Source organism: Vidua macroura (genome assembly GCF_024509145.1).
Source record: "Vidua macroura isolate BioBank_ID:100142 chromosome W unlocalized genomic scaffold, ASM2450914v1 whyW_random_scaffold_74, whole genome shotgun sequence".
Taxonomy (NCBI): Eukaryota; Metazoa; Chordata; class Aves; order Passeriformes; family Viduidae; genus Vidua; species Vidua macroura.
In genome coordinates, this window is record NW_026530539.1 from 973,296 (window position 1) to 1,042,891 (window position 69,596).

Here is a 69,596-nt window from a genome sequence, read left to right on the forward strand (position 1 = left end):
CTGCTGAGGTAAGGTCGAACGTCCTGCCGAGCCTTACACTCGATCTCCAGCCAAGCCACCTTGCCTCACCCTGCTAGGCTTGGGAAGCTTGGTCTCCCTGCCGGGGCACGGTCAAATGTGCTGCCGAGCCTTACACTCTAACTCCGGTCAAGCCCACCTGCCTGACACTCCGACTAGGCTTGGGAAGCTTGGTCTCCCTGCCGAGGTAAGGTCGAACATCCTGCCGAGCCTTACACTCAAACTCCGGCCAAGCCCCCTTGCCTGACCCTACAAGGCTTGGGAAGCTTGGTCTCCCTGCCGAAGTAAGGTCGAACGTCCGGCCGAGCCTTACACTCGAACTCCGGCCAAGTCCCCTTGCCTGACGCTCCTACTAGGCTTGGGAAGCTTGGTCTCCCTGCCGAGGTAAGGTCGAACGTCCTTCCGAGCTATACACTCGAACTCCGGCCAAGCCCCCTTGCCTGACCCTTCTATGCTTGGGAAGCTTGGTCTCCCTGCCGAGGTAAGGTCGAACGTCCTGCCGAGCCTTACACTCGAACTCCGGCCAAGCCCCCTTGCCTTACTCTCCTAATAGCCTTGGGAAGCTTGGTCTCTTTGCCGAGGTAAGGTCGAACGTCCTGCCGAGCCTTACACTCTAACTCCGGCCAAGCCCCCTTGCCTGACCCTTCTATGCTTGGGAAGCTTGGTCTCCCTGCCGAGGTAAGGTCGAACGTCCTGCCGAGCCTTACACTCGAACTCCGGCCAAGCCCCCTTGCCTGACTCTTCTATTAGGCTTGGGAAGCTTGGTCCCCCCGCCGAGGTAAGGTCGAACGTCCTGCCGAGCCTTACACTCGAACTCCGGCCAAGCCCCCTTGCCTGACCCTTCTGTGCTTGGGAAGCTTGGTCCCCCTGCCGAGGTAAGGTCGAACGTCCTGCCGCGCCTTACACTCGAACTCCGGCCAAGCCCCCTTGCCTGACCCTTCTATGCTTGGGAAGCTTGGTCCCCCTGCCGAGGTAAGGTCGAACGTCCTGCCGCGCCTTACACTCGAACTCCGGCCAAGCCCCCTTGCCTGACACTACTAGGCTTGGGAAGCTTGGTCTCCCTGCCGAGGTAAGGTCGAACATCCTGCCGAGCCTTACACACGAACTCCGGCCAAGCCCCCTTGCCTGACTGTCCTACTAGGCTTGGGAAGCTTGGTCTCCCTGCCGAGGTAAGGTCGAACGTCCTGCCGCGCCTTACACTCGAACTCCGGCCAAACCCCCGTGCCTGACTCTCCTACTAGGCTTGGGAAGCTTGGTCTCCCTGCCGAGGTAAGGTCGAACGTCCTGCCGAGCCTTACACTCGAACTCCAGCCAAGCCCCCTTGCCTGACCCTACTAGGCTTGGGAAGCTTGGTCTCCCTGCCGAGGTAAGGTCGAACATCCTGCCGAGACTTACACTCAAACTCCGGCCAAGCCCTCTTGCCTGACACTACAAGGCTTGGGAAGCTTGGTCTCCCTGCCGAGGTAAGGTCGAATGTCCTGCCGAGCCTTACACTCAAACTCCGGCCAAGCCCCCTTGCCTGACTCTCCTACTAGGCTTGGGAAGCTTGGTCTCCCTGCCGAGGTAAGGTCGGACGTCCTGCCGCGCCTTACACTCGAACTCCGGCCAAGCCCCCTTGCCTTACTCTCCTAATAGGCTTGGGAAGCTTGGTCTCCCCGCCGAGGTAAGGTCGAACGTCCTGCCGAGCCTTACACTCGAACTCCGGCCAAGCCCCCTTGCCTGACCATACTAGGCTTGGGAAGCTTGGTCTCCCTGCCGAGGTAAGGTCGAACATCCTGCCAAGCCTCACACTGTACCTCCGGCCAAGTCCCCTTGCCTGACCCTACTAGGCTTGGGAAGCTTGCTCTCCCTGCCGAGGTAAGGTCGAACGTCCTGCCGAGCCTTACACTTGAACTCCGGCCAAGCCCCCTTGCCTGACTCTCCAACCAGGCTTGGGAAGCTTGGTCTCCCTGCCGAGGTAAGGTCGAACGTCCTGCCGCGCCTTTCACTCGAACTCCGGCCAAGCCCCCTTACCTGACTCTCCTATTAGGCTTGGGAAGCTTGGTCTCCCTGCCGAGGTACGGTCGAACGTCCTGCCGCGCCTTACACTCGAACTCCGGTCAAGCCCACCTGCCTGACACTCCGACTAGGCTTGGGAAGCTTGGTCTCCCTGCCGAGGTAAGGTCGAACATCCTGCCGAGCCTTACACTCAAACTCCGGCCAAGCCCCCTTGCCTTACTCTCCTAATAGGCTTGGGAAGCTTGGTCTCCCTGTCGAGGTAAAGTCGAACGTCCTGCCGAGCCTTACACTCGAACTCCGGCCAAGCCCCCTCGCCTGACTCTCCGACTAGGCTTGGGAATCTTGGTCTCCCTGCCGAGGTAAGGTCGAACGTCCTGCCGCGCCTTACACTCGAACTCCCGCCAAACCCCCCTGCCTGACACTCCGACTAGGCTTGGGAAGCTTGGTCTCCCTGCCGAGGTAAGGTCGAACGTCCTGCCGAGCCATACACTCAAACTCCGTCCAAGCCCCCTTGCCTGACTCTCCTATTAGGCTTGGGAAGCTTGGTCTCCCTGCCGAGGTAAGGTCGAACGTCCTGCCGAGCCTTACACTCCATCTCCGTCCAAACCCCCTTGCCTCACCCTTCTAGGCTTGGGAAGCTTGGTCTCCCTGCCGAGGTTATGTCGAAAATCCTGCCGAGCCTTACACTCAAACTCCGGCCAAGCCCCCTTGCTTGACTCTCCTACTAGGCTTGGGAAGCTTGGTCTCCCTGCCGAGGTAAGGTCGAACGTCCTGCCGCGCCTTACACTCGAACTCCGGCCTAGCCCCCTTGCCTTACTCTCCTAATAGGCTTGGGAAGCTTTTTCTCCCTGCCGAGGTAAGGTCGAACGTCCTGCCGAGCCTTACACTGTACCTCCGGCCAAGCCCCCTTGCCTGACTCTCCTACTAGGTTTGGGAAGCTTGGTCTCCCTGCCGAGGCAAGCTCGAACATCCTGCCGAGCCTTACACTCAAACTCCGGTCAAGCCCCCTTACCTGACTCTCCTACTAGGCTTGGGAAGCTTCGTCATCCTGCAGAGGGAAGGTCGAACATCCTGCCGGGCCTTACACTCTACCTCCGGCCAAGTCCCCTTGCCTGACCCTACTAGGCTCGGGAAGCTTGGTCTCCCTGCCGAGGCAAGATCGAATATCCTGCCGCGCCTTTCACTCGAACTCCGGCCAAGCCCCCTTGCCTGACCCTACAAGGCTTGGGAAGCTTGGTCTCCCTGCCGAGGTAAGGTCGAACGTCCTGCCGAGCCTTACACTCGAACTCCGGCCAAGCCCCCTTGCCTGACCATACTAGGCTTGGGATGCTTGGTCTCCCTGCCGAGGTAAGGTCGAACGTCCTGCCGAGCTATACACTCGAACTCCGGCCAAGCCCCCTTGCCTGACCCTACAAGGCTTGGGAAGCTTGGTCTCCCTGCCGAGGTAAGGTCGAACGTCCTGCCGAGCCTTACACTCGAACTCCGGCCAAGCCCCCTCGCCTGACTCTCCGACTAGGCTTGGGAAGCTTGGTCTCCCTGCCGAGGTAAGGTCGAACGTCCTGCCGCGCCTTACACTCGAACTCCCGCCAAACCCCCCTGCCTGACACTCCGACTAGGCTTGGGAAGCTTGGTCTCCCTGCCGAGGTAAGGTCGAACATACTGCCGAGCCATACACTCAAACTCCGTCCAAGCCCCCTTGCCTGACTCTCCTATTAGGCTTGGGAAGCTTGGTCTCCCTGCCGAGGTAAGGTCGAACGTCCTGCCGAGCCTTACACTCCATCTCCGTCCAAACCCCCTTGCCTCACCCTTCTAGGCTTGGGAAGCTTGGTCTCCCTGCCGAGGTTATGTCGAAAATCCTGCCGAGCCTTACACTCAAACTCCGGCCAAGCCCCCTTGCCTGACTCTCCTACTAGGCTTGGGAAGCTTGGTCTCCCTGCCGAGGTAAGGTCGAACGTCCTGCCGCGCCTTACACTCGAACTCCGGCCTAGCCCCCTTGCCTTACTCTCCTAATAGGCTTGGGAAGCTTGGTCTCCCTGCCGAGGTAAGGTCGAACGTCCTGCCGAGCCTTACACTCGAACTCCGGCCAAGCCCCCTTGCCTGACTCTCCTACTAGGTTTGGGAAGCTTGGTCTCCCTGCCGAGGCAAGCTCGAACATCCTGCCGAGCCTTACACTCAAACTCCGGTCAAGCCCCCTTACCTGACTCTCCTACTAGGCTTGGGAAGCTTGGTCATCCTGCAGAGGGAAGGTCGAACATCCTGCCGGGCCTTACACTCTACCTCCGGCCAAGTCCCCTTGCCTGACCCTACTAGGCTCGGGAAGCTTGGTCTCCCTGCCGAGGCAAGATCGAATGTCCTGCCGCGCCTTTCACTCGAACTCCGGCCAAGCCCCCTTGCCTGACCCTACAAGGCTTGGGAAGCTTGCTCTCCCTGCCGAGGTAAGGTCGAACGTCCTGCCGAGCCTTACACTCGAACTCCGGCCAAGCCCCCTTGCCTGACCATACTAGGCTTGGGAAGCTTGGTCTCCCTGCCGAGGTAAGGTCGAACGTCCTGCCGAGCTATACACTCGAACTCCGGCCAAGCCCCCTTGCCTGACCCTTCAAGGCTTGGGAAGCTTGGTCTCCCTGCCGAGGTAAGGTCGAACGTCCTGCCGAGCCTTACACTCGAACTCGGGCCAAGTCCCCTGGCCTGACGCTCCTACTAGGCTTGGGAAGCTTGGTCTCCCTGCCGAGGTAAGGTCGAACGTCCTGCCGAGCATTACACTCAAACTCCGGCCAAGCCCCCGTGCCTGACTCTCCTACTAGGCTTGGGAAGCTTGGTCTCCCTGCCGAGGTAAGGTCGATCGTCCTACCGAGCCCTACACTCGAACCCCGGACAAGCCCCCTTGCCTGACTCTCCTACTAGGCTTTGGAAGCTTGGTCTCCCAGCCGAAGCAAGGTCGAACACCCTGCCGCGCGTTACATTCGGACTCCGGCCAAGACCCCGTGCCTGACTCTCCTACTAGGCTTGGGAAGCTTGGTCTTCCTGCCAAGGTAAGGTCGAACATCCTGCCGAGCCTTACACTCAAACTCCAGCCAAGCCCCCTTGCCTGACTCTCCTACTAGGCTTGGGAAGCTTGGTCTCCCTGCTGAGGTAAGGTCGAACGTCCTGCCGCGCCATACGCTCGAACTCCGGCCTAGCCCCCTTGCCTTACTCTCCTAATAGGCTTGGGAAGCTTGGTCTCCCTGTCGAGGTAAAGTCGAACGTCCTGCCGAGCCTTACACTCGAACTCCGGCCAAGCCCCCTTGCCTGACTCTCCCACTAGGCTTGGGAAGTTTGGTCTCCCTGCCGAGGTAAGTTCGAAAGTCCTGCCGAGCCTTACACTCAAACTCCGGTCAAGCCCCCTTACCTGACTCTCCTACTAGGCTTGGGAAGCTTGGTCTCCCTGCCGAGGTAAGGTCGAACGTCCTGCCGGGCCTTACACTGTACCTCCAGCCAAGTCCCGTTGCCTGACCCTACTAGGCTTGGGAAGCTTGGTCTCCCTGCCGAGGCAAGATCGAATGTCCTGCCGAGCCTTACACTCGAACTCCGGCCAAGCCCCCTTGCCTGACTCTCCTACTAGGCTTGGGAAGCTTGGTCTCCCTGCCGAGGTAAGGTCGAACGTCCTGCCGCGCCTTACACTCGAACTCCGGCCAAGCCCCCTTGCCTGACTCTCCTATTAGGCTTGGGAAGCTTGGTCTCCCTGCCGAGGTGAGGTCGAACGTCCTGCCGAGCCTTACACTCGAACTCCGGCCAAGCCCCCTTGACTGACCCTACAAGCCTTGGGAAGCTTGATCTCCCTGCCGAAGTAAGGTCGAACGTTCTGCCGCTCCTTTCACTCGAACTCCGGCCAAACCCCCGTGCCTGACTCTCCTACTAGGCTTGGGAAGCTTGCTCTCCCTGCCGAGGTAAGGTCAAACGTTCTGCCGAGCCTTTCACTCGAACTCCAGCCAAGACCCCTTGCCTGACACTCCGACTAGGCTTGGGAAGCTTGGTCTCCCTGCCGTGGTAAGGTCGAACGTCCTGCCGAGCCGTACACTCGAACTCCGGCCAAGCCCCCTTGCCTGACCCTACATGGCTTGGGAAGCTTGGTCTCCCTGCCGAGGTAAGGTCGAACGTCCTGCCGCGCCTTACACTCGAACTCCGGCCAAACCGCCGTGCCTGACTCTCCTACTAGGCTTGGGAAGCTTGGTCTCCCTGCTGAGGTAAGGTCGAACGTCCTGCCGAGCATTACACTCAAACTCCGGCTAAGCCCCCTTGCCTGACTCTCCAACTAGGCTTGGGAAGCTTGGTCGCCCTGCCGAGGTAAGGTCGAACGTCCTGCCGAGCCTTACACTCGATCTCCAGCCAAGCCACCTTGCCTCACCCTGCTAGGCTTGGGAAGCTTGGTCTCCCTGCCGGGGCACGGTCAAATGTGCTGCCGAGCCTTACACTCTAACTCCGGTCAAGCCCACCTGCCTGACACTCCGACTAGGCTTGGGAAGCTTGGTCTCCCTGCCGAGGTAAGGTCGAACATCCTGCCGAGCCTTACACTCAAACTCCGGCCAAGCCCCCTTGCCTGACCCTACAAGGCTTGGGAAGCTTGGTCTCCCTGCCGAAGTAAGGTCGAACGTCCGGCCGAGCCTTACACTCGAACTCCGGCCAAGTCCCCTTGCCTGACGCTCCTACTAGCCTTGGGAAGCTTGGTCTCCCTGCCGAGGTAAGGTCGAACGTCCTTCCGAGCTATACACTCGAACTCCGGCCAAGCCCCCTTGCCTGACCCTTCTATGCTTGGGAAGCTTGGTCTCCCTGCCGAAGTAAGGTCGAACGTCCTGCCGAGCCTTACACTCGAACTCCGGCCAAGCCCCCTTGCCTTACTCTCCTAATAGCCTTGGGAAGCTTGGTCTCTTTGCCGAGGTAAGGTCGAACGTCCTGCCGAGCCTTACACTCTAACTCCGGCCAAGCCCCCTTGCCTGACCCTTCTATGCTTGGGAAGCTTGGTCTCCCTGCCGAGGTAAGGTCGAACGTCCTGCCGAGCCTTACACTCGAACTCCGGCCAAGCCCCCTTGCCTGACTCTTCTATTAGGCTTGGGAAGCTTGGTCCCCCCGCCGAGGTAAGGTCGAACGTCCTGCCGAGCCTTACACTCGAACTCCGGCCAAGCCCCCTTGCCTGACCCTTCTGTGCTTGGGAAGCTTGGTCCCCCTGCCGAGGTAAGGTCGAACGTCCTGCCGCGCCTTACACTCGAACTCCGGCCAAGCCCCCTTGCCTGACCCTTCTATGCTTGGGAAGCTTGGTCCCCCTGCCGAGGTAAGGTCGAACGTCCTGCCGCGCCTTACACTCGAACTCCGGCCAAGCCCCCTTGCCTGACACTACTAGGCTTGGGAAGCTTGGTCTCCCTGCCGAGGTAAGGTCGAACATCCTGCCGAGCCTTACACACGAACTCCGGCCAAGCCCCCTTGCCTGACTCTCCTACTAGGCTTGGGAAGCTTGGTCTCCCTGCCGAGGTAAGGTCGAACGTCCTGCCGCGCCTTACACTCGAACTCCGGCCAAACCCCCGTGCCTGACTCTCCTACTAGGCTTGGGAAGCTTGGTCTCCCTGCCGAGGTAAGGTCGAACGTCCTGCCGAGCCTTACACTCGAACTCCAGCCAAGCCCCCTTGCCTGACCCTACTAGGCTTGGGAAGCTTGGTCTCCCTGCCGAGGTAAGGTCGAACATCCTGCCGAGACTTACACTCAAACTCCGGCCAAGCCCTCTTGCCTGACACTACAAGGCTTGGGAAGCTTGGTCTCCCTGCCGAGGTAAGGTCGAATGTCCTGCCGAGCCTTACACTCAAACTCCGGCCAAGCCCCCTTGCCTGACTCTCCTACTAGGCTTGGGAAGCTTGGTCTCCCTGCCGAGGTAAGGTCGGACGTCCTGCCGCGCCTTACACTCGAACTCCGGCCAAGCCCCCTTGCCTTACTCTCCTAATAGGCTTGGGAAGCTTGGTCTCCCTGCCGAGGTAAGGTCGAACGTCCTGCCGAGCCTTACACTCGAACTCCGGCCAAGCCCCCTTGCCTGACCATACTAGGCTTGGGAAGCTTGGTCTCCCTGCCGAGGTAAGGTCGAACATCCTGCCAAGCCTCACACTGTACCTCCGGCCAAGTCCCCTTGCCTGACCCTACTAGGCTTGGGAAGCTTGCTCTCCCTGCCGAGGTAAGGTCGAACGTCCTGCCGAGCCTTACACTTGAACTCCGGCCAAGCCCCCTTGCCTGACTCTCCAACCAGGCTTGGGAAGCTTGGTCTCCCTGCCGAGGTAAGGTCGAACATCCTGCCGCGCCTTTCACTCGAACTCCGGCCAAGCCCCCTTACCTGACTCTCCTATTAGGCTTGGGAAGCTTGGTCTCCCTGCCGAGGTACGGTCGAACGTCCTGCCGCGCCTTACACTCGAACTCCGGTCAAGCCCACCTGCCTGACACTCCGACTAGGCTTGGGAAGCTTGGTCTCCCTGCCGAGGTAAGGTCGAACATCCTGCCGAGCCTTACACTCAAACTCCGGCCAAGCCCCCTTGCCTTACTCTCCTAATAGGCTTGGGAAGCTTGGTCTCCCTGTCGAGGTAAAGTCGAACGTCCTGCCGAGCCTTACACTCGAACTCCGGCCAAGCCCCCTCGCCTGACTCTCCGACTAGGCTTGGGAAGCTTGGTCTCCCTGCCGAGGTAAGGTCGAACGTCCTGCCGCGCCTTACACTCAAACTCCCGCCAAACCCCCCTGCCTGACACTCCGACTAGGCTTGGGAAGCTTGGTCTCCCTGCCGAGGTAAGGTCGAACGTCCTGCCGAGCCATACACTCAAACTCCGTCCAAGCCCCCTTGCCTGACTCTCCTATTAGGCTTGGGAAGCTTGGTCTCCCTGCCGAGGTAAGGTCGAACGTCCTGCCGAGCCTTACACTCCATCTCCGTCCAAACCCCCTTGCCTCACCCTTCTAGGCTTGGGAAGCTTGGTCTCCCTGCCGAGGTTATGTCGAAAATCCTGCCGAGCCTTGCACTCAAACTCCGGCCAAGCCCCCTTGCCTGACTCTCCTACTAGGCTTGGGAAGCTTGGTCTCCCTGCCGAGGTAAGGTCGAACGTCCTGCCGCGCCTTACACTCGAACTCCGGCCTAGCCCCCTTGCCTTACTCTCCTAATAGGCTTGGGAAGCTTGGTCTCCCTGCCGAGGTAAGGTCGAATGTCCTGCCGAGCCTTACACTGTACCTCCGGCCAAGCCCCCTTGCCTGACTCTCCTACTAGGTTTGGGAAGCTTGGTCTCCCTGCCGAGGCAAGCTCGAACATCCTGCCGAGCCTTACACTCAAACTCCGGTCAAGCCCCCTTTCCTGACTCTCCTACTAGGCTTGGGAAGCTTCGTCATCCTGCAGAGGGAAGGTCGAACATCCTGCCGGGCCTTACACTCTACCTCCGGCCAAGTCCCCTTGCCTGACCCTACTAGGCTCGGGAAGCTTGGTCTCCCTGCCGAGGCAAGATCGAATGTCCTGCCGCGACTTTCACTCGAACTCCGGCCAAGCCCCCTTGCCTGACCCTACAAGGCTTGGGAAGCTTGGTCTCCCTGCCGAGGTAAGGTCGAACGTCCTGCCGAGCCTTACACTTGAACTCCGGCCAAGCCCCCTTGCCTGACCATACTAGGCTTGGGAAGCTTGGTCTCCCTGCCGAGGTAAGGTCGAACGTCCTGCCGAGCTATACACTCGAACTCCGGCCAAGCCCCCTTGCCTGACCCTACAAGGCTTGGGAAGCTTGGTCTCCCTGCCGAGGTAAGGTCGAACGTCCTGCCGAGCCTTACACTCGAACTCCGGCCAAGTCCCCTGGCCTGACGCTCCTACTAGGCTTGGGAAGCTTGGTCTCCCTGCCGAGGTAAGGTCGAACGTCCTGCCGAGCCTTACACTCAAACTCCGGCCAAGCCCCCTTGCCTGACTCTCCTACTAGGCTTGGGAAGCTTGGTCTCCCTGCCGAGGTAAGGTCGATCGTCCTACCGAGCCTTACACTCGAACCCCGGACAAGCCCCCTTGCCTGACTCTCCTACTAGGCTTGGGAAGCTTGGTCTCCCTGCCGAGGTAAGGTCGAACGTCCTGCCGAGCCTTACACTCGAACTCCAGCCAAACCCCCCTGCCTGACTCTCCTACTAGGCTTGGGAAGCTTGGTCTCCCAGCCGAAGAAAGGTCGAACGCCCTGCCGCGCGTTACATTCGGACTCCGGCCAAAACCCCGTGCCTGACTCTCCTACTAGGCTTGGGAAGCTTGGTCTTCCTGCCAAGGTAAGGTCGAACATCCTGCCGAGCCTTACACTCAAACTCCGGCCAAGCCCCCTTTCCTGACTCTCCTACTAGGCTTGGGAAGCTTGGTCTCCCTGCTGAGGTAAGGTCGAACGTCCTGCCGCGCCATACGCTCGAACTCCGGCCTAGCCCCCTTGCCTTACTCTCCTAATAGGCTTGGGAAGCTTGGTCTCCCTGTCGAGGTAAAGTCGAACGTCCTGCCGAGCCTTACACTCGAACTCCGGCCAAGCCCCCTTGCCTGACTCTCCCACTAGGCTTGGGAAGTTTGGTCTCCCTGCCGAGGTAAGGTCGAACGTCCTGCCGAGCCTTACACTCAAACTCCGGTCAAGCCCCCTTACCTGACTCTCCTACTAGGCTTGGGAAGCTTGGTCTCCCTGCCGAGGTAAGGTCGAACGTCCTGCCGGGCCTTACACTGTACCTCCGGCCAAGTCCCGTTGCCTGACCCTACTAGGCTTGGGAAGCTTGGTCTCCCTGCCGAGGCAAGGTCGAACGTCCTGGCGAGCCTTACACTCGAACTCCGGTCAAGCCCCCTTACCTGACTCTCCTACTAGGCTTGGGAAGCTTGGCCATGCTGCCGAGGTAAGGTCGAACATCCTGCCAAGCCTCACACTGTACCTCCGGCCAAGTCCCCTTGCCTGACCCTACTAGGCTTGGGAAGCTTGCTCTCCCTGCCGAGGTAAGGTCGAACGTCCTGCCGAGCCTTACACTTGAACTCCGGCCAGGCCCCCTTGCCTGACTCTCCAACCAGGCTTGGGAAGCTTGGTCTCCCTGCCGAGGTAAGGTCGAACGTCCTGCCGCGCCTTTCACTCGAACTCCGGGCAAGCCCCCTTACCTGACACTCCTATTAGGCTTGGGAAGCTTGGTCTCCCTGCCGAGGTACGGTCGAACGTCCTGCCGCGCCTTACACTCGAACTCCGGTCAAGCCCACCTGCCTGACACTCCGACTAGGCTTGGGAAGCTTGGTCTCCCTGCCGAGGTAAGGTCGAACATCCTGCCGAGCCTTACACTCAAACTCCGGCCAAGCCCCCTTGCCTTACTCTCCTAATAGGCTTGGGAAGCTTGGTCTCCCTGTCGAGGTAAAGTCGAACGTCCTGCCGAGCCTTACACTCGAACTCCGGCCAAGCCCCCTCGCCTGACTCTCCGACTAGGCTTGGGAAGCTTGGTCTCCCTGCCGAGGTAAGGTCGAACGTCCTGCCGCGCCTTACACTCGAACTCCCGCCAAACCCCCCTGCCTGACACTCCGACTAGGCTTGGGAAGCTTGGTCTCCCTGCCGAGGTAAGGTCGAACGTCCTGCCGAGCCATACACTCAAACTCCGTCCAAGCCCCCTTGCCTGACTCTCCTATTAGGCTTGGGAAGCTTGGTCTCCCTGCCGAGGTAAGGTCGAACGTCCTGCCGAGCCTTACACTCCATCTCCGTCCAAACCCCCTTGCCTCACCCTTCTAGGCTTGGGAAGCTTGGTCTCCCTGCCGAGGTTATGTCGAAAATCCTGCCGAGCCTTACACTCAAACTCCGGCCAAGCCCCCTTGCCTGACTCTCCTACTAGGCTTGGGAAGCTTGGTCTCCCTGCCGAGGTAAGGTCGAACGTCCTGCCGCGCCTTACACTCGAACTCCGGCCTAGCCCCCTTGCCTTACTCTCCTAATAGGCTTGGGAAGCTTGGTCTCCCTGCCGAGGTAAGGTCGAACGTCCTGCCGAGCCTTACACTGTACCTCCGGCCAAGCCCCCTTGCCTGACTCTCCTACTAGGTTTGGGAAGCTTGGTCTCCCTGCCGAGGCAAGCTCGAACATCCTGCCGAGCCTTACACTCAAACTCCGGTCAAGCCCCCTTACCTGACTCTCCTACTAGGCTTGGGAAGCTTCGTCATCCTGCAGAGGGAAGGTCGAACATCCTGCCGGGCCTTACACTCTACCTCCGGCCAAGTCCCCTTGCCTGACCCTACTAGGCTCGGGAAGCTTGGTCTCCCTGCTGAGGCAAGATCGAATGTCCTGCCGCGCCTTTCACTCGAACTCCGGCCAAGCCCCCTTGCCTGACCCTACAAGGCTTGGGAAGCTTGGTCTCCCTGCCGAGGTAAGGTCGAACGTCCTGCCGAGCCTTACACTCGAACTCCGGCCAAGCCCCCTTGCCTGACCATACTAGGCTTGGGAAGCTTGGTCTCCCTGCCGAGGTAAGGTCGAACGTCCTGCCGAGCTATACACTCGAACTCCGGCCAAGCCCCCTTGCCTGACCCTACAAGGCTTGGGAAGCTTGGTCTCCCTGCCGAGGTAAGGTCGAACGTCCTGCCGAGCCTTACACTCGAACTCCGGCCAAGTCCCCTGGCCTGACGCTCCTACTAGGCTTGGGAAGCTTGGTCTCCCTGCCGAGGTAAGGTCGAACGTCCTGCCGAGCCTTACACTCAAACTCCGGCCAAGCCCCCTTGCCTGACTCTCCTACTAGGCTTGGGAAGCTTGGTCTCCCTGCCGAGGTAAGGTCGATCGTCCTACCGAGCCTTACACTCGAACCCCGGACAAGCCCCCTTGCCTGACTCTCCTACTAGGCTTGGGAAGCTTGGTCTCCCTGCCGAGGTAAGGTCGAACGTCCTGCCGAGCCTTACACTCGAACTCCAGCCAAACCCCCCTGCCTGACTCTCCTACTAGGCTTGGGAAGCTTGGTCTCCCAGCCGAAGAAAGGTCGAACGCCCTGCCGCGCGTTACATTCGGACTCCGGCCAAAACCCCGTGCCTGACTCTCCTACTAGGCTTGGGAAGCTTGGTCTTCCTGCCAAGGTAAGGTCGAACATCCTGCCGAGCCTTACACTCAAACTCCGGCCAAGCCCCCTTTCCTGACTCTCCTACTAGGCTTGGGAAGCTTGGTCTCCCTGCTGAGGTAAGGTCGAACGTCCTGCCGCGCCATACGCTCGAACTCCGGCCTAGCCCCCTTGCCTTACTCTCCTAATAGGCTTGGGAAGCTTGGTCTCCCTGTCGAGGTAAAGTCGAACGTCCTGCCGAGCCTTACACTCGAACTCCGGCCAAGCCCCCTTGCCTGACTCTCCCACTAGGCTTGGGAAGTTTGGTCTCCCTGCCGAGGTAAGGTCGAACGTCCTGCCGAGCCTTACACTCAAACTCCGGTCAAGCCCCCTTACCTGACTCTCCTACTAGGCTTGGGAAGCTTGGTCTCCCTGCCGAGGTAAGGTCGAACGTCCTGCCGGGCCTTACACTGTACCTCCGGCCAAGTCCCGTTGCCTGACCCTACTAGGCTTGGGAAGCTTGGTCTCCCTGCCGAGGCAAGATCGAATGTCCTGCCGAGCCTTACACTCGAACTCCGGCCAAGCCCCCTTGCCTGACTCTCCTACTAGGCTTGGGAAGCTTGGTCTCCCTGCCGAGGTAAGGTCGAACGTCCTGCCGCGCCTTACACTCTAACTCCGGCCAAGCCCCCTTGCCTGACTCTCCTATTAGGCTTGGGAAGCTTGGTCTCCCTGCCGAGGTGAGGTCGAACGTCCTGCCGAGCCTTACACTCGAACTCCGGCCAAGCCCCCTTGACTGACCCTACAAGCCTTGGGAAGCTTGATCTCCCTGCCGAAGTAAGGTCGAACGTTCTGCCGCTCCTTTCACTCGAACTCCGGCCAAACCCCCGTGCCTGACTCTCCTACTAGGCTTGGGAAGCTTGCTCTCCCTGCCGAGGTAAGGTCGAACGTTCTGCCGAGCCTTTCACTCGAACTCCGGCCAAACCCCCGTGCCTGACTCTCCTACTAGGCTTGGGAAGCTTGGTCTCCCTGCTGAGGTAAGGTCGAACGTCCTGCCGAGCATTACACTCAAACTCCGGCTAAGCCCCCTTGCCTGACTCTCCAACTAGGCTTGGGAAGCTTGGTCTCCCTGCCGAGGTAAGGTCGAACGTCCTGCCGAGCCTTACACTCGATCTCCAGCCAAGCCACCTTGCCTCACCCTGCTAGGCTTGGGAAGCTTGGTCTCCCTGCCGGGGCACGGTCAAATGTGCTGCCGAGCCTTACACTCTAACTCCGGTCAAGCCCACCTGCCTGACACTCCGACTAGGCTTGGGAAGCTTGGTCTCCCTGCCGAGGTAAGGTCGAACATCCTGCCGAGCCTTACACTCAAACTCCGGCCAAGCCCCCTTGCCTGACCCTACAAGGCTTGGGAAGCTTGGTCTCCCTGCCGAAGTAAGGTCGAACGTCCGGCCGAGCCTTACACTCGAACTCCGGCCAAGTCCCCTTGCCTGACGCTCCTACTAGGCTTGGGAAGCTTGGTCTCCCTGCCGAGGTAAGGTCGAACGTCCTTCCGAGCTATACACTCGAACTCCGGCCAAGCCCCCTTGCCTGACCCTTCTATGCTTGGGAAGCTTGGTCTCCCTGCCGAGGTAAGGTCGAACGTCCTGCCGAGCCTTACACTCTAACTCCGGCCAAGCCCCCTTGCCTGACCCTTCTATGCTTGGGAAGCTTGGTCTCCCTGCCGAGGTAAGGTCGAACGTCCTGCCGAGCCTTACACTCGAACTCCAGCCAAGCCCCCTTGCCTGACTCTTCTATTAGGCTTGGGAAGCTTGGTCCCCCCGCCGAGGTAAGGTCGAACGTCCTGCCGAGCCTTACACTCGAACTCCGGCCAAGCCCCCTTGCCTGACCCTTCTGTGCTTGGGAAGCTTGGTCCCCCTGCCGAGGTAAGGTCGAACGTCCTGCCGCGCCTTACACTCGAACTCCGGCCAAGCCCCCTTGCCTGACCCTTCTATGCTTGGGAAGCTTGGTCCCCCTGCCGAGGTAAGGTCAAACGTCCTGCCGCGCCTTACACTCGAACTCCGGCCAAGCCCCCTTGCCTGACACTACTAGGCTTGGGAAGCTTTGTCTCCCTGCCGAGGTAAGGTCGAACATCCTGCCGAGCCTTACACACGAACTCCGGCCAAGCCCCCTTGCCTGACTGTCCTACTAGGCTTGGGAAGCTTGGTCTCCCTGCCGAGGTAAGGTCGAACGTCCTGCCGCGCCTTACACTCGAACTCCGGCCAAACCCCCGTGCCTGACTCTCCTACTAGGCTTGGGAAGCTTGGTCTCCCTGCCGAGGTAAGGTCGAACATCCTGCCGAGCCTTACACTCGAACTCCAGCCAAGCCCCCTTGCCTGACCCTACTAGGCTTGGGAAGCTTGGTCTCCCTGCCGAGGTAAGGTCGAACATCCTGCCGAGACTTACACTCAAACTCCGGCCAAGCCCTCTTGCCTGACACTACAAGGCTTGGGAAGCTTGGTCTCCCTGCCGAGGTAAGGTCGAATGTCCTGCCGAGCCTTACACTCAAACTCCGGCCAAGCCCCCTTGCCTGACTCTCCTACTAGGCTTGGGAAGCTTGGTCTCCCTGCCGAGGTAAGGTCGAACGTCCTGGCGAGCCTTACACTCGAACTCCGGTCAAGCCCCCTTACCTGACTCTCCTACTAGGCTTGGGAAGCTTGGCCATGCTGCCGAGGTAAGGTCGAACATCCTGCCAAGCCTCACACTGTACCTCCGGCCAAGTCCCCTTGCCTGACCCTACTAGGCTTGGGAAGCTTGCTCTCCCTGCCGAGGTAAGGTCGAACGTCCTGCCGAGCCTTACACTTGAACTCCGGCCAGGCCCCCTTGCCTGACTCTCCAACCAGGCTTGGGAAGCTTGGTCTCCCTGCCGAGGTAAGGTCGAACGTCCTGCCGCGCCTTTCACTCGAACTCCGGCCAAGCCCCCTTACCTGACTCTCCTATTAGGCTTGGGAAGCTTGGTCTCCCTGCCGAGGTACGGTCGAACGTCCTGCCGCGCCTTACACTCGAACTCCGGTCAAGCCCACCTGCCTGACACTCCGACTAGGCTTGGGAAGCTTGGTCTCCCTGCCGAGGTAAGGTCGAACATCCTGCCGAGCCTTACACTCAAACTCCGGCCAAGCCCCCTTGCCTGACCCTCCAAGGCTTGGGAAGCTTGGTCTCCCTGCCGAAGTAAGGTCGAACGTCCTGCCGAGCCTTACACTCGAACTCCGGCCAAGTCCCCTTGCCTGGCGCTCCTACTAGGCTTGGGAAGCTTGGTCTCCCTGCCGAGGTACGGTCGAACGTCCTGCCGAGCCTTTCACTCGAACTCCAGCCAAGACCCCTTGCCTGACTCTCCGACTAGGCTTGGGAAGCTTGGTCTCCCTGCCGTGGTAAGGTCGAACGTCCGTGCCGAGCCGTACACTCGAACTCCGGCCAAGCCCCCTTGCCTGACTCTCCTATTAGGCTTGGGAAGCTTGGTCTCCCTGCCGAGGTAAGGTCGAACGTCCTGCCGAGCCTTACACTCGATCTCCGGCCAAGCCCCCGTGCCTCACCCTACATGGCTTGGGAAGCTTGGTCTCCCTGCCGAGGTAAGGTCGAACGTCCTGCCGCGCCTTACACTCGAACTCCGGCCAAGCCCCCTTGCCTGACTCTCCAACTAGGCTTGGGAAGCTTGGTCTCCCTGCCGAGGTAAGGTCGAATGTCCTGCCGAGCCTTACACTCGATCTCCAGCCAAGCCACCTTGCCTCACCCTACTAGGCTTGGGAAGCTTGGTCTCCCTGCCAGGGCACGGTCAAACGTCCTGCCGAGCCTTACACTCTAACTCCGGTCAAGCCCACCTGCCTGACACTCCGACTAGGCTTGGGAAGCTTGGTCTCCCTGCCGAGGTAAGGTCGAACATCCTGCCGAGCCTTACACTCAAACTCCGGCCAAGCCCCCTTTCCTGACTCTCCTACTAGGCTTGGGAAGCTTGGTCTCCCTGCTGAGGTAAGGTCGAACGTCCTGCCGCGCCATACGCTCGAACTCCGGCCTAGCCCCCTTGCCTTACTCTCCTAATAGGCTTGGGAAGCTTGGTCTCCCTGTCGAGGTAAAGTCGAACGTCCTGCCGAGCCTTACACTCGAACTCCGGCCAAGCCCCCTTGCCTGACTCTCCCACTAGGCTTGGGAAGTTTGGTCTCCCTGCCGAGGTAAGGTCGAACGTCCTGCCGAGCCTTACACTCAAACTCCGGTCAAGCCCCCTTACCTGACTCTCCTACTAGGCTTGGGAAGCTTGGTCTCCCTGCCGAGGTAAGGTCGAACGTCCTGCCGGGCCTTACACTGTACCTCCGGCCAAGTCCCGTTGCCTGACCCTACTAGGCTTGGGAAGCTTGGTCTCCCTGCCGAGGCAAGATCGAATGTCCTGCCGAGCCTTACACTCGAACTCCGGCCAAGCCCCCTTGCCTGACTCTCCTACTAGGCTTGGGAAGCTTGGTCTCCCTGCCGAGGTAAGGTCGAACGTCCTGCCGCGCCTTACACTCTAACTCCGGCCAAGCCCCCTTGCCTGACTCTCCTATTAGGCTTGGGAAGCTTGGTCTCCCTGCCGAGGTGAGGTCGAACGTCCTGCCGAGCCTTACACTCGAACTCCGGCCAAGCCCCCTTGACTGACCCTACAAGCCTTGGGAAGCTTGATCTCCCTGCCGAAGTAAGGTCGAACGTTCTGCCGCTCCTTTCACTCGAACTCCGGCCAAACCCCCGTGCCTGACTCTCCTACTAGGCTTGGGAAGCTTGCTCTCCCTGCCGAGGTAAGGTCGAACGTTCTGCCGAGCCTTTCACTCGAACTCCGGCCAAACCCCCGTGCCTGACTCTCCTACTAGGCTTGGGAAGCTTGGTCTCCCTGCTGAGGTAAGGTCGAACGTCCTGCCGAGCATTACACTCAAACTCCGGCTAAGCCCCCTTGCCTGACTCTCCAACTAGGCTTGGGAAGCTTGGTCTCCCTGCCGAGGTAAGGTCGAACGTCCTGCCGAGCCTTACACTCGATCTCCAGCCAAGCCACCTTGCCTCACCCTGCTAGGCTTGGGAAGCTTGGTCTCCCTGCCGGGGCACGGTCAAATGTGCTGCCGAGCCTTACACTCTAACTCCGGTCAAGCCCACCTGCCTGACACTCCGACTAGGCTTGGGAAGCTTGGTCTCCCTGCCGAGGTAAGGTCGAACATCCTGCCGAGCCTTACACTCAAACTCCGGCCAAGCCCCCTTGCCTGACCCTACAAGGCTTGGGAAGCTTGGTCTCCCTGCCGAAGTAAGGTCGAACGTCCGGCCGAGCCTTACACTCGAACTCCGGCCAAGTCCCCTTGCCTGACGCTCCTACTAGGCTTGGGAAGCTTGGTCTCCCTGCCGAGGTAAGGTCGAACGTCCTTCCGAGCTATACACTCGAACTCCGGCCAAGCCCCCTTGCCTGACCCTTCTATGCTTGGGAAGCTTGGTCTCCCTGCCGAGGTAAGGTCGAACGTCCTGCCGAGCCTTACACTCTAACTCCGGCCAAGCCCCCTTGCCTGACCCTTCTATGCTTGGGAAGCTTGGTCTCCCTGCCGAGGTAAGGTCGAACGTCCTGCCGAGCCTTACACTCGAACTCCAGCCAAGCCCCCTTGCCTGACTCTTCTATTAGGCTTGGGAAGCTTGGTCCCCCCGCCGAGGTAAGGTCGAACGTCCTGCCGAGCCTTACACTCGAACTCCGGCCAAGCCCCCTTGCCTGACCCTTCTGTGCTTGGGAAGCTTGGTCCCCCTGCCGAGGTAAGGTCGAACGTCCTGCCGCGCCTTACACTCGAACTCCGGCCAAGCCCCCTTGCCTGACCCTTCTATGCTTGGGAAGCTTGGTCCCCCTGCCGAGGTAAGGTCAAACGTCCTGCCGCGCCTTACACTCGAACTCCGGCCAAGCCCCCTTGCCTGACACTACTAGGCTTGGGAAGCTTTGTCTCCCTGCCGAGGTAAGGTCGAACATCCTGCCGAGCCTTACACACGAACTCCGGCCAAGCCCCCTTGCCTGACTGTCCTACTAGGCTTGGGAAGCTTGGTCTCCCTGCCGAGGTAAGGTCGAACATCCTGCCGAGCCTTACACTCGAACTCCAGCCAAGCCCCCTTGCCTGACCCTATTAGGCTTGGGAAGCTTGGTCTCCCTGCCGAGGTAAGGTCGAACATCCTGCCGAGACTTACACTCAAACTCCGGCCAAGCCCTCTTGCCTGACACTACAAGGCTTGGGAAGCTTGGTCTCCCTGCCGAGGTAAGGTCGAATGTCCTGCCGAGCCTTACACTCAAACTCCGGCCAAGCCCCCTTGCCTGACTCTCCTACTAGGCTTGGGAAGCTTGGTCTCCCTGCCGAGGTAAGGTCGGACGTCCTGCCGCGCCTTACACTCCAACTCCGGCCAAGCCCCCTTGCCTTACTCTCCTAATAGGCTTGGGAAGCTTGGTCTCCCTGCCGAGGTAAGGTCGAACGTCCTGCCGAGCCTTACACTCGAACTCCGGCCAAGCCCCCTTGCCTGACCATACTAGGCTTGGGAAGCTTGGTCTCCCTGCCGAGGTAAGGTCGAACATCCTGCCGAGCCTTACACTCTAACTCCGGCCAAGCCCCCTTGCCTGACCCTTCTAGGCTTGGGAAGCTTGGCCTCCCTGCCGAGGTAAGGTCGAACGTCCTGGCGAGCCTTACACTCGAACTCCGGTCAAGCCCCCTTACCTGACTCTCCTACTAGGCTTGGGAAGCTTGGCCATGCTGCCGAGGTAAGGTCGAACATCCTGCCAAGCCTCACACTGTACCTCCGGCCAAGTCCCCTTGCCTGACCCTACTAGGCTTGGGAAGCTTGCTCTCCCTGCCGAGGTAAGGTCGAACGTCCTGCCGAGCCTTACACTTGAACTCCGGCCAGGCCCCCTTGCCTGACTCTCCAACCAGGCTTGGGAAGCTTGGTCTCCCTGCCGAGGTAAGGTCGAACGTCCTGCCGCGCCTTTCACTCGAACTCCGGCCAAGCCCCCTTACCTGACTCTCCTATTAGGCTTGGGAAGCTTGGTCTCCCTGCCGAGGTACGGTCGAACGTCCTGCCGCGCCTTACACTCGAACTCCGGTCAAGCCCACCTGCCTGACACTCCGACTAGGCTTGGGAAGCTTGGTCTCCCTGCCGAGGTAAGGTCGAACATCCTGCCGAGCCTTACACTCAAACTCCGGCCAAGCCCCCTTGCCTGACCCTCCAAGGCTTGGGAAGCTTGGTCTCCCTGCCGAAGTAAGGTCGAACGTCCTGCCGAGCCTTACACTCGAACTCCGGCCAAGTCCCCTTGCCTGGCGCTCCTACTAGGCTTGGGAAGCTTGGTCTCCCTGCCGAGGTACGGTCGAACGTCCTGCCGAGCCTTTCACTCGAACTCCAGCCAAGACCCCTTGCCTGACACTCCGACTAGGCTTGGGAAGCTTGGTCTCCCTGCCGTGGTAAGGTCGAACGTCCGTGCCGAGCCGTACACTCGAACTCCGGCCAAGCCCCCTTGCCTGACTCTCCTATTAGGCTTGGGAAGCTTGGTCTCCCTGCCGAGGTAAGGTCGAACGTCCTGCCGAGCCTTACACTCGATCTCCGGCCAAGCCCCCGTGCCTCACCCTACATGGCTTGGGAAGCTTGGTCTCCCTGCCGAGGTAAGGTCGAACGTCCTGCCGCGCCTTACACTCGAACTCCGGCCAAGCCCCCTTGCCTGACTCTCCAACTAGGCTTGGGAAGCTTGGTCTCCCTGCCGAGGTAAGGTCGAATGTCCTGCCGAGCCTTACACTCGATCTCCAGCCAAGCCACCTTGCCTCACCCTACTAGGCTTGGGAAGCTTGGTCTCCCTGCCGGGGCACGGTCAAACGTCCTGCCGAGCCTTACACTCTAACTCCGGTCAAGCCCACCTGCCTGACACTCCGACTAGGCTTGGGAAGCTTGGTCTCCCTGCCGAGGTAAGGTCGAACATCCTGCCGAGCCTTACACTCAAACTCCGGCCAAGCCCCCTTGCCTGACTCTCCTACTAGGCTTGGGAAGCTTGGTCTCCCTGCCGAGGTAAGGTCGAACGTCCTGCCGCGCCTTACACTCGAACTCCGGCCAAACCCCTGTGCCTGACTCTCCTACTAGGCTTGGGAAGCTTGGTCTCCCTGCCGAGGTAAGGTCGAACGTCCTGCCGAGCCTTACACTCGAACTCCAGCCAAGCCCCCTTGCCTGACCCTACTAGGCTTGGGAAGCTTGGTCTCCCTGCCGAGGTAAGGTCGAACATCCTGCCGAGACTTACACTCAAACTCCGGACAAGCCCTCTTGCCTGACACTACTAGGCTTGGGAAGCTTGGTCTCCCTGCCGAGGTAAGGTCGAACGTCCTGCCGAGCCTTACACTTGAACTCCGGCCAAGCCCCCTTGCCTGACTCTCCAACCAGGCTTGGGAAGCTTGGTCTCCCAGGCGAGGTAAGGTCGAACGTCCTGCCGCGCCTTACGCTCGAACTCCGGCCAAACCCCCTTGCCTGACTCTCCTACTAGGCTTGGGAAGCTTGGTCTCCCTGCCGAGGTAAGGTCGAACGTCCTGCCGAGCCTTACACTCGAACTCCGGCCAAGCCCCCTTGCCTGACCCTACATGGCTTGGGAAGCTTGGTCTCCCTGCCGAGGCCAGGCCGAACGTCCTGCCGCGCCTTACACTCGAACTCCGGCCAAGCCCCCTTGCCTGACCCTTCTAGGCTTGGGAAGCTTGGTCTCCCTGCCGAGGTAAGGTCGAACGTCCTGCCGAGCCTTACACTCGAACTCCGGCCAAGCCCCCTTGCCTTACTCGCCTAATAGCCTTGGGAAGCTTGGTCTCTTTGCCGAGGTAAGGTCGAACGTCCTGCCGAGCCTTACACTCTAACTTCGGCCAAGCCCCCTTGCCTGACCCTTCTATGCTTGGGAAGCTTGGTCTCCCTGCCGAGGTAAGGTCGAACGTCCTGCCGAGCCTTACACTCGAACTCCGGTCAAGCCCCCTGTTATGGTTGGATACTGGCGCAATGCTAGCGTCCCCATGAAAATGCACCTTTTCTAAATAAATGCTGTGAGATGTTATCAGGAACAGAGCCGAGCAGGCTCAAGCTTAATAATAAAGGAAAAAAATCTTTATTAAACTATTACTAATACAGAAAACACATAAACTAAATCTAGGATGAAGACCTTTTAAACTACCCCTCTTCTTCCCAATTCTAAAAACACTTAGCTATGAAACATCACCCGGGATTCTTGATCAAATTACTACTCTTCAGGTAATCTATATTCAAACTATTAAAGGAGAGAGAAGTCTCTCTTGTACCACAGACTCCCAGGAAACACAGCTACCCCCTTGTGTTTCTCTGTCACACATGGCAACTGCCCAGAGAAAATCTGCCAGTGTGACACTCTTTATTTTATGTCACAGTGCTCTCACTACTGTGCATAGACAGACTGCTCATAAGGCTCCTTTAAAGATGCGTTGCCACAGACCCAAAGATACAACAGTTCTGTTTCTCATCTTGGGACTACAGTCCCCCCCATTTTCCCCTAGGGCCGAGAGGTCTAAAAACAAGACTCATCTTCTTCCCGAAGACAGAGGGTATCACCATTCTTTCTTTAGCTCTCTTTGTTTCTCACCATTCTTATACTGTTTGAAGCTGAAACAAGTCTCCCTGGGTCACCACTGCATCCCTCTAAAATGCAGTCTTTATTGTAGGAGATTTTAGTTCAGTCTATAGCTAACAAAAAAAGTCCAGCTAAAGCTACTTCATCATCTCTTCCCACTTAAATATTTCTTCTTCTAACATCTCAGTTCTCAGACTATCTCTCTTCCACTACAAATTAAAGAAGAGTAATACTTTTAAAAAGCCTTCATTTCTTAAAAAGAGTTAAAAGTTCAGACTCTCTAAACAGCTGATATCTCAGTCTAACGTTCCACCTCTCACGCTAGCCGTCCCCCCCCCCCCGCTCTCTCCTTCTCCTCTGCCGGCAAATTTCCAGGTGCCGCCAAGCTCTCTGTCTCTTTCCCTCTTAGGGGGGGGGGGGGGCAAAGACATTTCCACTTCTCTCCACCCTTCCGTCTACAAGAACTGGCTTAGTTCCAGACTCCCAGCCCCTCGGCCTACCCAGACAAGGCCGCGTGGCTTCCCCTCCCCCACCCAGCCCGAGGCCGGGAAAGGGAAGTCTGCACTCTCTGACGACCAGAACCAAAAGAGAAAGTTCTCTTGAAAATTCTTACTTTTAACCCCCTGTGTTCTCAAAAGCGTGCCCATACTTTCAGTAGTCACTCTAAGTACCAATATCTAAACCTAACCACTAATTAGTTTGACCCAACTTCCTAGAAAAAATTCACTTCCATGTTAAACCACGACACCCCCTTACCTGACTCTCCTACTAGGCTTGGGAATCTTGGTCATCCTGCCGAGGTAAGGCCGAACATCCTGCCGAGCCTTACACTGTACCTCCTGCCAAGTCCCCTTGCCTGACCCTATTAGGCTTGGGAATCTTGGTCTCCCTGCCGAGGTAAGGTCGAACGTCCTGCCGAGCTATACACTCGAACTCCGGCCAAGCCCCCTTTCCTGACCCTTCTATGCTTGGGAAGCTTGGTCTCCCTGCCGAGGTAAGGTCGAACGTCCTGCCGAGCCTTACACTCGAACTCCGGTCAAGCCCCCTTACCTGACTCTCCTACTAGGCTTGGGAATGTTGGTCATCCTGCCGAGGTAAGGTCGAACATCCTGCCGAGCCTTACACTGTACCTCCGGCCAAGTCCCCTTGCCTGACCCTATTAGGCTTGGGAATCTTGGTCTCCCTGCCCGAGGTAAGGTCGAACGTCCTGCCGAGCCTTACACTCGAACTCCGGCCAAGCCCCCTTTCCTGACCCTACTAGGCTTGGGAAGCTTGGTCTCCCTGCCCAGGTAAGGTCGAACGTCCTGCCGCGCCTTTCACTCGAACTCCGGCCAAGCCCCCTTGCCTGACTCTTCTATTAGGCTTGGGAAGCTTGGTCCCCCTGCCGAGGTAAGGTCTAACGTCCTGCCGCGCCTTTCACTCGAACTCCGGCCAAGCCCCCTTACCTGACTCTCCTACTAGGCTTGGGAAGCTTGGCCATGCTGCTGAGGTAAGGTCGAACATCCTGCCGAGCCTTACACTGTACCTCCGGCCAAGTCCCCTTGCCTGACCCTACTAGGCTTGGGAAGCTTGGTCTCCCTGCCGAGGTAAGGTCGAACGTCCTGCCGAGCCTTACACTCGAACTCCGGCCAAGCCCCCTTGCCTGACCTTACTTGGCTTGGGAAGCTTGGTCTCCCTGCCGAGGTAAGGTCGAACATCCTGCCGAGCCTTACACTCGAACTCTGGCCAGGCCCCCTTGCCTGATTCTCCTACTAGGCTTGGGAAGCTTGGTCTCCCTGCCGAGGTAAGGTCGAACGTCCTGCCGAGCCTTACACTCTAACTCCGGCCAAGCCCCCTTGCCTGACTCTCCTACTAGGCTTGGGAAGCTTGGTCTCCCTGCCGAGGTAAGGTCGAACGTCCTGCCGAGCCTTACACTCGAACTCCGGCCAAGCCCCCTTGCCTGACCTTACTTGGCTTGGGAAGCTTGGTCTCCCTGCCGAGGTAAGGTCGAACATCCTGCCGAGCCTTACACTCGAACTCTGGCCAGGCCCCCTTGCCTGACTCTCCTACTAGGCTTGGGAAGCTTGGTCTCCCTGCCGAGGTCAGGTCGAACGTCCTGCCGAGCCTTACACTCGAACTCCGGCCAAGCCCCCTTGCCTGACTCTTCTATTAGGCTTGGGAAGCTTGGTCCCCCTGCCGAGGTAAGGTCGAACGTCCTGCCGCACCTTACACTCGAACTCCGGCCAAGCCCCCTTGCCTGACCCTACCAGGCTTGGGAAGCTTGGTCTCCCTGCCGAGGTAAGGTCGAACATCCTGCTGAGCCTTACACTCGAACTCCGGCCAAGCCCCCTTGCCTGACTGTCCTACTAGGCTTGGGAAGCTTGGTCTCCCTGCCGAGGTAAGGTCGAACGTCCTGCCGCGCCTTACGCTCGAACTCCGGCCAAACCCCCTTGCCTGACTCTCCTAATAGGCTTGGGAAGCTTGGTCTCCCTGCCGAGGTAAGGTCGAACATCCTGCCGAGCCTTACACTCAAACTCCGGCCAAGCCCCCTTGCCTGACTCTCCTACTAGGCTTGGGAAGCTTGGTCTCCCTGCCGAGGTAAGGTCGAACGTCCTGCCGCGCCTTACACTCGAAATCCGGCCAAGCCCCCTTGCCTTACTCTCCTAATAGGCTTGGGAAGCTTGGTCTCCCTGCCGAGGTAAGGTCGAACGTCCTGCCGAGCCTTACACTCGAACTCCGGCGAAGCCCCCTTGCCTGACCCTTCTAGGCTTGGGAAGCTTGGTCTCCCTGCCGAGGTAAGGTCGAACGTCCTGCCGAGCCTTACACTTGAACTCCGGCCAAGCCCCCTTGCCTGACTCTCCAACCAGGCTTGGGAAGCTTGGTCTCCCTGCCGAGGTAAGGTCGAACACCCTGCCGCGCCTTTCACTCAAACTCCGGCCAAGACCCCTTGCCTGACTCCCCTATTAGGCTTGGGAAGCTTGGTCTCCCTGCCGAAGTAAGGTCGAACGTTCTGCCGCTCCTTTCACTCGAACTCCGGCCAAACCCCCGAGCCTGACTCTCCTACTAGGCTTGGGAAGCTTGGTCTCCCTGCCGGGGCACGGTCAAACGTCCTGCCGAGCCTTACACTCTAACTGCGGTCAAGCCCACTTGCCTGCCACTCCGACTAGGCTTGGGAAGCTTGGTCTCCCTGCCGAGGTAAGGTCGAACGTCCTGCCGAGCTATACACTCGAACTCCGGCCAAGCCCCCTTTCCTGACCCTTCTATGCTTGGGAAGCTTGGTCTCCCTGCCGAGGTAAGGTCGAACGTCCTGCCGAGCCTTACACTCGAACTCCGGTCAAGCCCCCTTACCTGACTCTCCTACTAGGCTTGGGAATGTTGGTCATCCTGCCGAGGTAAGGTCGAACATCCTGCCGAGCCTTACACTGTACCTCCGGCCAAGTCCCCTTGCCTGACCCTATTAGGCTTGGGAATCTTGGTCTCCCTGCCGAGGTAAGGTCGAACGTCCTGCCGAGCCTTACACTCGAACTCCGGCCAAGCCCCCTTTCCTGACCCTCCTACTAGGCATGGGAATCTTGGTCTCCCTGCCCACGTAAGGTCGAACGTCCTGCCGCGCCTTTCACTCGAACTCTGGCCAAGCCCCCTTGCCTGACTCTTCTATTAGGCTTGGGAAGCTTGGTCCCCCTGCCGAGGTAAGGTCGAACGTCCTGCCGCGCCTTACACTCGAACTCCGGCCAAGCCCCCTTGCCTGACCCTACTAGGCTTGGGAAGCTTGGTCTCCCTGCCGAGGTAAGGTCGAACATCCTGCCGAGCCTTACACTCGAACTCCGGCCAAGCCCCCTTGCCTGACTGTCCTACTAGGCTTGGGAAGCTTGGTCTCCCTGCCGAGGTAAGGTCGAACGTCCTGCCGAGCCTTACACTCGAACTCCGGCCAAGCCCCCTTGCCTGACCCTACTAGGCTTGGGAAGCTTGGTCTCCCTGCCGAGGTAAGGTCGAACATCCTGCCGAGACTTACACTCAAACTCCGGCCAAGCCCTCTTGCCTGACACTACAAGGCTTGGGAAGCTTGGTCTCCCTGCCGAGGTAAGGTCGAACGTCCTGCCGAGCCTTACACTCGAACTCCGGCCAAGCCCCCTTGCCTGACTCTCCTTCTAGGCTTGGGAAGCTTGGTCTCCCTGCCGAGGTAAGGTCGAACGTCCTGCCGAGCCTTACGCTCGAACTCCGGCCAAACCCCCTTGCCTGACTCTCCTAATAGGCTTGGGAAGCTTGGTCTCCCTGCCGAGGTAAGGTCGAACATCCTGCCGAGCCTTACACTCAAACTCCGGCCAAGCCCCCTTGCCTGACTCTCCTACTAGGCTTGGGAAGCTTGGTCTCCCTGCCGAGGTAAGGTCGAACGTCCTGCCGCGCCTTACACTCGAAATCCGGCCAAGCCCCCTTGCCTTACTCTCCTAATAGGCTTGGGAGGCTTGGCCATGCTGCTGAGGTAAGGTCGAACATCCTGCCGAGCCTTACACTGTACCTGCGGCCAAGTCCCCTTGCCTGACCCTACTAGGCTTGGGAAGCTTGGTCTCCCTGCCGAGGTAAGGTCGAACGTCCTGCCGAGCCTTACACTCGAACTCCGGCCAAGCCCCCTTGCCTGACCTTACTTGGCTTGGGAAGCTTGGTCTCCCTGCCGAGGTAAGGTCGAACATCCTGCCGAGCCTTACACTCGCACTCTGGCCAGGCCCCCTTGCCTGATTCTCCTACTAGGCTTGGGAAGCTTGGTCTCCCTGCCGAGGTAAGGTCGAACGTCCTGCCGAGCCTTACACTCGAACTCCGGCCAAGCCCCCTTGCCTGACTCTCCTACTAGGCTTGGGAAGCTTGGTCTCCCTGCCGAGGTAAGGTCAAACGTCCTGCCGAGCCTTACACTCGAACTCCGGCCAAGGCCCCTTGCCTGACCTTACTTGGCTTGGGAAGCTTGGTCTCCCTGCCGAGGTAAGGTCGAACATCCTACCGAGCCTTACAATCGAACTCTGGCCAGGCCCCCTTGCCTGACTCTCCTACTAGGCTTGGGAAGCTTGGTCTCCCTGCCGAGGTCAGGTCGAACATCCTGCCGAGCCTTACACTCGAACTCCGGCCAAGCCCCCTTGCCTGACTCTTCTATTAGGCTTGGGAAGCTTGGTCCCCCTGCCGAGGTAAGGTCGAACGTCCTGCCGCGCCTTACACTCGAACTCCGGCCAAGCCCCCTTGCCTGACCCTACCAGGCTTGGGAAGCTTGGTCTCCCTGCCGAGGTAAGGTCGAACATCCTGCTGAGCCTTACACTCGAACTCCGGCCAAGCCCCCTTGCCTGACTGTCCTACTAGGCTTGGGAAGCTTGGTCTCCCTGCCGAGGTAAGGTCGAACGTCCTGCCGCGCCTTACGCTCGAACTCCAGCCAAACCCCCTTGCCTGACTCTCCTAATAGGCTTGGGAAGCTTGGTCTCCCTGCCGAGGTAAGGTCGAACATCCTGCCGAGCCTTACACTCAAACTCCGGCCAAGCCCCCTTGCCTGACTCTCCTACTAGGCTTGGGAAGCTTGGTCTCCCTGCCGAGGTAAGGTCGAACGTCCTGCCGCGCCTTACACTCGAAATCCGGCCAAGCCCCCTTGCCTTACTCTCCAAATAGGCTTGGGAAGCTTGGTCTCCCTGCCGAGGTAACGTCGAACGTCCTGCCGAGCCTTACACTCGAACTCCAGCGAAGCCCCCTTGCCTGACCCTTCTAGGCTTGGGAAGCTTGGTCTCCCTGCCGAGGTAAGGTCGAACGTCCTGCCGAGCCTTACACTTGAACTCCGGCCAAGCCCCCTTGCCTGACTCTCCAACCAGGCTTGGGAAGCTTGGTCTCCCTGCCGAGGTAAGGTCGAACGTCCTGCCGCGCCTTTCACTCAAACTCCGGCCAAGACCCCTTGCCTGACTCCCCTATTAGGCTTGGGAAGCTTGGTCTCCCTGCCGAGGTGAGGTCGAACGTCCTGCCGAGCCTTACACTCGAACTCCGGCCAAGCCCCCTTGACTGACCCTACAAGCCTTGGGAAGCTTGATCTCCCTGCCGAAGTAAGGTCGAACGTTCTGCCGCTCCTTTCACTCGAACTCCGGCCAAACCCCCGAGCCTGACTCTCCTACTAGGCTTGGGAAGCTTGGTCTCCCTGCCGTGGTAAGGTCGAACGTCCGTGACGAGCTTTACACTCAAACTCCGGCCAAGCCCCCTTGCCTGACTCTCCTATTAGGCTTGGGAAGCTTGGTCTCCCTGCCGAGGCAAGGTCGAACGTCCTGCCGAGCCTTACACTCGAACTCCGGCCAAGTCCCCTTGCCTGACTCTCCTACTAGGCTTCGGAAGCTTGGTCTCCCTGCCGAGGTAAGGTCGAACGTCCTGCCGAGCCTTACACTCGAACTCAAGCCAAGCCCCCTTGCCTGACCCTACTAGGCTTGGGAAGCTTGGTCTCCCTGCCGAGGTAAGGTCGAACATCCTGCCGAGCCTTACACTCAAACTCCGTCCAAGCCCCCTTGCCTGACTCTCCAACCAGGCTTGGGAAGCTTGGTCTCCCTGCCGAGGTAAGGTCGAACATCCTGCCGAGCCTTACACTCGAACTCCAGTCAAGCCCCCTTACCTGACTCTCCTACTAGGCTTGGGAAGCTTGGCCATGCTGCTGAGGTAAGGTCGAACATCCTGCCGAGCCTTACACTCGCACTCCGGCCAAGTCCCCTTGCCTGACCCTACTAGGCATGGGAAGCTTGGTCTCCCTGCCGAGGTAAGGTCGAACGTCCTGCCGAGCCTTACACTCGAACTCCGGCCAAGCCCCCTTGCCTGATTCTCCTACTAGGCTTGGGAAGCTTGGTCTCCCTGCCGAGGTAAGGTCGAACGTCCTGCCGAGCCTTACACTCTAACTCCGGCCAAGCCCCCTTGCCTGACTCTCCTATTAGGCTTGGGAACCTTGGTCTCCCTGCCGAGGTAAGGTCGAACGTCCTGCCGAGCCTTACACTCGATCTCCGGCCAAGCCCCCTTGCCTCACCCTACTAGGCTTCGGAAGCTTGGTCTCCCTGCCGAGGTTAGGTCGAAAATCCTGCCGAACCTTACACTCGAACTCCGGCCAAGCCCCCTTGCCTGACTCTCCGACTAGGCTTCGGAAGCTTGGTCTCCCTGCCGAGGTAAGGTCGAACGTCCTGCCGCGCCTTTCACTCGAACTCCGGCCAAGCCCCCTTGCCTGACTCTCCTATTAGGCTTGGGAAGCTTGGTCTCCCTGCCGAAGTGAGGTCGAACGTCCTGCCGAGCATTACACTCGAACTCCGGCCAAGCCCCCTTGCCTGACCCTACAAACCTTGGGAAGCTTGGTCTCCCTGCCGAGGTAAGGTCGAACGTCCTGCCGAGCCTTTCACTCGAACTCCGGCCAAACCCCCTTGCCTGACTCTCCTACTTGGCTTGGGAAGCTTGGTTTCCCTGCCGAGGTAAGGTCGAACGTCCTGCAGAGCCTTACACTTGAACTCCGGCAAAGCCCCCTTGCCTGACTCTCCAACCAGGCTTGGGAAGCTTGGTCTCCCTGCCGAGGTAAGGTCGAACGTCCTGCCGAGCCTTACACTCGAACTCCGGCCAAGCCCCCTTGCATGACCATACTAGGCTTGGGAAGCTTGGTCCCCCTGCCGAGGTAAGGTCGAACGTCCTGCCGAGCCTTACACTCGAACTCCGGCCAAGCCCGTTTGCCTGACCCTTCTAGGCTTGGGAAGCTTGGTCTCCCTGCCGAGGTAAGGTCGAACGTCCTGCCGAGCCTTACACTCGAACTCCGGTCCAGCCCCCTTACCTGACTCTCCTACTAGGCTTGGGAAGCTTGGCCATGCTGCCGAGGTAAGGTCGAACATCCTGCCGAGCCTTACACTGTACCTCCAGCCAAGTCCCCTTTGCCTGACCCTACTAGGCTTGGGAAGTTTGGCCTCCCTGCCGAGGTAAGGTCGAACGTCCTGCTGAGTCTTACACTCTAACTCCGGCCAAGCCCCCTTGCCTGACCCTTCTAGGCTTGGGAAGCTTGGTCTCCCTGCCGAGGTAAGGTCGAACGTCCTGCCGAGCCTTACACACGAACTCCGGTCAAGCCCACTTGCCTGACACTCCGACTAGGCTTGGGAAGCTTGGTCTCCCTGCCGAGGCAAGATCGAATGTCCTGCCGAGCCTTACACTCGAACTCCGGCCAAGCCCCCTTGCCTGACTCTCCTATTAGGCTTGGGAACCTTGGTCTCCCTGCCGAGGTAAGGTCGAACGTCCTGCCGAGCCTTACACTCGATCTCCGGCCAAGCCCCCTTGCCTCACCCTACTAGGCTTGGGAAGCTTGGTCTCCCTGCCGAGGTAAGGTCGAACGTCCTGCCGAGCCTTACACTCAAACTCCAGCCAAGCCCCCTTGCCTGACCCTACTAGGCTTGGCAAGCTTGGTCTCCCTGCCGAGGTAAGGTCGAACATCCTGCCGAGCCTTACACTCAAACTCCGTCCAAGCCCCCTTGCCTGACTCTCCAACTAGGCTTGGGAAGCTTGGTCTCCCTGCCGAGGCACGGTCAAAAGTCCTGCCGAGCCTTACACTCTAACTCCGGTCAAGCCCACTTGCCTGACACTCCGACTAGGCTTGGGAAGCTTGGTCTCCCTGCCGTGGTAAGGTCGAACGCCCGTGCCGAGCCTTACACTCGAAATCCGGCCAAGCCCCCTTGCCTGACTCTCCTATTAGGCTTGGGAATCTTGGTCTCCCTGCCGAGGTAAGATCGAACGTCCTGCCGAGCCTTACACTCGAACTCCGGCCAAGCCCCCTTGCCTTACTCTCCTAATAGGCTTGGGAAGCTTGGTCTCCCTGCCGAGGTAAGGTCGAACATCCTGCCGACCCTTACACTCGAACTCCGGCCAAGCCCCCTTGCCTGACCCTACATGGCTTGGGAAGCTTGGTCTCCCTGCCGAGGTAAGGTCGAACGTCCTGCCGCGCCTTACACTCGAACACCGGCCAGACCCCCTTGCCTGACTCTCCTACTAGGCTTGGGAAGCTTGGTCTCCCAGCTGAGGTAAGGTCGAATGTCCTGCCGAGCCTTACACTCAAACTCCGGCTAAGCCCCCTTGCCTGACTCTCCAACTAGACTTGGGAAGCTTGGTCTCCCTGCCGAGGCACGGTCAAACGTCCTGCCGAGCCTTACACTCTAACTCCGGTCAAGCCCCCTTGCCTGACCTTACATGGCTTGGGAAGCTTGGTCTCCCTGCCGAGATAAGGTCGAACGTCCTGCCGAGCCTTACGCTCTAACTCCGGCCAAGCCCCCTTGCCTGACCCTTCTAGGCTTGGGAAGCTTGGTCTCCCTGCCGAGGTAAGGTCGAACGTCCTGCCGCGCCTTACACTCGAACTCCGGTCAAGCCCCCTTACCTGACTCTCCTACTAGGCTTGGGAAGCTTGGTCATCCTGCTGAGGTAAGGTCGAACATCCTGCCGAGCCTTACGCTGTACCTCCGGCCAAGTTCCCTTGCCTGACCCTACATGGCTTGGGAAGCTTGGTCTCCCTGCCGAGGCACGGTCAAACGTCCTGCCGAGCCTTACACTCGAACTCCGGTCAAGCCCCCTTGCCTGACACTCCGACTAGGCTTGGGAAGCTTGGTCTCCCTCTCGTGGTAATGTCGAACGTCCTGCCGAGCCTTTTACTCGAACTCCGGCCAAGCCCCCTTGCCTCACCCTACTAGGCTTGGGAAGCTTGGTCTCCCTGCCGAGGTTAGGTCGAAAATCCTGCCGAGCCTTACACTCAAACTCCGGCCAAGCCCCCTTGCCTTACTCTCCTAGTAGGCTTGGGAATCTTGGTCTCCCTGCCGAGGCAAGGTAGAACGTCCTGCCGAGCCTTACACTCGAACTCCGGCCAAGCCCCCTTGCCTGACTCTCCTACTAGGCTTGGGAAGCTTGGTCTCCCTGCCGTGGTAAGGTCGAACATCCTGCCGCGCCTTACACTCGAAATCCGGCCAAGCCCCCTTGCCTTACTCGCCTAATAGACTTGGGAATCTTGGTCTCCCTGCCGAGGTAAGGTCGAACGTCCTGCCGAGCCTTACACTCGAACTCCGGCCTAGCCCACTTGCCTGACTCTCCGACCAGGCTTGGGAAGCTTGGTCTCCCTGCCGAGGTAAGGTCGAACATCTTGCCGAGCCTTACACTCAAACTCCGTCCAAGCCCCCTGGCCTGACACTCTGACTAGGCTTGGGAAGCTTGGTCTCCCTGCCGTGGTAAGGTCGAACGTCCGTGCCGAGCCTTACACTCGAACTCCGGCCAAGCCCCCTTGCCTGACTCTCCTATTAGGCTTGGGAACCTTGGTCTCCCTGCCGAGGTAAGGTCGAACGTCCTGCCGAGCCTTACACTCGATCTCCGGCCAAGCCCCCTTGCCTCACCCTACTAGGCTTGGGAAGCTTGGTCTCCCTGCCGAGGTAAGGTCGAACGTCCTGCCGAGCCTTACACTCGAACTCCGGCCAAGTCCCCTTGCCTGACTCTCCTACTAGGCTTGGGAAGCTTGGTCTCCCTGCCGAGGCACGGTCAAAAGTCCTGCCGAGCCTTGCACTCTAACTCCGGTCAAGCCCACTTGCCTGACACTCCGACTAGGCTTGGGAAGCTTGGTCTCCCTGCCGTGGTAAGGTCGAACGTCCTGCCGAGCCTTACACTCGAAATCCGGCCAAGCCCCCTTGCCTGACTCTCCTATTAGGCTTGGGAACCTTGGTCTCCCTGCCGAGGTAAGATCGAACGTCCTGCCGAGCCTTACACTCGAACTCCGGCCAAGCCCCCTTGCCTTACTCTCCTAATAGGCTTGGGAAGCTTGGTCTCCCTGCCGAGGTAAGGTCGAACATCCTGCCGACCCTTACACTCGAACTCCGGCCAAGCCCCCTTGCCTGACCCTACATGGCTTGGGAAGCTTGGTCTCCCTGCCGAGGTAAGGTCGAACGTCCTGCCGAGCCTTACACTCAAACTCCGGCTAAGCCCCCTTGCCTGACTCTCCAACTAGACTTGGGAAGCTTGGTCTCCCTGCCGAGGCACGGTCAAACGTCCTGCCGAGCCTTACACTCTAACTCCGGTCAAGCCCCTTTGCCTGACACACCGACTAGGCTTGGGAAGCTTGGTCTCCCTGCCGTGGTAAGGTCGAACGTCCTGCCGAGCCTTACACTCGAATTCCGGCCAAGCCCCCTTGCCTGACTCTCCGACCAGGCTTGGGAAGCTTGGTCTCCCTGCCGAGGTAAGGTCGAACGTCCTGCCGAGCCTTACACTCGAACTCCGGCCAAGCCCCCTTGCCTGACCCTACATGGCTTGGGAAGCTTGGTCTCCCTGCCGAGATTAGGTCGAACGTCCTGCTGAGCCTTACGCTCTAACTCCGGCCAAGCCCCCTTGCCTGACCCTTCTAGGCTTGGGAAGCTTGGTCTCCCTGCCGAGGTAAGGTCGAACGTCCTGCCGCGCCTTACACTCGAACTCCGGTCAAGCCCCCTTACCTGACTCTCCTACTAGGCTTGGGAAGCTTGGTCATCCTGCTGAGGTAAGGTCGAACATCCCGCCGAGCCTTACACTGTACCTCCGGCCAAGTTCCCTTGCCTGACCCTACTAGGCTTGGGAAGCTTGGTCTCCCTGCCGAGGTAAGGTCGAAAGTCCTGCCGCGCCTTACACTCTAACTCCGGTCAAGCCCACTTGCCTGACACTCCGACTAGGCTTGGGAAGCTTGGTCTCCCTGCCGAGGTAAGGTCGAACGTCCTGCCGAGCTATACCCTCGAACTCCGGCCAAGCCCCCTTGCCTGACTCTCCTACTAGGCTTCGGAAGCTTGGTCTCCCTGCCGAGGTAAGGTTGAACGTCCTGCCGAGCCTTACACTCAAACTCCAGCCAAGCCCCCTTGCCTGACCCTACTAGGCTTGGGAAGCTTGGTCTCCCTGCCGAGGTAAGGTCGAAGATCCTGCCGAGCCTTACACTCAAACTCCGTCCAAGCCCCCTTGCCTGACTCTCCAACTAGGCTTGGGAAGCTTGGTCTCCCTGCCGAGGCACGGTCAAAAGTCCTGCCGAGCCTTACACTCTAACTCCGGTCAAGCCCACTTGCCTGACACTCCGACTAGGCTTGGGAGGCTTGGTCTTCCTGCCGTGGTAAGGTCGAACGTCCGTGCCAAGCCTTACACTCGAAATCCGACCAAGCCCCCTTGCCTGACTCTCCTATTAGGCTTGGGAACCTTGGTCTCCCTGCCGAGGTAAGATCGAACGTCCTGCCGAGCCTTACACTCGAACTCTGGCCAAGCCCCCTTGCCTTACTCTCCTAATAGGCTTGGGAAGCTTGGTCTCCCTGCCGAGGTAAGGTCGAACATCCTGCCGACCCTTACACTCGAACTCCGGCCAAGCCCCCTTGCCTGACCCTACATGGCTTGGGAAGCTTGGTCTCCCTGCCGAGGTAAGGTCGAACGTCCTGCCGCGCCTTACACTCAAACTCCGGCCAAGCCCCCTTGCCTGACTCTCCAATTAGACTTGGGAAGCTTGGTCTCCCTGCCGAGGCACGGTCAAACGTCCTGCCGAGCCTTACACTCGAACTCCGGTCAAGCCCCCTTGCCTGACACTCCGACTAGGCTTGGGAAGCTTGGTCTCCCTCCCGTGGTAATGTCGAACGTCCGTGATGAGCCATACACTCAAACTCCGTCCAAGCCCTCTTGCCTGACTCTCCTATTAGGCTTGGGAAGCTTGGTCTCCCTGCCGAGGTAAGGTCGAACGTCCTGCCGAGCCTTTTACTCGAACTCCGGCCAAGCCACCTTGCCTGACCCCACCAGGCTTGGGAAGCTTGGTCTCCCTGCCGAGGTTAGGTCGAAAATCCTGCCGAGCCTTACACTCAAACTCCGGCCAAGCCCCCTTGCCTGACTCTCCTACTAGGCTTGGGAAGCTTGGTCTCCCTGCCGTGGTAAGGTCGAACGTCCTGCCGCGCCTTACACTCGAAATCCGGCCAAGCCCCCTTGCCTTACTCTCCTAATAGGCTTGGGAATCTTGGTCTCCCTGCCGAGGTAAGGTAGAACGTCCTGCCGAGCCTTACACTCGAACTCCGGCCAAGCCCCCTTGCCTGACTCTCCTACTAGGCTTGGGAAGCTTGGTCTCCCTGCCGTGGTAAGGTCGAACGTCCTGCCGCGCCTTACACTCAAAATCCGGCCAAGCCCCCTTGCCTTACTCGCCTAATAGGCTTGGGAATCTTGGTCTCCCTGCCGAGGTAAGGTCGAACGTCCTGCCGAGCCTTACACTCGAACTCCGGCCAAGCCCCCTTGCCTGACTCTCCGACCAGGCTTGGGAAGCTTGGTCTCCCTGACGAGGTAAGGTCGAACGTCCTGCCGAGCCTTACACTCGAACACCGGCCAAGCCCCCTTGCCTGAACCTACATGGCTTGGGAAGCTTGGTCTCCCTGCCGAGGTAAGGTCGAACGTCCTGCCGAGCCTTACACTCTAACTCCGGCCAAGCCCCCTTGCCTGACCCTTCTAGGCTTGGGAAGCTTGGTCTCCCTGCCGAGGTAAGGTCGAACGTCCTGCCGAGCCTTACACACGAACTCCGGTCAAGCCCACTTGCCTGACACTCCGACTAGGCTTGGGAAGCTTGGTCTCGCTGCCGAGGCAAGATCGAATGTCCTGCCGAGCCTTACACTCGAACTCCGGCCAAGCACCCTTGCCTGACTCTCCTACTAGGCTTCGGAAGCTCGGTCTCCCTGCCGAGGTAAGGTCGAACGTCCTGCCGCGCCTTACGCTCGAACTCCGGCCAAACCCCCGTGCCTCACCCTCCTACTAGGCTTGGGAAGCTTGGTCTCCCTGCCGAGGTAAGGTCGAACATCTTGCCGAGCCTTACACTCAAACTCCGTCCAAGCCCCCTGGCCTGACTCTCCAACTAGGCTGGGGAAGCTTGGTCTCCCTGCCGAGGTAAGGTCGAACGTCCTGCCGCGCCTTACACTCTAACTCCGGTCAAGCCCACTTGCCTGACACTCCGACTAGGCTTGGGAAGCTTGGTCTCCCTGCCGTGGTAAGGTCGAACGTCCGTGCCGAGCCTTGCACTCGAACTCCGGCCAAGCCCCCTTGCCTGACTCTCCTATTAGGCTTGGGAACCTTGGTCTCCCTGCCGAGGTAAGGTCGAACATCCTGCCGAGCCTTACACTCGATCTCCGGCTAAGCCCCCTTGCCTCACCCTACTAGGATTGGGAAGCTTGGTCTCCCTGCCGAGGTAAGGTCGAACGTCCTGCCGAGCCTTACACTCAAACTCTAGCCAAGCCCCCTTGCCTGACCCTACTAGGCTTGGGAAGCTTGGTCTCCCTGCCGAGGTAAGGTCGAACATCCTGCCGAGCCTTACACTCAAACTCCGTCCAAGCCCCCTTGCCTGACTCTCCAACTAGGCTTGGGAAGCTTGGTCTCCCTGCCGAGGCACGGTCAAAAGTCCTGCCGAGCCTTACACTCTAACTCCGGTCAAGCCCACTTGCCTGACACTCCGACTAGGCTTGGGAAGCTTGGTCTCCCTGCCGTGGTAAGGTCGAACGTCCGTGCCGAGCCTTACACTCGAACTCCGCCCAAGCCCCCTTGCCTGACTCTCCTATTAGGCTTGGGAACCTTGGTCTCCCTGCCGAGGTAAGATCGAACGTCCTGCCGAGCCTTACACTCGAACTCCGGCCAAGCCCCCTTGCCTTACTCTCCTAATAGGCCTGGGAAGCTTGGTCTCCCTGCCGAGGTAAGGTCGAACATCCTGCCGACCCTTACACTCGAACTCGGGCCAAGCCCCCTTGCCTGACCCTACATGGCTTGGGAAGCTTGGTCTCCCTGCCGAGGTAAGGTCGAACGTCCTGCCGAGCCTTACACTCAAACTCCGGCTAAGCCCCCTTGCCTGACTCTCCAACTAGACTTGGGAAGCTTGGTCTCCCTGCCGAGGCACGGTCAAACGTCCTGCCGAGCCTTACACTCTAACTCCGGTCAAGCCCCTTTGCCTGACACTCCGACTAGGCTTGGGAAGCTTGGTCTCCCTGCCGTGGTAAGGTCGAACGTCCTGCCGAGCCTTACACTCGAACTCCGGCCATGCCCCCTTGCCTGACCCTACATGGCTTGGGAAGCTTGGTCTCCCTGCCGAGATAAGGTCGAACGTCCTGCCGAGCCTTACGCTCTAACTCCGGCCAAGCCCCCTTGCCTGACCCTTCTAGGCTTGGGAAGCTTGGTCTCCCTGCCGAGGTAAGGTCGAACGTCCTGTCGAGCCTTACACTCAAACTCCGGCCAAGCCCCCTTACCTGACTCTCCTACTAGGCTTGGGAAGCTTGGTCATCCTGATGAGGTAAGGTCGAACATCCTGCCGAGCCTTACACTGTACCTCCGGCCAAGTTCCCTTGCCTGACCCTACTAGGCTGGGGAAGCTTGGTCTCCCTGCCGAAGTGAGGTCGAACGTCCGGCCGACCCTTACACTCGAACTCCGGCCAAGCCCCCTTGCCTAACCCTACAAGCCTTGGGAAGCTTGGTCTCCCTGCCGAGGTAAGGTCGAACGTCCTGCCGCTCTTTTCACTCGAACTCTGGCCAAACCCCCGTGCCTGACTCTCCTACTAGGCTTGGGAAGCTTGGTCTCCCTGCCGAGGTAAGGTCGAACATCCTGCCGAGCCTTACACTCAAACTCCGTCCAAGCCCCCTTGCCTGACTCTCCAATTAGGCTTGGGAAGCTTGGTCTCCCTGCCGAGGCACGGTCAAACGTCCTGCCGAGCCTTACACTCTAACTCCGGTCGAGCCCACTTGCCTGACACTCTGACTAGGCTTGGGAAGCTTGGTCTCCCTGCCGTGGTAAGGTCGAACGTCCGTGCCGAGCCTTACACTCCAACTCCGGCCAAGCCCCCTTGCCTGACTCTCCTATTAGGCTTGGGAACCATGGTCTCCCTGCCGAGGTAAGGTCGAATGTCCTGCCGAGCCTTACACTCGATCTCCAGCGAAGCCCCCTTGCCTCACCCTACTAGGCTTGGGAAGCTTGGTCTCCCTGCCGAGGTTAGGTCGAAAATCCTGCCGAACCTTACACTCAAACTCCGGCCAAGCCCCCTTGCCTGACTCTCCAACTAGGCTTGGGAAGCTTGGTCTCCCTGCCGAGGTAAGGTCGAACGTCCTGCCGCGCATTACACTTGAAATCCGGCCAAGCCCCCTTGCCTGACTCTCCTACTAGGCTTGGGAAGCTTGGTCTCCCTGCCGAGGTAAGGTCGAACGTCCTGCCGCGCCTTTCACTCGAACTCTGGCCAAGCCCCCTTGCCTGACTCTCCTATTAGGCTTGGGAAGCTTGGTCTCCCTGCTGAAGTGAGGTCGAACGTCCTGCCGAGCCTTACACTCGAACTCCGGCCAAGCCCCCTTGCTTGATCCTACAAGCCTTGGGAAGCTTGGTCTCCCTGCCGAGGTAAGGTCGAACGTCCTGCCGCTCCTTTCACTCGAACTCCGGCCAAACCCCTGTGCCTGACTCTCCTACTAGGCTTGGGAAGCTTGGTCTCCCTGCCAAGGTAAGGTCGAACGTCCTGCCGAGCCTTACACTTGAACTCCAGCCAAGCCCCCTTGCCTGACCCTACTAGGCTTGGGAAGCTTGGTCTCCCTGCCGAGGTAAGGTCGAACATCCTGCCGAGCCTTACACTCAAACTCCGTCCAAGCCCCCTTGCCTGACTCTCCAACTAGGCTTCGGAAGCTTGGTCTCCCTGCCGAGGCACGGTCAAACGTCCTGCCGAGCCTTACACTCTAACTCCGGTCAGGCCCGCTTGCCTGACACTCCGACTAGGCTTGGGAAGCTTGGTCTCCCTGCCGTGGTAAGGTCGAACGTCCGTGCCGAGCCTTACACTCGAACTCCGGCCAAGCCCCCTTGCCTGACTCTCCTATTAGGCTTGGGAAGCTTGGTCTCCCTGCCGAGGTAAGGTCGAACGTCCTGCCGAGCCTTACACTCGATCTCCGGCCAAGCCCCCTTGCCTCACCCTACTAGGCTTGGGAAGCTTGGTCTCCCTGCCGAGGTTAGGTGGAAAATCCTGCCGAACCTTACACTCAAACTCCGGCCAAGCCCCCTTGCCTGACTCTCCAACTAGACTTGGGAAGCTTGGTCTCCCTGCCGAGGTAAGGTCGAATGTCCTGCCGCGCCTCACACTCGAACTCCGGCCAAGTCCCCTTGCCTGACTCTCCTACTAGGCTTGGGAAGCTTGCTCTCCCTGCCGAGGTAAGGTCGAACGTCCTGCCAAGCCTAACACTCAAACTCCGGCCAAGCCCCCTTGCCTTACTCTCCTAATAGGCTTCGGAAGCTAGGTCTCCCTGCCGAGGTAAGGTCTAACGTCCTGCCGAGCCTCACACTCAAACTCCGGCCAAGCCCCCTTGCCTGACTCTCCGACCAGGCTTGGGAAGCTTGGTCTCCCTGCCGAGGTAAGGTCGAACGTCCTGCCGAGCCTTACACTCGAACTCCAGCCAAGCCCCCTTGCCTGACCCTACTAGGCTTGGGAAGTTTGGTCTCCCTGCCGAGGCACGGTCAAACGTCCTGCCGAGCCTTACACTCTAACTCCGGTCAAGCCCCCTTGCCTGACTCTCCTACTAGGCTTGGGAAGCTTGGTCTCCCTGCCGTGGTAAGGTCGAACGTCCGTGCCGAGCCTTACACTCGAACTCCGGCCAAGCCCCCTTGCCTGACTCTCCTATTAGGCTTGGGAACCTTGGTCTCCCTGCCGAGGTAAGGTCGAACGTCCTGCCGCGCCTTACACTCGAAATCCGGCCAAGCCCCCTTGCCTTACTATCCTAATAGGCTTGGGAAGCTTGGTCTCCCTGCTGAGGTAAGGTCGAACGTCCTGCCGAGCCTTACACTCGAACTCCGGCCAAGTCCCCCTGCCTGACTCTCCTACTAGGCTTGGGAAGCTTGGTCTCCCTGCCGAGGTAAGGTCTAACGTCCTGCCGAGCCTTACACTCGAACTCCGGCCAAGCCCCCTTGCCTTACTCTCCGAATATGCTTGGGAAGCTTGGTCTCCCTGCCGAGGTAAGGTCGAACGTCCTGCCGAGCCTTACACTCGAACTCCGGCCAAGCCCCCTTGCCTGACCCTACATGGCTTGGGAAGCTTGGTCTCCCTGCCGAGGTAAGGTCGAACGTCCTGCCGCGCCTTACAGTCGAACTCCGGCCAAACCCCCTTGCCTGACTTTCCAACTAGACTTGGGAAGCTTGGTCTCCCTGCCGAGGCACGGTCAAACGTCCTGCCGAGCCTTACACTCGAACTCCGTCAAGCCCCCTTGCCTGACACTCCGACTAGGCTTGGGAAGCTTGGTCTCCCTGCCGTGGTAAGGTCGAACGTCCGTGACGAGCCATACACTCAAACTCCGTCCAAGCCCCGTTGCCTGACTCTCCTATTAGGCTTGGGAATCTTGGTCTCCCTGCCGAGGCAAGGTCGAACGTCCTGCCGAGCCTTACACTCGATCTCCAGCCAAGCCACCTTGCCTCACCCTACTAGGCTTGGGAAGCTTGGTCTCCCTGCCGAGGTTAGGTCGAAAATCCTGCCGAGCCTTACACTCAAACTCCGGCCAAGCCCCCTTGCCTGACCCTACTAGGCTTGGGAAGCTTGGTCTCCCTGCCGAGGTAAGGGCGAACGTCCTGCCGCGCCTTACACTCGAACTCCAGCCAAACTCCCGTGCCTTACTCTCCTACTAGGCTTGGGAAGCTTGGTCTCCCTGCCGAGGTAAGGTTGAACGTCCTGCCGCGCCTTTCACTCGAACTCCGGCCAAGCCCCCTTGCCTGACTCTCCTATTAGGCTTGGGAAGCTTGGTCTCCCTGCCGAAGTGAGGTCGAACGTCCTGCCGAGCCTTACACTCGAACTCCGGCCAAGCCCCCTTGCCTCACCCTACTAGGCTTGGGAAGCTTGGTCTCCCTGCCGAGGTTAGGTCGAAAATCCTGCCGAACCTTACACTCAATCTCCAGCCAAGCCCCCTTGCCTGACTCTCCTACTAGGCTTGGGAAGCTTGGTCTCCCTGACGAGGTAAGGTTGAACGTCCTGCCGCGCCTTACGCTCGAAATCCGGCCAAGCCTCCTTGCTTACTCTCCTAATAGGCTTGGGAAGCTTGGTCTCCCTGCTGAGGTAAGGTCGAACGTCCTGCCGAGCCTTACACTCGAACTCCGGCCAAGTCCCCCTGCCTGACTCTCCTACTAGGCTTCGGAAGCTTGGTCTCCCTGCCGAGGTAAGGTCGAACATCCTGCCGAGCCTTACACTCAAGCTCCGTCCAAGCCCCCTTGCCTGACTCTCCAACTGGGCTTGGGAAAGCTTGGTCTCCCTGCCGAGGCACGGTCAAACGTCCTGCCGAGCCTTACACTCTAACTCCGGTCAAGCCCACTTGCCTGACACTCCGACTAGGCTTGGGAAGCTTGGTCTCCCTGCTGAGGTAAGGTCGAACGTCCTGCCGAGCCTTACACTCGAACTCCGGCCAAGTCCCCCCGCCTGACTCTCCTACTAGGCTTGGGAAGCTTGGTCTCCCTGCCGAGGCACGGTCAATCGTCCTGCCGAGCCTTACACTCTAACTCCGGTCAAGCCCCCTTGCCTGACACTCCGACTAGGCTTCGGAAGCTTGGTCTCCCTACCGAGGCACGGTCAAACGTCCTGCCGAGCCTTACACTCGAACTCCGGCCAAGCCCCCTTGCCTGACTCTCCTATTAGGCTTGGAACCTTGGTCTCCCTGCCGAGGTAAGGTCGAACGTCCCTCCGAGCCTTACACTCGATCTCCGGCCAAGCCCCCTTGCCTCACCGTACTAGGCTTGGGAAGCTTGGTCTCCCTGCCGAGGTTAGGTCGAAAATCCTGCCGAACCTTACACTCAAACTCCGGCCAAGCCCCCTTGCCTGACTCTCCTACTAGGCTTGGGAAGCATATCTCCCCTGCCGAGGTAAGGTCGAACGTCCTGCCGCGCCTTACACTCGAAATCCGGCCAAGCTCCCTTCCCTTACTCTCCTAATAGGCTTGGGAAGCTTGGTCTCCCTGCCGAGGCATGATCGAATGTCCTGCCGAGCCTCACACTCGAACTCCGGCCAAGTCCCCACTGCCTGACTCTCCTACTAGGCTTGGGAAGCTTGGTCTCCCTGCTGAGGTAAGGTCGAACGTCCTGCCGAGCCTTACACTCGAACTCCGGCCAAGCCCCCTTGCCTTACTCTCCTATTAGGCTTGGGAACCTTGGTCTCCCTGCCGAGGTAAGGTCGAACGTCCAGCCGAGCCTTACATTCGAACTCTCGCCAAGCCCCCTTGCCTGACCGTACATGCCTTGGGAAGCTTGATCTCCCTGCCGAGGTAAGGTTGAACGTCCTGCCGAGCCTTACACTCTAACTCCGGCCAAACCCCCGTGCCTGACTCTCCTACTAGATTTGGGAAGCTTGGTCTCCCTGCTGAGGTAAGGTCGAACATCCTGCCGAGCCTTACACTCAAACTCCGTCCAAGCCCCCTTGCCTGACTCTCCAACTAGGGCTTGGGACTCTTGGTCTCCCTGCCGAGGCACGGTCAAACGTCCTGCCGAGCCTTACACTCTAACTCCGGTCAAGCCCACTTGCCTGACACTCCGACTAGGCTTGGGAAGCTTGGTCTCCCTGCCGTGGTAAGGTCGAACGTCCGTGCCGAGCCTTACACTCGAACTCCGGCCAAGCCCCCTTGCCTGACTCTCCTATTAGGCTTGGGAACCTTGGTCTCCCTGCCGAGGTAAGGTCGAACGTCCTGCCGAGCCTTACACTCGATCACCGGCCAAGCCCCCTTGCCTCACCCTACTAGGCTTGGGAAGCTTGGTCTCCCTGCCGAGGTAAGGTCGAACGTCCTGCCGCGCCTTACACTCGAACTCCGGCCAAACCCCCGTGCCTGACTCTCCTACTAGATTTGGGAAGCTTGGTCTCCCTGCTGAGGTAAGGTCGAACATCCTGCCGAGCCTTACACTCAAACTCCGTCCAAGCCCCCTTGCCTGAATCTCCTACTAGGCTTGGGAAGCTTGGTCTCCCTGCCGAGGTAAGGTCGAACGTCCTGCCGAGCCTTACACTCGATCACCGGCCAAGCCCCCTTACCTCACCCTACTAGGCTTGGGAAGCTTGGCCTCCCGGCCGAGGTTGGGTCGAAAATCCTGCCGAGCCTTACACTCAAACTCCGGCCAAGCCCCCTTGCCTGACTCTCCTACTAGGCTTGGGAAGCTTGGTCTCCCTGCCGATGTAAGGTCGAACGTCCTGCCGAGCCTTACACTCGAACTCCAGCCAAGCCCCCTTGTCTGACCCTACTAGGCTTGGGAAGCTTGGTCTCCCTGCCGAGGTAAGGTCGAACATCCTGCCGAGCCTTACACTCAAACTCCGTCCAAGCCCCCTTGCCTGAATCTCCAACTAGGCTTGGGAAGCTTGGTCTCCCTGCCGAGGCACGGTCAAACGTCCTGCCGAGCCTTACACTCTAACTCCGGTCAAGCCCACTTGCCTGACACTCCGACTAGGCTTGGGAAGCTTGGTCTCCCTGCCGTGGTAAGGTCGAACGTCCGTGCCGAGCCTTACACTCGAACTCCGGCCAAGCCCCCTTGCCGGACTCTCCTATTAGGCTTGGGAACCTTGGTCTCCCTGCCGAGGTAAGGTCGAACGTCCTGCCGAGCCTTACACTCGATCACCGGCCAAGCCCCCTTGCCTCACCCTACTAGGCTTGGGAAGCTTGGTCTCCCTGCCGAGGTCAGGTCGAAAATCCTGCCGAACCTTACACTCAAACTCCGGCCAAGCCCCCTTGCCTGACTCTCCTACTAGGCTTGGGAAGCTTGGTCTCCCTGCCGTGGTAAGGTCGAACGTCCTGCCGCGCCTTACACTCGAAATCCGGGTAAGCCCTCTTGCCTTACTCTCCTAATAGGCTTGGGAAGCTTGGTCTCCCTGCTGAGGTAAGGTCGAACGTCCTGCCGAGCCTTACACTCGAACTCCGGCCAAGTCCCCCTGCCTGACTCTTTTACTAGGCTTGGGAAGCTTGGTCTCCCTGCCGAGGTAAGGTCGAACGTCCTGCCGAGCCTTACACTCGAACTCCGGCCAAGCCCCCTTGCCTTACTCTCCTAATAGGCTTGGGAAGCTTGGTCTCCCTGCCGAGGTAAGGTCGAACGTCCTGCCGAGCCTTACACTCGAACTCCGGCCAAGCCCCCTTGCCTGACCCTACATGGCTTGGGAAGCTTGGTCTCCCTGCCGAGGTAAGGTCGAACGTCCTGCCGCGCCTTACACTCGAACTCCGGCCAAACCCCCGTCCCTGACTCTCCTAGTAGGCTTGGGAAGCTTGGTCTCCCTGCTGAGGTAAGGTCGAACGTCCTGCCGAGCCTTACACTCAAATTCCGGCTAAGCCCCCTTGCCTGACTCTCCAACTAGACTTGGGAAGCTTGGTCTCCCTGCCGAGGCACGGTCAAACGTCCTGCCGAGCCTTACACTCTAACTCCGTCAAGCCCCCTTGCCTGACACTCCGACTAGGCTTGGGAAGCTTGGTCTCCCTGCCGTGGTAAGGTCGAACGTCCGAGACGAGCCATACACTCGAACTCCGTCCAAGCCCCTTTGCCTGACTCTCCTATTAGGCTTGGGAAGCTTGGTCTCCCTGCCGAGGTAAGGTAGAACGTCCTGCCGAGCCTTACACTCGATCTCCAGCCAAGCCCCCTTGCCTCACCCTACTACGCTTGGGAAGCTTGGTCTCCCTGCCGAGGTTGGGTCGAAAACCCTGCCGAGCCTTACACTCAAACTCCGGCCAAGCCCCCTTGCCTGACTCCCCTACTAGGCTTGGGAAGCTTGGTCACCCTGCCGATGTAAGGTCGAACGTCCGGCCGAGCCTTACACTCGAACTCCAGCCAAGCCCCCTTGTCTGACCCTACAAGGCTTGGGAAGCTTGGTCTCCCTGCCGAGGTAAGGTCGAACATCCTGCCGAGCCTTACACTCAAACTCCGTCCAAGCCCCCTTGCCTGACTCTCCTACTAGGCTTGGGAAGCTTGGTCTCCCTGCCGTGGTAAGGTCGAACGTCCTGCCGCGCCTTACACTCGAAATCCGGCCAAGCCCCCTTGCCTTACTCTCCTACTAGGCTTGGGAAGCTTGGTCTCACTGCCGAGGTTAGGTCGAACGTCCTGCCGAGCCTTACACTCGAACACCGGCCAAGTCCCCTTGCCTGACTCTCCTACTAGGCTTGGGAAGCTTGGTCTCCCTGCCGAGGTAAGGTCGAACGTCCTGCCGCGCCTTACGCTCGAACTCCGGCCAAGCCGCCGTGCCTGACCAACAAGCCTTGGGAAGCTTGGTCTCCCTGCTGAGGTAAGGTCGAACGTCCTGCCGCGCCTTACACTCGAACTCCAGCCAAACTCCCGTGTGTGACTCTCCTACTAGGCTTGGGAAGATTGGTCTCCCTGCCGAGGCACGGTCAAACATCCTGCCGAGCCTTACACTCTAACTCCGGTCAAGCCCACTTGCCTGACACTCCGACTAGGCTTGGGAAGCTTGGTCTCCCTGCCGAGGCACGGTCAAACTTCCTGCCGAGCCTTACACTCTAACCCCGGTCAAGCCCACTTGCCTGACACTCCGACTAGGCTTGGGAAGCTTGGTCTCCCTGCCGTGGTAAGGTCGAACGTCCTGCCGAGCCTTACACTCGATCTCCGGCCAAGCCCCCTTGCCTCACCCTACTAGGCTTGGGAAGCTTGGTCTCCCTGCCGAGGTTAGGTCGAAAATCCTGCCGAACCTTACACTCAAACTCCGGCCAAGCCCCCTTGCCTTACTCTCCTAATAGGCTTGGGAAGCTTGGTCTCCCTGCCGAGGCAAGATCGAATGTCCTGCCGAGCCTTACACTCGAACTCCGGCCAAGTCCCCCTGCCTGACTCTCCTACTAGGCTTGGGAACCTTGGTCTCCCTGCTGAGGTAAGGTCGAACGTCCTGCAGAGCCTTACACTCGAACTCCGGCCAAGCCCCCTTGCCTTACTCTCCTATTAGGCATGGCAACCTTGGTCTCCCTGCCGAGGTAAGGTCAAACGTCCTGCCGAGCCTTACATTCGAACTCCGGCCAAGACCCCTTGCCTGACCCTACATGCCTTGGGAAGCTTGGTCTCCCTGCCGAGGTAAGGTCGAACGTCCTGCCGCGCCTTACACTCGAACTCCGGCCAAACCCCCGTGCCTGACTCTCCTACTAGATTTGGGAAGCTTGGTCTCCCTGCTGAGGTAAGGTCGAACGTCCTGCCGAGACTTACACTGAAACTCCGGCTAAGCCCCCTTGCCTGACTCTCCAACTAGGCTTGGGAAGCTTGGTCTCCCTGCCGAGGCACGGTCAAACGTCCTGCCGAGCCTTACACTCTAACACCGGTCAAGCCCACTTGCCTGACACTCCGACTAGGCTTGGGAAGCTTGGTCTCCCTGCCGTGGTAAGGTCGAACGTCCGTGCCGAGCCTTACACTCGAACTCCGGTCAAGCCCCCTTGTCTGACTCTCCTATTAGGCTTGGGAACCTTGGTCTCCCTGCCGAGGTAAGGTCGAACGTCCTGCCGAGCCTTACACTCGATCTCCGGCCAAGCCCCCTTGCCTCACCCTACTAGGCTTGGGAAGCTTGGTCTCACTGCCGAGGTTAGGTCGAAAATCCTGCCGAACCTTACACTCAAACTCCGGCCAAGCCCCCTTGCCTGACTATCCTACTAGGCTTGGGAAGCTTGGTCTCCCTGCCGAGGTAAGGTCGAACGTCCTGCCGAGCCTTACACTCGAACTCCGGCCAAACCCCCGTGCCTGACTCTCCTACTAGGCTTGGGAAGCTTGGTCTCCCTGCTGAGGTAAGGTCGAACGTCCTGCCGAGCCTTACACTCAAACTCCGGCTAAGCCCCCTTGCCTGGCTCTCCTACTAGGCTTGGGAAGCTTGGTCTCGCTGCCGAGGCACGGTCAAACGTCCTGCCGAGCCTTACACTCTAACTTCGGTCAAGCCCCCTTGCCTGACACTCCGACTAGGCTTGGGAAGCTTGGTCTCCCTACCGTGGTAAGGTCGAACGTCCGTGACCAGCCATACACTCAAACTCCGTCCAAGCCCCCTTGCCTGACTCTCCTATTAGGCTTGGGAAGCTTGGTCTCCCTGCCAAGGCAAGGTCGAAAATCCTGCCGAGCCTTACATTCGAACTCCGGCCAAGCCCCCTTGCAGGACCCTACATGGCTTGGGAAGCTTGGTCTCCCTGCCGCGGTAAGGTCGAACGTCCTGCCGAGCCTTACACTCTAACTCCGGCCAAGCCCCCTTGCCTGACCCTTCTAGGCTTGGGAAGCTTGGTCTCCCTGCCGAGGTAAGGTCGAACATCCTGCCGAGCCTTACACTGTACCTCCGGCCAAGTCCCCTTGCCTGACCCTACTAGGCTTGGGAAGCTTGGTTTCCCTGCCGAGGTAAGGTCGAACGTCCTGCCGAGCCTTACACTCAAACTCCGGCCAAGCCCCCTTGCCTGACACTCCGACCAGGCTTGGGAAGCCTGGTCTCCCTGCCGAGGTTAGGTCGAACATCCTGCCGAGCCTTACACTGTACCTCCGGCCAAGTCCCCTTGCCTGACCCTACTAGGCTTGGGAAGCTTGGTCTCCCTGCCGCGGTAAGGTCGAACATCCTGCCGAGCCTTACATTGTTCCTCCGGCCAAGTCCCGTTGCCTGACCCTACTAGGCTTGGGAAGCTTGGTCTCCCTGCCGAGGTAAGTTCGAAAGTCCTGCCGAGCTATACAGTCGAACTCCGGCCAAGCCCCCTTTCCTGACCCTACTAGGCTTGGGAAGCTTGGTCTCCCTGCCGAGGTAAGGTCGAACGTCCTGCCGAACCTTACACTCAAACTCCGGCCAAGCCCCCTTGCCTTACTCTCCTAATAGGCTTGGGAAGCTTGGTCTCCCTGCCGAGGCAAGATCGAATGTCCTGCCGAGCCTTACACTCGAACTCCGGCCAAGTCCCCCTGCCTGACTCTCCTACTAGGCTTGGGAACCTTGGTCTCCCTGCTGAGGTAAGGTCGAACGTCCTGCAGAGCCTTACACTCGAACTCCGGCCAAGCCCCCTTGCCTTACTCTCCTATTAGGCATGGCAACCTTGGTCTCCCTGCCGAGGTAAGGTCAAACGTCCTGCCGAGCCTTACATTCGAACTCCGGCCAAGACCCCTTGCCTGACCCTACATGCCTTGGGAAGCTTGGTCTCCCTGCCGAGGTAAGGTCGAACGTCCTGCCGCGCCTTACACTCGAACTCCGGCCAAACCCCCGTGCCTGACTCTCCTACTAGATTTGGGAAGCTTGGTCTCCCTGCTGAGGTAAGGTCGAACGTCCTGCCGAGACTTACACTGAAACTCCGGCTAAGCCCCCTTGCCTGACTCTCCAACTAGGCTTGGGAAGCTTGGTCTCCCTGCCGAGGCACGGTCAAACGTCCTGCCGAGCCTTACACTCTAACACCGGTCAAGCCCACTTGCCTGACACTCCGACTAGGCTTGGGAAGCTTGGTCTCCCTGCCGTGGTAAGGTCGAACGTCCGTGCCGAGCCTTACACTCGAACTCCGGTCAAGCCCCCTTGTCTGACTCTCCTATTAGGCTTGGGAACCTTGGTCTCCCTGCCGAGGTAAGGTCGAACGTCCTGCCGAGCCTTACACTCGATCTCCGGCCAAGCCCCCTTGCCTCACCCTACTAGGCTTGGGAAGCTTGGTCTCACTGCCGAGGTTAGGTCGAAAATCCTGCCGAACCTTACACTCAAACTCCGGCCAAGCCCCCTTGCCTGACTATCCTACTAGGCTTGGGAAGCTTGGTCTCCCTGCCGAGGTAAGGTCGAACGTCCTGCCGAGCCTTACACTCGAACTCCGGCCAAACCCCCGTGCCTGACTCTCCTACTAGGCTTGGGAAGCTTGGTCTCCCTGCTGAGGTAAGGTCGAACGTCCTGCCGAGCCTTACACTCAAACTCCGGCTAAGCCCCCTTGCCTGACTCTCCTACTAGGCTTGGGAAGCTTGGTCTCGCTGCCGAGGCACGGTCAAACGTCCTGCCGAGCCTTACACTCTAACTTCGGTCAAGCCCCCTTGCCTGACACTCCGACTAGGCTTGGGAAGCTTGGTCTCCCTACCGTGGTAAGGTCGAACGTCCGTGACCAGCCATACAGTCAAACTCCGTCCAAGCCCCCTTGCCTGACTCTCCTATTAGGCTTGGGAAGCTTGGTCTCCCTGCCAAGGCAAGGTCGAAAATCCTGCCGAGCCTTACATTCGAACTCCGGCCAAGCCCCCTTGCAGGACCCTACATGGCTTGGGAAGCTTGGTCTCCCTGCCGCGGTAAGGTCGAACGTCCTGCCGAGCCTTACACTCTAACTCCGGCCAAGCCCCCTTGCCTGACCCTTCTAGGCTTGGGAAGCTTGGTCTCCCTGCCGAGGTAAGGTCGAACATCCTGCCGAGCCTTACACTGTACCTCCGGCCAAGTCCCCTTGCCTGACCCTACTAGGCTTGGGAAGCTTGGTCTCCCAGCCGAGGTAAGGTCGAACGTCCTGCCGAGCCTTACACTCAAACTCCGGCCAAGCCCCCTTGCCTGACACTCCGACCAGGCTTGGGAAGCCTGGTCTCCCTGCCGAGGTTAGGTCGAACATCCTGCCGAGCCTTACACTGTACCTCCGGCCAAGTCCCCTTGCCTGACCCTACTAGGCTTGGGAAGCTTGGTCTCCCTGCCGCGGTAAGGTCGAACATCCTGCCGAGCCTTACATTGTTCCTCCGGCCAAGTCCCGTTGCCTGACCCTACTAGGCTTGGGAAGCTTGGTCTCCCTGCCGAGGTAAGTTCGAAAGTCCTGCCGAGCTATACAGTCGAACTCCGGCCAAGCCCCCTTTCCTGACCCTACTAGGCTTGGGAAGCTTGGTCTCCCTGCCGAGGTAAGGTCGAACGTCCTGCCGAGCCTAACACTCAAACTCCGGCCAAGCCCCCTTGCCTGACTCTCCTACTAGGCTTGAGAAGCTTGGTCTCCCTGCCGAGGTAAGGTCGCACGTCCTGCCGCGCCTTTCACTCGAACTCCGGCCAAGCCCCCTTGCCTGACTCTCCTATTAGGCTTGGGAAGCCTGGTCTCCCTGACGAGGTAAGGTCGAACGTCCTGCCGCGCCTTACACTCGAACTCCGGCCAAGCCCCCTTGCCTCACCCTACAAGGCTTGGGAAGCTTGGTCTCCCTGCCGAGGTTAGGTCGAACATCCTGCCGAGCCTTACACTCGAACTCCGGCCAAGCCCCCTTGCCTGACTCTCCTACTAGGCTTGGGAAGCTTGGTCTCCCTGCCGAGGTAAGGTAGAACATCCTGCCGAGCCTTACACTCGATCTCCAGCCAAGCCCCCCTGCCTGACTCTCCTACTAGGCTTGGGAACCTTGGTCTCCCTGCTGAGGTAAGGTCGAACGTCCTGCAGAGCCTTACACTCGAACTCCGGCCAAGCCCCCTTGCCTTACTCTCCTATTAGGCATGGCAACCTTGGTCTCCCTGCCGAGGTAAGGTCAAACGTCCTGCCGAGCCTTACATTCGAACTCCGGCCAAGACCCCTTGCCTGACCCTACATGCCTTGGGAAGCTTGGTCTCCCTGCCGAGGTAAGGTCGAACGTCCTGCCGCGCCTTACACTCGAACTCCGGCCAAACCCCCGTGCCTGACTCTCCTACTAGATTTGGGAAGCTTGGTCTCCCTGCTGAGGTAAGGTCGAACGTCCTGCCGAGACTTACACTGAAACTCCGGCTAAGCCCCCTTGCCTGACTCTCCAACTAGGCTTGGGAAGCTTGGTCTCCCTGCCGAGGCACGGTCAAACGTCCTGCCGAGCCTTACACTCTAACACCGGTCAAGCCCACTTGCCTGACACTCCGACTAGGCTTGGGAAGCTTGGTCTCCCTGCCGTGGTAAGGTCGAACGTCCGTGCCGAGCCTTACACTCGAACTCCGGTCAAGCCCCCTTGTCTGACTCTCCTATTAGGCTTGGGAACCTTGGTCTCCCTGCCGAGGTAAGGTCGAACGTCCTGCCGAGCCTTACACTCGATCTCCGGCCAAGCCCCCTTGCCTCACCCTACTAGGCTTGGGAAGCTTGGTCTCACTGCCGAGGTTAGGTCGAAAATCCTGCCGAACCTTACACTCAAACTCCGGCCAAGCCCCCTTGCCTGACTATCCTACTAGGCTTGGGAAGCTTGGTCTCCCTGCCGAGGTAAGGTCGAACGTCCTGCCGAGCCTTACACTCGAACTCCGGCCAAACCCCCGTGCCTGACTCTCCTACTAGGCTTGGGAAGCTTGGTCTCCCTGCTGAGGTAAGGTCGAACGTCCTGCCGAGCCTTACACTCAAACTCCGGCTAAGCCCCCTTGCCTGACTCTCCTACTAGGCTTGGGAAGCTTGGTCTCGCTGCCGAGGCACGGTCAAACGTCCTGCCGAGCCTTACACTCTAACTTCGGTCAAGCCCCCTTGCCTGACACTCCGACTAGGCTTGGGAAGCTTGGTCTCCCTACCGTGGTAAGGTCGAACGTCCGTGACCAGCCATACACTCAAACTCCGTCCAAGCCCCCTTGCCTGACTCTCCTATTAGGCTTGGGAAGCTTGGTCTCCCTGCCAAGGCAAGGTCGAAAATCCTGCCGAGCCTTACATTCGAACTCCGGCCAAGCCCCCTTGCAGGACCCTACATGGCTTGGGAAGCTTGGTCTCCCTGCCGCGGTAAGGTCGAACGTCCTGCCGAGCCTTACACTCTAACTCCGGCCAAGCCCCCTTGCCTGACCCTTCTAGGCTTGGGAAGCTTGGTCTCCCTGCCGAGGTAAGGTCGAACATCCTGCCGAGCCTTACACTGTACCTCCGGCCAAGTCCCCTTGCCTGACCCTACTAGGCTTGGGAAGCTTGGTCTCCCAGCCGAGGTAAGGTCGAACGTCCTGCCGAGCCTTACACTCAAACTCCGGCCAAGCCCCCTTGCCTGACACTCCGACCAGGCTTGGGAAGCCTGGTCTCCCTGCCGAGGTTAGGTCGAACATCCTGCCGAGCCTTACACTGTACCTCCGGCCAAGTCCCCTTGCCTGACCCTACTAGGCTTGGGAAGCTTGGTCTCCCTGCCGCGGTAAGGTCGAACATCCTGCCGAGCCTTACATTGTTCCTCCGGCCAAGTCCCGTTGCCTGACCCTACTAGGCTTGGGAAGCTTGGTCTCCCTGCCGAGGTAAGTTCGAAAGTCCTGCCGAGCTATACAGTCGAACTCCGGCCAAGCCCCCTTTCCTGACCCTACTAGGCTTGGGAAGCTTGGTCTCCCTGCCGAGGTAAGGTCGAACGTCCTGCCGAGCCTAACACTCAAACTCCGGCCAAGCCCCCTTGCCTGACTCTCCTACTAGGCTTGAGAAGCTTGGTCTCCCTGCCGAGGTAAGGTCGCACGTCCTGCCGCGCCTTTCACTCGAACTCCGGCCAAGCCCCCTTGCCTGACTCTCCTATTAGGCTTGGGAAGCCTGGTCTCCCTGACGAGGTAAGGTCGAACGTCCTGCCGCGCCTTACACTCGAACTCCGGCCAAGCCCCCTTGCCTCACCCTACAAGGCTTGGGAAGCTTGGTCTCCCTGCCGAGGTTAGGTCGAACATCCTGCCGAGCCTTACACTCGAACTCCGGCCAAGCCCCCTTGCCTGACTCTCCTACTAGGCTTGGGAAGCTTGGTCTCCCTGCCGAGGTAAGGTAGAACATCCTGCCGAGCCTTACACTCGATCTCCAGCCAAGCCCCCTTGCCTGACTCTCCTACTAGGCTTGGGAAGCTTGCTCTCCCTGCCGAGGTAAGGTCTAACGTCCTGCCGAGCCTTACACTCGAACTCCAGCCAAGCACCCTTTCCTGATCCTACTAGGCTTGGGAAGCTTGGTCTCCCTGCCGAGGCAAGGTCGAACATCCTGCCGAGCCTTACACTTGAATTCCGTCGAAGCCCCGTTGCCTGAACTCACTAGGCTTGGGAAGCTTGGCCTCCCTGGCGAGGCAAGATCAAATGTCCTGCCGAGCCTTACACTCGAACTCCGGCCAAGCCCCCTTGCCTGACCCTTCTAGGCTTAGTAAGCTTGGTCTCTGCCGAGGCAAAGTCGAAAGTCCTGCCAAGTCTTACACATCAACTCTGTCCAAGCCCACTTCCCTGACTCTACTAGTCTTGGGAAACTTGGTCTCTGTCGAGGTTATGTCGAATATCCTGCCGAGCCTTACACTTGAACTCCGGCCAAGCCCCAGCCTGACTCTCCTACTAGGCTTGGGAAGCTTGGCCTACCTGCCGAGGGAAGATCGATCGTCCTACCGAGCCTTACACTCGAACCCCGGCCAAGCCCCCATGCCTGACCCTACAAGGCTTGGGAAGCTTGGTCTCCCTGCCGAGCTTAGGTCGAACATCCTGCCGAGCCGTACACTCGAACTCCGGCCAAGCCCCCTTGCCTGACTCTCCTACTAGGCTTGGGAAGCTTGGTCATCCTGCCGAGGTAAGGTCGAACATCCTGCCGAGCCTTACACTGTACCTCCGGCCAAGTCCCCTTGCCTGACTCTCCTACTAGGCTTGGGAAGATTGGTCTCCCTGCCGAGGTAAGGTCGAAAGTCCTGCCGAGCTAGACACTCGAACTCCGGCCAAGCCCCCTTGCCTGACCCTACAAGGCTTGGGAAGATTGGTCTCCCTGCCGAGGTAAGGTCGAAAGTCCCGCCGAGCTACACACTCGAACTCCGACCAAGCCCGCTTTCCTGACCCTACTAGGCTTGGGAAGCTTGGTCTCCCTGCCGAGGCAAGATCGAATGTCCTGCCGAGCCTTACACTCGAACTCCGGCCAAGCCCCCTTGCCTGACTCTCCTACTAGGCTTGGGAAGCTTGGTCTCCCTGCCGAGGTAAGGTCGAATGTCCTGCCGAGCCTTACACTCGAACTCCGGCCAAGCCCCCTTGCCTCACCCTACTAGGCTTGGGAAGCTTGGTCTCCCTGCCGAGGTAAGGTCGAACATCCTGCTGAGCCTTACACTCGAACTCCGGCCAAGCCCCCTTGCCTGACTCTCTTACTCGGCTTGGGAAGCTTGGTCTCCCTGCCGAGGTAAGGTAGAACGTCCTGCCGCGCCTTATGCTCGAACTCCGGCCAAACCCCCTTGCCTGACTCTCCTACTAGGCTTGGGAAGCTTGGTCTCCCTGCCGAGGTAAGGTCGAAAGTCCTGCCGAGCTATACACTCGAACTCCGGCCAAGCCACCTTTCCTGACCCTACTAGGCTTGGGAAGCTTGGTCTCCCTGCCGAGGCAAGATCGAATGTCCTGCCGAGCCTTTCACTCGAACTCCAGCCAAGCCCCCTTGCCTGACTCTCCTACTAGGCTTGGGAAGCTTGGTCTCCCTGCCGAGGTAAGGTAGAACGTCCTGCCGAGCCTTACACTCGAACTCCAGACAAGCCCCCATGCCTGACCCTACAAGGCTTGGGAAGCTTGGTCTCCCTGCCGAGCTTAGGTCGAACATCCTGCCGAGCCGTACACTCGAACTCCGGCCAAGCCCCCTTGCCTGACTCTCCTACTAGGCTTGGGAAGCTTGGTCATCCTGCCGAGGTAAGGTCGAACATCCTGCCGAGCCTTACACTGTACCTCCGGCCAAGTCCCCTTGCCTGACTCTCCTACTAGGGTTGGGAAGATTGGTCTCCCTGCCGAGGTAAGGTCGAAAGTCCTGCCGAGCTAGACACTCGAACTCCGGCCAAGCCTCCTTTCCTGACCCTACTAGGCTTGGGAAGCTTGGTCTCCCTGCCGAGGCAAGATCGAATGTCCTGCCGAGCCTTACACTCGAACTCCGGCCAAGCCCCCTTGCCTGACTCTCCTACTAGGCTTGGGAAGCTTGGTCATCCTGCCGAGGTAAGGTCGAACATCCTGCCGAGCCTTACACTGTACCTCCGGCCAAGTCCCCTTGCCTGACTCTCCTACTAGGCTTGGGAAGCTTGGTCTCCCTGCCGAGGTAAGGTCGAACATCCTTCCGAGCCTTACACTCAAACTCCGGCCAAGCCCCCTTGCCTGACCCTACAAGGCTTGGGAAGATTGGTCTCCCTGCCGAGGTAAGGTCGAAAGTCCCGCCGAGCTACACACTCGAACTCCGACCAAGCCCGCTTTCCTGACCCTACTAGGCTTGGGAAGCTTGGTCTCCCTGCCGAGGCAAGATCGAATGTCCTGCCGAGCCTTACACTCGAACTCCGGCCAAGCCCCCTTGCCTGACTCTCCTACTAGGCTTGGGAAGCTTGGTCTCCCTGCCGAGGTAAGGTCGAATGTCCTGCCGAGCCTTACACTCGAACTCCGGCCAAGCCCCCTTGCCTCACCCTACTAGGCTTGGGAAGCTTGGTCTCCCTGCCGAGGTAAGGTCGAACATCCTGCTGAGCCTTACACTCGAACTCCGGCCAAGCCCCCTTGCCTGACTCTCCTACTCGGCTTGGGAAGCTTGGTCTCCCTGCCGAGGTAAGGTAGAACGTCCTGCCGCGCCTTATGCTCGAACTCCGGCCAAACCCCCTTGCCTGACTCTCCTACTAGGCTTGGGAAGCTTGGTCTCCCTGCCGAGGTAAGGTCGAAAGTCCTGCCGAGCTATACACTCGAACTCCGGCCAAGCCACCTTTCCTGACCCTACTAGGCTTGGGAAGCTTGGTCTCCCTGCCGAGGCAAGATCGAATGTCCTGCCGAGCCTTTCACTCGAACTCCAGCCAAGCCCCCTTGCCTGACTCTCCTACTAGGCTTGGGAAGCTTGGTCTCCCTGCCGAGGTAAGGTAGAACGTCCTGCCGAGCCTTACACTCGAACTCCAGACAAGCCCCCATGCCTGACCCTACTAGGCTTGGGAAGCTTGGTCTCCCTGCCGAGGTAAGGTCGAACGTCCTGCCGAGCCTTACACTCGAACTCCGGCCAAGTCCCCTGGCCTGACGCTCCTACTAGGCTTGGGAAGCTTGGTCTCCCTGCCGAGGTAAGGTCGAACGTCCTGCCGAGCCTTACACTCTAAGTCCGGCCAAGCCCCCTTGCCTGACTCTCTTACTAGGCTTGGGAAGCTTGGTCTCCCTGCCGAGGTAAGGTCGAACGTCCTGCCGAGCCTTACACTTGAATTCCGTCGAAGCCCCCTTGCCTGAACCCACTAGGCTTGGGAAGCTTGGTCTCCCTGCCGAGGCAAGATCGAATGTCCTGCCGAGCCTTACACTCGAACTCCGGCCAAGCCCCCTTACCTGACTCTCCTGCTAGGCTTGGGAAGCTTGGTCATCCTGCCGAGGTAAGGTCGAACATCCTGCCGAGCCTTACAGTGTACCTCCGGCCAAGTCCCCTTCCCTGACTCTCCTACTAGGCTTGGGAAGATTGGTCTCCCTGTCGAGGTGAGGTCGAAAGTCCTGCCGAGCTATACACTCGAACTCCGGCCAAGCCCCGTTTCCTGACCCTACTAGGCTTGGGAAGCTTGGTCTCCCTGCCGAGGCAAGATCGAATGTCCTGCCGAGCCTTACACTCGAACTCCGGCCAAGCCCCTTTGCCTGACTCACCTACTAGGCTTGGGAAGCTTGGTCTCCCTGCCAAGGTTAGGTCGCACGTCCTGCCGCGCCTTTCACTCGAACTCCGGCCAAGCCCCCTTGCCTTACTCTCCTAATAGGCTTGGGAAGCTTGGTCTCCCTGCCGAGGTAAGGTCGAACGTCCTGCCGAGCCTTACACTGTACCTCCGGCCAAGTCCCCTTGCCTGACTCTCCTACTAGGCTTGGGAAGCTTGGTCTCCCGGCCAAGGTAAGGTCGAACGTCCTGCCGAGCCTTACACTCGAACTCCGGCCAAGCCCCCTTGCCTGACTCTCCTACTAGGCTTGGGAAGCTTGGTCTCCCTGCCGAGGTAAGGTCGAACGTCCTGCCGCGCCTTTCACTCGAACTCCGGCCAAGCCCCCTTGCCTGACTCTCAGATTAGGCTTGGGAAGCTTGGTCATCCTGCCGAGGTAAGGTCGAACGTCCTGCTGAGCCTTACACTCGAACTCCGGCCAAGTCCCCTGGCCTGACGCTCCTACTAGGCTTGGGAAGCTTGGTCTCCCTGCCGAGGTAAGGTCGAACGTCCTGCCGAGCCTTACACTCTAACTCCGGCCAAGCCCCCTTGCCTGACTCTTCTATGCTTGGGAAGCTTGGTCTCCCTGCCGAGTTAAGGTCGAACGTCCTGCCGAGCTATACACTCGAACTCCGGCCAAGCCCCCTTTCCTGACTCTCCCACTAGGCTTGGGAAGCTTGGTCTCCCTGCCGAGGCAAGATCGAATGTTCTGCCGAGCCTTGCACTCGAACTCCGGCCAAGCCCCCTTGCCGGACTCTCCTACTAGGCTTGGGAAGCTTGGTCTCCCTGCCGAGGTAAGGTCGAACATCCTGCCGAGCCTTACACTCAAACTCCGGCCAAGCCCCCTTGCCTGCCTCTACAATTCTTGGGAAGCTTGGTCTCCCTGCCGAGGTAATGTCGAACGTCCTGCCGAGCCTTACACTCGAACTCCGGCCAAGCCCCCTTGCCTGACTCTCCTACTAGTCTTGGGAAGCTCGGTCTCCCTGCCGAGGTAAGGTCGAACGTCCTGCCGAGCCTTACACTCTAACTCCGGCCAAGCCCCCTTGCCTGACCCTTCTATGCTTGGGAAGCTTGGTCTCCCTGCCGAGTTAAGGTCGAACGTCCTGCCGAGCTATACACTCGAACTCCGGCCAAGCCCTTTTGCCTGACACTCCTACTAGGCTTGGGAAGCTTGGTCTCCCTGCGGAGGTAAGGTCGAACATCCTGCCGACCCTTACACTCACACTCCGGCCAAGCCCCCTTGCCTGACTCTCCTACTAGGCTTGGGAAGCTTGGTCTCCCTGCCGAGGTAAGGTCGAATGTCCTGCCGAGCCTTACGCTCGAACTCCGGCCAAACCCCCTTGCCGGACTCTCCTACTAGGCTTGGGAAGCTTGGTCTCCCTGCCGAGGTAAGGTTGAACGTCCTGCCGCGCCTTACACTCGAACACCGGCCAAGCCCCCTTGCCTGACTCTCCTAATAGGCTTGGGAAGCTTGGTCTCCCTGCCGAGGTAAGGTCGAACGTCCGGCCGAGCCTTACACTAGAACTCCGGCCAAGCCCCCTTGCCTGAACCTACAAGGCTAGGGAAGCTTGGTCTCCCTGCCGAGGTAAGGTCGAACATCCTGCCGAGCCTTACACTCGAACTCCGGCCAAGTCCCCTTGCCTGACTCTTCTATTAGGCTTGGGAAGCTTGGTCCCCCTGCCGAGGTAAGGTCGAACGTCCTGCCGCGCCTTACACTCGAACTCCGGCCAAGCCCCCTTGCCTGACCCTACTAGGCTAGGGAAGCTTGGTCTCCCTGCCGAGGTAAGGTCGAACATCCTGCCGAGCTTTACACTCGAACTCCGGCCAAGCCCCCTTGCCTGACTGTCCTACTAGGGTTGGGAAGCTTGGTCTCCCTGCCGAGGTAAGGTCGAACGTCCTGCCGCGCCTTACACTCGAACTCCGGCCAAACCCCCGTGCCTGACTCTCCTACTAGGCTTGGGAAGCTTGGTCTCCCTGCCGAGGTAAGGTCGAACGTCCTGCCGAGACTAACTCTCAAACTCCAGCCAAGCCCCCTTGCCTGACCCTACTAGGCTTGGGAAGCTTGGTCTCCCTGCCGAGGTAAGGTCGAACATCCTGCCGAGACTTACACTCAAACTCCGGCCAAGCCCTCTTGCCTGACACTACAAGGCTTGGGAAGCTTGGTCTCCCTGCCGAGGTAAGGTCGAACATCCTGCCGAGCCTTACACTCAAACTCCGGCCAAGCCCCCTTGCCTGACTCTCCTACTAGGCTTGGGAAACTTGGTCTCCCTGTCGAGGTAAGGTCGAACGTCCTGCCGCGCCTTACACTCGAAATCCGGCCAAGCCTCCTTGCCTTACTCTCCTAATAGGCTTGGGAAGCTTGGTCTCCCTGCCGAGGTAAGGTTGAACGTCCTGCCGCGCCTTACACTCGAACACCGGCCAAGCCCCCTTGCCTGACTCTCCTATTAGGCTTGGGAAGCTTGGTCTCCCTGCCGAGGTAAGGTCGAACGTCCGGCCGAGCCTTACACTCGAACTCCGGCCAAGCCCCCTTGACTGACCCTACAAGCCTTGGGAAGCTTGATCTCCCTGCCGAAGTAAGGTCGAACGTTCTGCCGCTCCTTTCACTCGAACTCCGGTCAAGCCCCCTGTTATGGTTGGATACTGGCGCAATGCCAGCGTCCCCATGAAAATGCACCTTTTCTAAATAAATGCTGTGAGATGTTATCAGGAACAGAGCAGAGCAGGCTCAAGCTTAATAATAAAGGAAAAAAAAACTTTATTAAACTACTACTAATACAGAAAACACATAAACTAAATCTAGGATGAAGACCTTTTAAACTACCCCTCTTCTTCCCAATTCTAAAAACACTTAGCTATGAAACATCACCCGGGATTCTTGATCAAATTACTACTCTTCAGGTAATCTATATTCAAACTATTAAAGGAGAGAGAAGTCTCTCTTGTACCACAGACTCCCAGGAAACACAGCTGCCCCCTTGTGTTTCTCTGTCACACATGGCAACTGCCCGGAGAAAATCTGCCAGTGTGACACTCTTTATTTTATGTCACAGTGCTCTCACTACTGTGCATGGACAGACTGCTCATAGGGCTCCTTTAAGGATGCTTTGCCACAGACCCAAAGATACAACAGTTCAGTTTCTCATCTTGGGACTACAGTCCCCCCCATTTTCCCCTGGGGCCGAGGGGTCTAAAAACAGGACTCATCTTCTTCCCGAAGACAGAGGGTATCACCATTCTTTCTTTAGCTCTCTTTGTTTCTCGCCATTCTTGTGCTGTTTTAAGCTGAAACAACTCTCCCTGGGTCACCACTGCATCCCTCTAAAATGCAGTCTTTATTGTAGGAGATTTTGGTTCAGTCTATGGCTAACAAGAAAAGTCCAGCTAAAGCTACTTCATCATCTCTTCCCACTTAAATATTTCTTCTTCTAACATCTCAGTTCTCGGACTATCTCTCTTCCACTACAAATTAAGGAGGAGTAATACTTTTAAAAAGCCCTCATTTCTTGGAAAGGGTTAAAAGTTCAGAGTTTCTGGACGGCTGATATCTCAGTCTAGCGTTCCACCTCTCACGCTGGCCGTCCCCCCCCCGCTTTCTCCTTCTCCTCTGCCGGCAGATTTCCAGGTGCCGCCAGGCTCTCTGTCTCTTTCCCTCTTGGGGGGGGGGGGGGGGGCAAAGGCATTTCCACTTCTCTCCACCCTTCCGTCTACAGGAGCTGGCTTGGTTCCAGACTCCCAGCCCCTCGGCCTACCCGGACAAGGCCGCGTGGCTTCCCCTCCCCCACCCAGCCCGAGGCCGGGCAGGGGAGGTCTGCACTCTCTGATGACCGGAACCAAAAGAGAGAGTTCTCTTGGGAGTTCTTGCTTTTAACCCCCTGTGTTCTCAGAGGCGTGTCCATACTTTCAGTGGTCACTCTAGGTGCCAATATCTAAACCTGACCACTGATTGGTTTGACCCAACTTCCTGGAAAAAATTCACTTCCATGTTAAACCACGACACTCTACCCTTCGCCTCTGAGAACACACATTTCTAAAATTATTATCAAAATTACATTTAACACACTTCTACATAAAACAATAACCTACACTAACCCTCTACTTTTATATTGGCACCAAAACTTAATACATGCTTTGCTCTTATTCTTTTTGATCCTATCTTACAGCTCTTATTTTATCTTTATCTCATCTTGCCCAGAATTCGATTCCCGGTCAGGGAACCAAAAATGTTATGGTTGGATACTGGCGCAATGCCAGTGTCCCCATGAAAATGCACCTTTTCTAAATAAATGCTGTGAGATGTTATCAGGAACAGAGCAGAGCAGGCTCAAGCTTAATAATAAAGGAAAAAAAACTTTATTAAACTACTACTAATACAGAAAACACATAAACTAAATCTAGGATGAAGACCTTTTAAACTACCCCTCTTCTTCCCAATTCTAAAAACACTTAGCTATGAAACATCACCCGGGATTCTTGATCAAATTACTACTCTTCAGGTAATCTATATTCAAACTATTAAAGGAGAGAGAAGTCTCTCTTGTACCACAGACTCCCAGGAAACACAGCTGCCCCCTTGTGTTTCTCTGTCACACATGGCAACTGCCCGGAGAAAATCTGCCAGTGTGACACTCTTTATTTTATGTCACAGTGCTCTCACTACTGTGCATGGACAGACTGCTCATAGGGCTCCTTTAAGGATGCTTTGCCACAGACCCAAAGATACAACAGTTCAGTTTCTCATCTTGGGACTACAGTCCCCCCCATTTTCCCCTGGGGCCGAGGGGTCTAAAAACAGGACTCATCTTCTTCCCGAAGACAGAGGGTATCACCATTCTTTCTTTAGCTCTCTTTGTTTCTCGCCATTCTTGTGCTGTTTTAAGCTGAAACAACTCTCCCTGGGTCACCACTGCATCCCTCTAAAATGCAGTCTTTATTGTAGGAGATTTTGGTTCAGTCTATGGCTAACAAGAAAAGTCCAGCTAAAGCTACTTCATCATCTCTTCCCACTTAAATATTTCTTCTTCTAACATCTCAGTTCTCGGACTATCTCTCTTCCACTACAAATTAAGGAGGAGTAATACTTTTAAAAAGCCCTCATTTCTTGGAAAGGGTTAAAAGTTCAGAGTTTCTGGACGGCTGATATCTCAGTCTAGCGTTCCACCTCTCACGCTGGCCGTCCCCCCCCCGCTTTCTCCTTCTCCTCTGCCGGCAGATTTCCAGGTGCCGCCAGGCTCTCTGTCTCTTTCCCTCTTGGGGGGGGGGGGGGGGGCAAAGGCATTTCCACTTCTCTCCACCCTTCCGTCTACAGGAGCTGGCTTGGTTCCAGACTCCCAGCCCCTCGGCCTACCCGGACAAGGCCGCGTGGCTTCCCCTCCCCCACCCAGCCCGAGGCCGGGCAGGGGAGGTCTGCACTCTCTGATGACCGGAACCAAAAGAGAGAGTTCTCTTGGGAGTTCTTGCTTTTAACCCCCTGTGTTCTCAGAGGCGTGTCCATACTTTCAGTGGTCACTCTAGGTGCCAATATCTAAACCTGACCACTGATTGGTTTGACCCAACTTCCTGGAAAAAATTCACTTCCATGTTAAACCACGACACTCTACCCTTCGCCTCTGAGAACACACATTTCTAAAATTATTATCAAAATTACATTTAACACACTTCTACATAAAACAATAACCTACACTAACCCTCTACTTTTATATTGGCACCAAAACTTAATACATGCTTTGCTCTTATTCTTTTTGATCCTATCTTACAGCTCTTATTTTATCTTTATCTCATCTTGCCCAGAATTCGATTCCCGGTCAGGGAACCAAAAATGTTATGGTTGGATACTGGCGCAATGCCAGTGTCCCCATGAAAATGCACCTTTTCTAAATAAATGCTGTGAGATGTTATCAGGAACAGAGCAGAGCAGGCTCAAGCTTAATAATAAAGGAAAAAAAACTTTATTAAACTACTACTAATACAGAAAACACATAAACTAAATCTAGGATGAAGACCTTTTAAACTACCCCTCTTCTTCCCAATTCTAAAAACACTTAGCTATGAAACATCACCCGGGATTCTTGATCAAATTACTACTCTTCAGGTAATCTATATTCAAACTATTAAAGGAGAGAGAAGTCTCTCTTGTACCACAGACTCCCAGGAAACACAGCTACCCCCTTGTGTTTCTCTGTCACACATGGCAACTGCCCAGAGAAAATCTGCCAGTGTGACACTCTTTATTTTATGTCACAGTGCTCTCACTACTGTGCATAGACAGACTGCTCATAAGGCTCCTTTAAGGATGCTTTGCCACAGACCCAAAGATACAACAGTTCAGTTTCTCATCTTGGGACTACAGTCCCCCCCATTTTCCCCTAGGGCCGAGAGGTCTAAAAACAAGACTCATCTTCTTCCCGAAGACAGAGGGTTTCACCATTCTTTCTTTAGCTCTCTTTGTTTCTCACCATTCTTATACTGTTTGAAGCTGAAACAAGTCTCCCTGGGTCACCACTGCATCCCTCTAAAATGCAGTCTTTATTGTAGGAGATTTTAGTTCAGTCTATAGCTAACAAAAAAAGTCCAGCTAAAGCTACTTCATCATCTCTTCCCACTTAAATATTTCTTCTTCTAACATCTCAGTTCTCAGACTATCTCTATTCCACTACAAATTAAAGAAGAGTAATACATTTAAAAAGCCTTCATTTCTTAAAAAGAGTTAAAAGTTCAGACTCTCTAAACAGCTGATATCTCAGTCTAACGTTCCACCTCTCACGCTAGCCGTCCCCCCCCCCCGCTTTCTCCTTCTCCTCTGCCGGCAAATTTCCAGGTGCCGCCAAGCTCTCTGTCTCTTTCCCTCTTGGGGGGGGGGGGGGGGGGCAAAGACATTTCCACTTCTCTCCACCCTTCCGTCTACAAGAACTGGCTTAGTTCCAGACTCCCAGCCCCTCGGCCTACCCAGACAAGGCCGCGTGGCTTCCCCTCCCCCACCCAGCCCGAGGCCGGGCAAGGGAAGTCTGCACTCTCTGACGACCGGAACCAAAAGAGAAAGTTCTCTCGAAAATTCTTACTTTTAACCCCCTGTGTTCTCAAAAGCGTGTCCATACTTTCAGTAGTCACTCTAAGTACCAATATCTAAACCTAACCACTAATTAGTTTGACCCAACTTCCTAGAAAAAATTCACTTCCATGTTAAACCACGACACCCCCTTACCTGACTCTCCTACTAGGCTTGGGAATCTTGGTCATCCTGCCGAGGTAAGGTCGAACATCCTGCCGAGCCTTACACTCAAACTCCGGCCAAGTCCCCTTGCCTGACCCTATTAGGCTTGGGAATCTTGGTCTCCCTGCCGAGGTAAGGTCGAACGTCCTGCCAAGCTATACACTCGAACTCCGGCCAAGCCCCCTTTCCTGACCCTTCTATGCTTGGGAAGCTTGGTCTCCCTGCCGAGGTAAGGTCGAACGTCCTGCCGAGCCTTACACTTGAACTCCGGTCAAGCCCCCTTACCTGACTCTCCTACTAGGCTTGGGAATGTTGGTCATCCTGCCGAGGTAAGGTCGAACGTCCTGCCGCGCCTTTCACTCGAACTCCGGCCAAGCCCCCTTGCCTGACTCTTCTATTAGGCTTGGGAAGCTGGGTCCCCCTGCCGAGGTAAGGTCGAACGTCCTGCCGCGCCTTACGCTCGAAATCCGGCCAAGCCCCCTTGCCTGACCCTACTAGGCTTGGGAAGCTTGGTCTCCCTGCCGAGGTAAGGTCGAACATCCTGCCGAGCCTTACACGCGAACTCCGGCCAAGCCGCCTTGCCTGACTGTCCTACTAGGCTTGGGAAGCTTGGTCTCCCTGCCGAGGTAAGGTCGAACGTCCTGCCGAGCCTTACACTCGAACTCCGGCCAAGCCCCCTTGCCTGACTCTCCTACTAGGCTTGGGAAGCTTGGTCTCCCTGCCGAGGTAAGGTCGAACGTCCTGCCGCGCCTTACGCTCGAACTCCGGCCAAACCCCCTTGCCTGACTCTCCTAATAGGCTTGGGAAGCTTGGTCTCCCTGCCGAAGTAAGGTCAAACATCCTGCCGAGCCTTACACTCAAACTCCGGCCAAGCCCCCTTGCCTGACTCTCCTACTAGGCTTGGGAAGCTTGGCCTCCCTGCCGAGGTAAGGTCGAACGTCCTGCCACGCCTTACACTCGAAATCCGGCCAAGCCCCCTTGCCTTACTCTCCTAATAGGCTTGGGAAGCTTGGTCTCCCTGCCGAGGTAAGGTCGAGCGTCCTGCCGAGCCTTACACTCGAACTCCGGCCAAGTCCCCTTGCCTGACTCTCCTACTAGGCTTGGGAAGCTTGGTCTCCCTGCCGAAGTAAGGTCGAACGTCCTGCCGAGCCTTACACTTGAACTCCGGCAAAGCCCCCTTGCCTGACTCTCCAACCAGGCTTGGGAAGCTTGGTCTCCCTGCCGAGGTAAGGTCGAACGTCCTGCCGAGCCTTACACTCGAACACCAGCCAAGCCCCCTTGCCTGACCATACTAGGCTTGGGAAGCTTGGTCTCCCTGCCGAGGTAAGGTCGAACGTCCTGCCGAGCCTTACACTCTAACTCCGGCCAAGCCCCCTTGCCTGACCCTTCTAGGCTTGGGAAGCTTGGTCTCCCTGCTGAGGTAAGGTCGAACGTCCTGCCGAGCCTTACACTCGAACTCCGGTCAAGCCCCCTTACCTGACTCTCCTACTAGGCTTGGGAAGCTTGGCCATGCTGCCGAGGTAAGTTCGAACATCCTGCCGAGCCTTACACTGTACCTCCGGCCAAGTCCCCTTGCCTGACCCTACTAGGCTTGGGAAGCTTGGTCTCTCTGCCGAGGTAAACTCGAACGTCCTGCCGAGCCTTACACTCGAACACCGGCCAAGCCCCCTTGCCTGACCTTACTTGGCTTGGGAAGCTTGGTCTCCCTGCCGAGGTAAGGTCGAACATCCTGCCGAGCCTTACACTCGAACTCCGGCCAAGCCCCCTTGCCTGACTCTCCTACTAGGCTTGGGAAGCTTGGTCTCCCTGCCGAGGTAAGGTCGAACGTCCTGCCGAGCCTTACACTCGAACTCCGGCCAAGCCCCCTTGCCTGACCTTACTTGGCATGGGAAGCTTGGTCTCCCTGCCGAGGTAAGGTCGAACATCCTGCCGAGCCTTACATTCGAACTCTGGCCAGGCCCCCTTGCCTGACTCTCCTACTAGGCTTGGGAAGCTTGGTCTCCCTGCCGAGGTAAGGTCGAACGTCCTGCCGAGCCTTACACTCGAACTCCGGCCAAGCCCCCTTGCCTGAGTCTCCTACTAGGCTTGGGAAGCTTGGTCTCCCTGCCGAGGTAAGGTCGAACGTCCTGCCGAGCCTTACACTCGAACTCCAGCCAAGCCCCCTTGCCTGACCCTACTAGGCTTGGGAAGCTTGGTCTCCCTGCCGAGGTAAGGTCGAGCGTCCTGCCGAGCCTTACACTCGAGCTCCAGCCAAGTCCCCTTGCCTGACTCTCCTACTAGGCTTGGGAAGCTTGGTCTCCCTGCCGAAGTAAGGTCGAACGTCCTGCCGAGCCTTACACTTGAACTCCGGCAAAGCCCCCTTGCCTGACTCTCCAGCCAGGCTTGGGAAGCTTGGTCTCCCTGCCGAGGTAAGGTCGAACGTCCTGCCGAGCCTTACACTCGAACTCCAGCCAAGCCCCCTTGCCTGACCATACTAGGCTTGGGAAGCTTGGTCTCCCTGCCGAGGTAAGGTCGAACGTCCTGCCGAGCCTTACACTCTAACTCCGGCCAAGCCCCCTTGCCTGACCCTTCTAGGCTTGGGAAGCTTGGTCTCCCTGCTGAGGTAAGGTCGAACGTCCTGCCGAGCCTTACACTCGAACTCCGGTCAAGCCCCCTTACCTGACTCTCCTACTAGGCTTGGGAAGCTTGGCCATGCTGCCGAGGTAAGTTCGAACATCCTGCCGAGCCTTACACTGTACCTCCGGCCAAGTCCCCTTGCCTGACCCTACTAGGCTTGGGAAGCTTGGTCTCTCTGCCGAGGTAAACTCGAACGTCCTGCCGAGCCTTACACTCGAACACCGGCCAAGCCCCCTTGCCTGACCTTACTTGGCTTGGGAAGCTTGGTCTCCCTGCCGAGGTAAGGTCGAACATCCTGCCGAGCCTTACACTCGAACTCCGGCCAAGCCCCCTTGCCTGACTCTCCTACTAGGCTTGGGAAGCTTGGTCTCCCTGCCGAGGTAAGGTCGAACGTCCTGCCGAGCCTTACACTCGAACTCCGGCCAAGCCCCCTTGCCTGACCTTACTTGGCTTGGGAAGCTTGGTCTCCCTGCCGAGGTAAGGTCGAACATCCTGCCGAGCCTTACATTCGAACTCTGGCCAGGCCCCCTTGCCTGACTCTCCTACTAGGCTTGGGAAGCTTGGTCTCCCTGCCGAGGTAAGGTCGAACGTCCTGCCGAGCCTTACACTCGAACTCCGGCCAAGCCCCCTTGCCTGAGTCTCCTACTAGGCTTGGGAAGCTTGGTCTCCCTGCCGAGGTAAGGTCGAACGTCCTGCCGAGCCTTACACTCGAACTCCAGCCAAGCCCCCTTGCCTGACCCTACTAGGCTTGGGAAGCTTGGTCTCCCTGCCGAGGTAAGGTCGAACATCCTGCCGAGACTTACACTCAAACTCCGGCCAAGCCCCCTTGCCTGACTCTCCTACTAGGCTTGGGAAGCTTGGTCTCCCTGCCGAGGTAAGGTCGAACGTCCTGCCGCGCCTTACACTCGAAATCCGGCCAAGCCCCCTTGCCTTACTCTCCTAATAGGCTTGGGAAGCTTGGTCTCCCTGCCGAGGTAAGGTCGAGCGTCCTGCCGAGCCTTACACTCGAACTCCGGCCAAGTCCCCTTGCCTGACTCTCCTACTAGGCTTGGGAAGCTTGGTCTCCCTGCCGAGGTAAGGTCGAACGTCCTGCCAAGCCTTACACTCTAACTCCGGCCAAGCCCCCTTGCCTGACCCTTCTAGGCTTGGGAAGCTTGGCCATGCTGCCGAGGTAAGGTCGAACATCCTGCCGAGCCTTACACTGTACCTCCGGCCAAGTCCCCTTGCCTGACCCTACTAGGCTTGGGAAGCTTGGTCTCCCTGCCGAGGTAAGGTCGAACGTCCTGCCGAGCCTTACACTTGAACTCCGGCCAAGCCCCCTTGCCTGACTCTCCAACCAGGCTTGGGAAGCTTGGTCTCCCTGCCGAGGTAAGGTCGAACGTCCTGCCGCGCCTTTCACTCGAACTCCGGCCAAGCCCCCTTGCCTGACTCTCCTACTAGGCTTGGGAAGCTTGGTCTCCCTGCCGAGGTAAGGTCGAACGTCCTGCCGAGCCTCACACTCGAACTCCGGCCAAGCCCCCTTGACTGACCCTACAAGCCATGGGAAGCTTGATCTCCCTGCCGAAGTAAGGTCGAACGTTCTGCCGCTCCTTTCACTCGAACTCCGGCCAAACCCCCGTGCCTGACTCTCCTACTAGGCTTGGGAAGCTTGCTCTCCCTGCCGAGGTATGGTCGAACGTCCTGTCGAGCCTTACACTCGAACTCCAGCCAAGACCCCTTGCCTGACCCTACTAGGCTTGGGAAGCTTGGTCTCCCTGCCGGGGAACGGTCAAACATCCTGCCGAGCCTTACACTCTAACTGCGGTCAAGCCCACTTGCCTGACTCTCCTACTAGGCTTGGGAAGCTTGGTCTCCCTGCCGTGGTAAGGTCCAGCGTCCGTGCCGAGCTTTACGCTCAAACTCCGGCCAAGCCCCCTTGCCTGACTCTCCTATTAGGCTTGGGAAGCTTGGTCTCCCTGCCGAGGTAAGGTCGAACGTCCTGCCGAGCCTTACACTCGATCTCCGGCCAAGCCCCCTTGCCTCACCCTACTAGGCTTGGGAAGCTTGGTCTCCCTGCCGACGTTAGGTCGAAAATCCTGCCGAACCTTACACTCAAACTCCGGCCAAGCCCCCTTGCCTGACTCTCCTACTAGGCTTGGGAAGCTTGGTCTCCCTGCCGAGGTAAGGTCGAACGTCCTGCCGCGCCTTACACTCGAAATCCGGCCAAGCCCCCTTGCCTTACTCTCCTAATAGGCTTGGGAAGCTTGGTCTCCCTGCCGAGGTAAGGTCGAACGTCCTGCCGAGCCTTACACTCGAACTCCGGCCATGTCCCCTTGCCTGACTCTCCTACTAGGCTTGGGAAGCTTGGTCTCCCTGTCGAGGTAAGGTCGAACGTCCTGCCGAGCCTTACACTCGAACTCCGGCCTAGCCCCCTTGCCTGACTCTCCGACCAGGCTTGGGAAGCTTGGTCTCCCTGCCGAGGTAAGGTCGAACGTCCTGCCGAGCCTTACACTCGAACTCTGGCCAAGCCCCCTTGCCTGACCCTACATGGCTTGGGAAGCTTGGTCTCCCTGCCGAGGTAAGGTCGAACGTCCTGCCGAGCCTTACACTCTAACTCCGGCCAAGCCCCCTTGCCTGACCCTTCTAGGCTTGGGAAGCTTGGTCTCCCTGCCGAGGTAAGGTCGAACGTCCTGCCGAGCCTTACACACGAACGCCGGTCAAGCCCACTTGCCTGACACTCCGACTAGGCTTGGGAAGCTTGGTCATCCTGCCGAGGTAAGGTCGAACATCC